Consider the following 72,089-nt stretch of genomic DNA (forward strand, 5'->3'; position numbering starts at 1 on the left):
GAGGAAGTGAGCAACTGTGATGTCACTCAGGCAGATGTGTTAGAATTTGAGGTTGACCATTTGACAACAGGAGAAACGTATGTTGTGAATTTGGCTGAGAAAAGGTGTGGGTGTTACAGGTGGGAGCTATTGGGTATTCCTTGCTATCATTCTTATGCATGCATTTGGAGACAAAGATTAAACATAGAGGACTATGTGCACCCTGCCTATCATGTGGCAACCTATGCTAGGACTTATGCACCTGCTTTCAACCCTATGCCAGGCAAACATCAATGGCCATCTGTGGATTTGCCTCAACCTTTGCCACCTGCTTTTAGGAAAATGCCAGGGAGGCCTAAACAAAAAAATAGGGTGAAAGAAAAGGGTAAGGATCAGGAAAAAGAACTTGTCAAAAGAAACAAAAGAGCAAATAATTACAGCAAGTGTGGTGAAGCAGGACACTATGCTAACACTTGTAAGAACCATCACAAGCCACCAACTATACTGGACAAGGGTGGTAGGCCTAGAAAGAACCCACCAAGAGCCCCTAACACTACTGCTACTTCAACAAGTGCTGGTGGTGTGTCAGCTTTTGCTGGTGGCTATGGATCTGGTGCTGTTGGTGCTGCCACTACAAGATCTGGTGCTGCCACTTCAGTGGTTGTTCAAGGCAATATTGGTTATACTGGAGTAACTACAGGTGGTTCTAAAAGGAAGAAATCTACTTCACAAGCTGCAACAGCATCTACATCTGCACCAACTCAGTCAATTGCAATGACTTCTACAATTAGAGGAATACCAAAGCCTCTGAAGCACAAAAGGATGGTGGATGTTTTATCATCTCAAACAAGCACAGCAGCTCAACCTAATTGCATGTCTCAAACTAGATCAGTAGAGTAGCAGGGCATGTATTTCTAGTTTTTGTTTTATTTTGTCAAAACTGATGCTTTTGTTAACTGATGCTTTTGTTAACTGTCTTAGAACATACTTAAATTGGGAATTGTAATGTATTTTGCTACTGTGACATTATCTTTATGGCCAATTGTGTATATAATATTTGGTTTGGTTCTGTTATATATTTTAAATGCTTGCCATTGCAAATTGAGCACACAGATATGGAAACAGAACAATATCATTTCATTCATTAAGTCAAAATAATACGATTACATAACATAGACTACATCAGCCTAATACTTTGTTCAGCTTACATAGACTACATCAGCCTGATACTTTCACCATTGTGAAACCGACTACAACTGATATAACAACAACAATGCCAAAAAAACCTACAGCATTGAACTGAGTTAAATTCTTCTTCTTCAGCTTCATTTTCAAGTTCTCTGCTTCATCCATAACCCTTTTCTTTTCAGATTCCAAGCAGCATACTCTGTTTTTCAGCACAACCACCTCACCCTTTAGAATATGCTTCTCAGCCAACAATTGATTAGTTATATCCCTTTGCCAATCAATTATTCCCTCATCCACCCATCTAAAGGTTTTGCAGCCCCTTTGATTGGTTTCGGGATTGTAAAATTTGCATGCTTCAAACTTTCTCCCTGGGTTTTCATGCGTCCATGAGGTCAACCTTGCTATGGGGATTCCATATTTGCACTTTGAATTTGGGGTTGAAGCCATTCTAACCTGCATTTTACACAAAATCAAAGCGTTAAACCCTAATCTGAGTAACACCCAAAGTCTGACATATAAACCAACAATTGAAAGAGGGGTTTGGTCGAAAACAACAATGACAGCATAAATTTACCAACTTTGTTGTAGTTTCAGTTCACGAAAGAGAGAATTGATTGAACTGAGAGGAAGCACGAAGAAAAGGGGGGAAAATTAGGGATCTGGGTATTTAATTGAAAGAGAAGAGGGAAAATTGAGGAAAAAAGGGGGGGAAAGGAAGATTAATAGTCACGTGACAAGCACGTGACTTGGCCAACTCCGGGAAATTAAGGTCAAATCTCATATTCCGACCAAGGGTAGTGTATTACAACAAAAAACCTTTTATAAGGTAGTTTTTTACAACAAAATTTTTAAAAGGTAGTTTCTCGCAAAAAAATTGCTTTAAAAGGTAGTTTCTGACAAAATGTCCTATAATTATTAATCTTAATCTCTTTAGAACTTAAAATAACCTTCTAGATTATTCTAGAAAATTAAAGTAATTCCTAATGACTTTAGAAATGATAATTAATGGACCCTCTACTTGATCATTGGGTCACCCATAAAACTCATTTAATATCCAATTTAATATTTGGGTCATAACTTCCTCATTATTCATCGGGATTGGGCTTATAATATATCGTTGGAAAGCCCTTTTCGAGCCCCATCCAACTACACTATTATTGGACCCAAATCATGGACCAAATTAAATTGGTTTGGACATTTTCATAAATAGGGTATGAAAAGAAAGATTTTCGAAAACAGAAAGAAGTATTTCTATTAAAACAGAGAAATCACGAGACTCTTTCACATTTCACCTCGTTCGATAATCAAATGACGTGAAAAGTACTAATCATTGGGTTTGGTTTTGGGGAGACACAATTTGGTGTCTACACATACATGCAACATTTTCGAAACCAAAAAAAACCAGTAACTGCATCAATTGTTTTATTAATACACAAGCCATAATAGCTAATGAGATTATCATAACTTAAAGAGACTGTAGTGGCTTTAGATAGAAATTAGGGCCTATTGGTGTCAGCTGCAAATTCATTGAAAACTTGCAGAATGTTTTAGTTATATTCAACCTGTTTTGTAAATCAAATATCATAATAACTTTAGACATTTCGAAATGCATTTGAAAGTGATCAAATTAGAGTTCATAGAATAATAAGTATAAAAGAGGTTTAGCAATTATCCATCTGTAATAACTTTGGAAAATTTTTGAACAAATTACATATAGGTTTGATTAATACACAAGCCATAATACATTAGCCACATCAATTTCTTGATTTATACACAAGCCAAAATAGCTACAGATCATACAGTAATTCATTAACTTTTAATCAATTTAAAGTTTCTTTTAGCCAAATTACATACAGGTTTGATTAATACACTAGCCATAATGCATTAGCCACATCAATTTCTTGATTTATACACAAGCCAAAATAGCTACTGATCATACAGTAATTCGTTAACTTTTAATCAATTTAAAGTTCTTTTAGCCAATTTCTATCTACTTGTAAAAATAAACCACTCTAAATCAAAGCAAACTACAGAAACTTAAAGAAAACTACTCCAAACTTATAATTTTATTTTGTTGACTTTTAATTATTTTGTATCAACCACTCTAAATTAATTGAAAGTTAACTAAAATTACTCTAAATTAGTAGCAATAGAACTAAAATTACTCAAATTCGTAAATATAAACAAATCTAAAGTTTACCAATATTCTTTAAAAAAAATATGATATAAATTTATACCAAAATTTGTGAAAAAAACTCATCTAAATTTATGGCAAAATTTGTAAAAAAAAAAAAAAAAAAAAAAAAAAAAAAAAAAAAAAAAAAAAAAAAAAAAAAAAAAAAACTAAATAATAAAACCTTTGATTCAAATTTTGAATTAACTTCTAATCAATTTTAAACTAAATTATAACAAATTTAACTAGAAATGAAAAGGAAATCAAACGAAATTGGAACCAAAACAAACAAATTCTGAAAATACCTGACTATCAAGCAAATCGAACTTCGAAACACCAATATTGAACTTTGAACTACTCCGATTCAACTTCTGCTACTTCAAATTCAACTTATTTAAGAAAAAAACACAAAAATAAGTAAGAAATTGCAACAAAATTAGACGAAAGAGTACGACTTCAAAGTTACGAAGCAATACCTAATTTTCAACAATTTTTGTTCCGAAAACAAAGAATGTAGATAATAGAACTTGAAATTATGCTTATATAACAAAATTAAGCAGTTGAAATTGAAGGTAATGGCGGTTTTTCGAAGTTTTGGAGCGGTTTTCCGAAGGTTTTTGGTCAGTTTTGAAGAGAGAGAAAATCACAGAGGAGAGAGAGAGAGAGAGAGAGAGAGAGAGAGAGAGAGAGAATGGCATTGAAGTTGCGTGCAACATATAATTTGTGATATGAAATAACCAGAAAACACAGATAAGAGGGGATAAAATCAAGTGACAACAATTTCAAATCAACAAACAAGATAAACCTATCTCAACAATCACCAAGATATATGAAATAGGGGTTCTTAACCAAAGCTAACACAAAGTAAAGTAAAGTTGTGATTAAGGTGTAACCACAAAGATTACAAAGTTGCAATCACAAAGAAAGAAAACAATCACAAAGATTATGGGTAGAGAGAAAATCTCATTGATTTCAAAATTAAGCAAAAGTTCTTTTCAAAAAGAAATCTTAGCCCTATTTAAAGAATTTACACCCTAAAGTTCTTAAATTACAACCCTTGGATTACAAATGAAAGGCCAAAATTAAAAGATAGCAAAAAGAAGAACAAAATAAAAGAAGTTGTCCGCTCGAACAGGGCCTCGGGAGCGGCCGCTCTAAAGGGTAGGAGTGGGCACTCCTCACTACTGAAACTTCAAGTGACGACCATAGGAGCAGACACTCCTCTTGGGGGAGCGTGCGCTCCTTGCCCGCTCCTTATAAGGAGCGCTCGCTCCTCGTGACTGCCTGTATAGCTCAACTTCAAACCTTCATAACTTCTTCGTTTCTTGCTCAAATTTTGCATGTGATCTTTCATTGGGAAGCTCTTGAACTATACTTTCACCTCCAACTTGAATCACCTGAAAATTCCTTATAACAAAGAAGATATAGCTGATTGAATTTGAGTGTTGCAATTTTTTACCAAGTAAAAGCTTTTCTTTCTCATCCTTTTTTCCATTCTTCATCTTCAACTATAACTTGTAAAATCAGGACACAAGGATTTCTCTTATTCACCTAAACCACATCATAACATAGATAATTCACCCAAAATGTTGATTGAGCCTTAAATGCCACTAAAAGAATTATATAGCCATATAATTTGTAGGTTTCAAGGGTGCTCCCGCATCAATTTGTCTGAACGAATTTAGGCCGTTAGATCACGTGCCTTTTGTCTTTTATCTGACGGTCTAGATTAGTTCTTACTTCTTATTATTCGGCTAGTTCTCACGGTAACTCGGTATATATATATATATATATATATATATACTTTAATTTTGGGGCCTTGTGCAAAGGCTCACCTTGCACACCCTCTTCTACGGCCCTGCATAACATCTCACATGCTAATCTGATTTAAGCATAAAGTAATTCTCAAGAACAACACTTTCAACATGTTCTCTGTGGACAACATTTTAGAAAACATCAGTAGTTCTACTTCTAACTTTTCTTCTATTATTATTTGGTCACATGCTAAGGGAGATGGTAATTTCGTAGCTCACCATGTTGCAAGGTTAGTGCCATTTGGCGTAGAATAATGTTGGGAAAATCATATTCCTAGTGAGATGTCCTCGTATGTACTCGTTGATGCTCTTACTATGATATAAATGCACTCACCCCGGCTTTCAAAAAAAAGAAAAAGTAATTCTCATCCCTAAATTAAGGACTTGGAGCTACGGAGATCGACTCCACAACCTCATGGTATTTTTTTTTTTTTTTTTTTTTTTTTTTTTTTTTTTTTTGTGAAACACACAATCTCATGGTTTTGAATACAATTCTTACCATTGAATTGAATATTGATTGGTAGTTATACAAGTTGGTTATATTGTAGAAAGGAGAAAAAAATGGGTTGAAAGGTCATAAAATCCCATATTCAAAATACGTAGTAGTTTTTTTTCAAATCACCACATTAATTTTATTCAAAGCTAATAAATTAATAATCAATCAATATCAATATCAATATCAATATTTATTATTAAAACATAAAGACAAGGAGTGTTATATCGTCATGTGTCACTTTCTTTTTCTTATTTAGCCACATCATCAAATTGCCACATAAGCAATTACACATAAGAGTTAAATATGTGTAAAATGAATTGTATAATAAATGAATTTATGGTAAAATAAATCAAATAATTAAATTAGTTGTTACAAAATAAATAATTCAATTTATTTTCATCACCCAAATTTAGTTTTGTAACCGATTGTATTTATTTTGGGCTCAATTAGAACGATGAATAATTACAATAATTTCAATGTTTTAAAATTGATTTGACCCATTTAGTTTGTAACCGGTATAATGGTCAAACCTCTTGGAGCCTTGGAGAAACATTTTACTAGGTGAGAATGTGCTAGGTGAGTATTTATTTACTAAATCTTATTTAGCATGCAGTAAATATATTTTGCATGCTTAACTTATATTTTACATGTATAACAAATCACCCCAAATTAATTATGGCCTATATATGTTTTATGCTATTATTTGCATTTTGGTTCGATGATTGTGTATATATGTAGCATTTGCTATATTTCAATACGAGATTCTATTGATTGATTTTGCTTCATAGTCAAGTTAATATAAAAATATTCACTCAAAGCTCTCGAGGTTAGTGTAAAATTCTTCATTATTCACTACTTGTGCTAGGTGGTTGAATATTGGTTTGATGGTTTTATTTAAATCATTTGTGCGTCAAATAATTTAGAATGGGTATTACATGTATTTTTTGAAAAAAAAGATATAATGCATGTTAATTAGTGTTCATGTAATTGAATATGAAGAATGTCTTGATTGGTATGTTTAACACCATTTAAAGTAGATTAATATTTTACAAGACCAATAAATTGACGCAAATAAGGAAGCAACATTACAAGAAAAAATAAAAATCTTCATAGGATTTTAAACTTAAAATTTAAATATTTTTCAGATGCAAAAAATATTATACCAACATAAATTAGTTCACTAATTAGTTCATAAATACACACACACACAGAAAAAAAAAAAAAAAAAAATCGGCCGTGCAGATCACTAATTAGTTCATGAATTCAAAACATCAATCTCTTGCTCTTGTTAAACGTACTCCTTTGTACTCTGTATAATCTTTATTTATACTAATATTTAATAACATGAACTTTTGCAAACAATATAAGCTGCCACGTGTCCCATTCTTATTGGTACACTTTTATTCTAATTTTTTTCCTTTAATTTTCTATTCTTTCATTTATTGCATGTCATTTCACTAAGAGTCACTTTTATTTTGTAATTATCTTCTACAACTAATGAAATTAGTTTCTTTTAAAAATAATTGTTCACTCGTGTCTCTTAGTTGGTTCTATCAACTTCTTATATAGAGTAGGAGATAGTTAATTCTTATTAAGTATATCTTCATGTATCTTTTTTACGTGAAAAAATGAAAAAATGAAACAACATCATTATTTTTACTATTAATCTTTCATTATTTTACTACTATATACCATTTTTGTATTCATAAACATTTTACTTTAATTCCCAACCACAGAGAATTTTCAATGTACTATTGAATCCATACTAATTAACATTTTGGCAAAAAATTTAACTCGTGCATATCATGGGCTAAATACTAGTTTTACCATAAATAACACAAGTCACGGAACAATCCAATTTAGTACAGTAAGCTGAAAACAGTCGTACTCATAATAACTCCCATTTACACAACATAACTCCCATTTTCTCTGTGTTCATACCCACGACGCAATCCCACCTCCACCATCATCATAATCAATCATTCAAACAGCAACCAGCACCGCCGGCAAGCCTCCGCTGCTCACCGAAATGAAGTTACAAACATAATTCTTGTTTGTCTGAGAACCAATTTATTCCTTGCTGTTGCTTATTCGTAAAGACAAACAAGAAAAAGAAGCATAATTAGTTATCCAATTCAATTGAATTATCCTACAACTTTTGAATATTCTTTACTTTACTTTTCTGGCCTGCCTTTCTCTATTCAATTCCCTTAATGTTAGGGCCTATAATTAGTGTTGATATTGTATAGTTAACGGGCCTATTTCTTGAGCCCTAATCTCTTGTATAAATACTCTACTCTACACTCTAATGAAACTACGGAAAATATTTTCGTGACATGGTATCGGAGCCAAAATCATTCTAATCCCTAAAATCAATTTCTACTTTCTACATTCTAATCCCTAAATTAATTTCTATCATAATCTCTACAATCAAATTTCTGGATTTTTTTTTAATCAAGCAATTTCTACGAATCTTCTTGCTGTTCTAAATCAAATTTTGGGCCTTTTCTAATTCTACTGGTTTACTCCTTCGATTGTTGTGCGTTGCTTCCCATACTACTACTCTCCATCTGTGCGCTGCTTCTCATAATACTACTACTTCTTCTTCTTGCTCAAAAATGGTGAATGACAACCGCAATTCGATTCTCAATTGTACCCACTGCAATCGATCGGGCCACGACTATAATTCTTGCTTTCTTGTCCACGGCCTACCCGATTGGTGGCTGGACAGATATGGAAGTAAAGGCCGTTCTTCGTCTTCGGCAATTGCTTCCCCTGTGTCGCAAGATCAGCCAGGTCGCAGAGTTATCCCGCGGGACAGCCCTCCCAGCCGCAGCCAGGCCGCGGAGTGGACTGCCCAGCAGGCTGCGACAACCTACCAACCAGAGCACTCCGCGACCCAGCCGCGGGACAGCCCTCCCAGCCGCAGCCAGGCCGCGGAGTGGACTGCCCAGCAGGCTGGGAGTCCTGCTCTTCCTCGGTTTACTACTACTACTGCCTCTTCTATCTTGGGTGTGTTTGATACTCCTACGAATTCTATGGCTAGTGATTCTCTATCTTTCTCATGGATTATTGACACCGGTGCATCCCATCATGTTACCGGCAATGACAATTTTTTACAAGATGCTCATTCTATTATCTCTTGTCCCGTTGGTCTTCCCGATGGTGCTAAGGCCATGGCTACTAAAGAGGGTCGTGTTGCCTTGGCGGATGGCATTACTCTCGAACATGTTTTATTTGTTCCGCAATTGAATTGCAACTTGATTTCTGTGTCTAAGTTGATTGATGACTCTAATTGCTTTGTCCGATTCACTAATTCTCTTTGTGCTATACAGGATCAATCCTCGGGGAGCTTAATTGGTGGCGGTGAACGGATAGATGGACTATATTATTTCCGGCGTCTCCCAAAAGTATGTGCTCTCACAGGTCCGGCCATTTCTACATTCGAGTTGTGGCATCGTCGTTTGGGGCATCCGTCGGAGAAAATTGTCAAAATGATTCCTGCTATTCGAGGTAGTTCTGCTCCTAAGTGTTTACATAAAGCATGTGAAATTTGTCCTCTCGCAAAACAAACCCGAGCCAGTTTTCCTGATAGTGATAGTCGTGCTAGTCGTATTCTTGAAATGATACATTGTGATTTGTGGGGACCGTATAAGACGGCTTCTACTTGTGGTGCTCATTATTTTTTAACTATAGTAGATGATTTTTCAAGAGGTGTTTGGGTTTATTTGCTGACTGATAAAACTGAAGTTTATTCTTCTTTCTGTTCTTTCTTTGCTATGGTTAAAAATCAATTTGATGTTACTGTTAAGTGTGTACGGAGTGATAATGGAACTGAATTCAAACACATGCTTCCCTATTTTGATGAACATGGCATTCTCTTTCAAACCTCTTGTGTCGGTACTCCTCAACAAAATGGTCGGGTAGAGCGTAAACACCAACATATATTGAATGTTGGTAGAGCATTGATGTTTCAAGGCAATTTGCCAATTGATTTGTGGGGTGAGTGTATTCTTGGGGCGGTTTATGTTATTAATCGCACTCCTTCTCTTCTACTTGATAAGAAAACTCCATATGAAATGCTTTTTGGCAAACAACCTGATTTTGATACATTACGTGTTTTCGGGTGTCTTTGCTTCGCTCATAATCAAAAAGCTAAGGGTGACAAATTTGCTCCTAGGAGTAGGAAATGTGTGTTTGTGGGTTATCCTCATGGCAAGAAGGGTTGGAAGTTATATGATTTTGAAACTGGAGAAATTTTTATCTCACGTGATGTCAAGTTCTATGAGAATGAATTCCCCTTTGTGTCTACTAGTGACTCTCTTGATGCTAATGTGGGTACCGAGGGTGTGTCACATGACAATGTGGTAGTTGATCATGATTTTTTGGATGATTTGGAAAATGTGTTGGAGGTCGGTGAATCCTCTATTGACCCCGATTCACCACACGCACCGAGCACCCCTGCCACTACATGTGCTACCCCCCATGCTCCTCACACTACTGCACCTTTTGTGCCCTCTAGTACTGCTTTTGCCTCGGAGGCTGCTGATCCGAGTCTCTCCTCTGAATCATCTCTTGATCTTGATCGTGGTCAACGGCACAGACATCCCCCGGGTTGGCATCGGGATTATGTTGCACATACTATTTCTGTTCCGAGTCCATCTATCACTTCTGGTTCACCGTCTACTCCATGCTCCTCAGGTACTCCCTATCCTTTAGCACATTTTGTGAATTGTGATAAATTTTCTGTGCGACACCGTGTATTTATTGCAGCTGTTGATACGATGGTTGAGCCTCGTAATTTCAAGGAGGCAATGCAGGATGAGGGGTGGAAAGCGGCTATGCAAACAGAAATTGATGCATTAGAAAAAAATGGCACTTGGGTAATGGAAAAATTGCCTCCTGGTAAGAAAGCTCTTGGGTGTCGATGGGTTTACAAGGTCAAACTTAATTCTGATGGCACACTTGAGAGATTAAAGGCTCGTCTGGTTATCTTTGGTAATCATCAGGTTGAGGGTATTGATTACAATGAGACTTTTGCTCCCGTCGCTAAAATGGTCACTGTTCGTGCTTTTCTTGCTGTCGCTGCTGCAAAGAATTGGGAATTGCATCAGATGGATGTCCACAATGCATTTCTACATGGTGATCTTGATGAGGAAGTTTATATGAAGCTTCCCCCTGGATTTCATGGCTCTCAACCTGGTATGGTGTGTCGTCTTCTGAAGTCATTGTATGGTCTTCGACAAGCACCTCGTTGTTGGTATTCTAAATTGGCCGCCTCTCTGAAAAGGTACGGATTTGTGCAATCGTACTCTGACTATTCTCTCTTTACTCTGCAATCTGGGTCTATACAACTTAGTGTTCTGGTGTATGTTGATGATTTGATAATTTCTGGTAATGATTCTTCTGCGATTTCAACATTCAAGTCATACTTGAGTGACTGTTTTCATATGAAAGATTTGGGTGTTTTGAAGTATTTTCTTGGTGTTGAGGTTGCTCGTAGTCCGGAAGGCATATTTTTATGTCAACGGAAATATACACTTGACATTATTGCAGAGTCTGGTTTGCTAGGTGCTCGTCCGGCAGGTACTCCTATTGCGCAGAATCATACTCTAGCGAAATCAGAGTCCTCTTTCTTTTCTGATCCAGAGCAGTATCGACGGCTTGTGGGCCGTTTGATTTATTTGTCTTTTACTAGACCGGATTTAGCATACGCGGTGCATATTTTGTCTCAATTTATGCAACAACCGCGACACTTAACCAAAATCGTAGTCCAATAAAGTGTGCCTTAAAAAGGAACTTTCATGTACATGTTCTTATCTTCTTCTATCATGAATTCCCCCTTTTCTGTAAGTTTTTTCTTCTGAATATTCTAATTTCTTGCTTTCTCTACTTTTTTTTTTTTTTTCAACTAAATATTTGGGTTTTTTTTTTAATCATTTATTCACTGTTGGCAATTTCTAAAATAACTGTATGTACGAAGTTTGGCAAACCGCTTTTTTTCTTTCTTTTTTTTTTTTAGAGCTCAGAATTTTCTAACAAAAATTTCCCTCAATTTTTGCTTATTCTGCTCACTTTTTTTTTTTTTTTTTTTAACATAATTTTGTTTCTCCCTTTTTATTTTTGTTTTGGTTTTTTAATTGTATTATACTACCATAATTTTATCATTTTAATGGGTTTTTGTTTCAGAATTTTGTTTGTAGCACAATGAAAATCAGCTAGTTTTTCTCCAAAAAAAAAAAATTGTTTAAAATGAATATTACTACTATATTTTATGTCATTGTTATTTTTTCTGATGGTTGTTTATTTAATTATGTTAATGTAATTTTTTATTTTTTCAAAAAAACTTTCAGATTTCGGCATTCACGGATACAAAGAACAGATTGTATTTGTACAAAGTTATTATAGGATTGTCTCTAATATGTGTAACTTACTTCATTGGAAGTGCTTTAATTGCAGAGGATTACAGAGAAGTAAGTATCTTCTTTACCAATAATTGATTTCTTATTTGCATTCAATGTATTAGCAATTTGCACTTTTTCATGAAGTGATCAAAGTTAAAAAGTCATTTTTTTTTTTTAACTTTAAGGAATTGTGTAATTTGTATGCTTGTTAAAGTTGAGGATATATCACAAAAGTCTATGATGGATGGTACTTTAAGTTGTACAATCGCGGTGTAGTGTAGACTGGGCCGGATTGAAAACCGGAAAATTGATAATCAAGACCCCTAGACTAGACGAATTATGCTTGGATTTGGGACTTGGAACTTGGGAGGTGTTTGGAATTTTAGCATGAATACTATTGCTTATTAAAGTTTGTTATTTGATTTTTTGAAATGGTAGATACTTAAATGTTTGATACAATGACTATATTCAATTCACATACATATGTTGGGAAATTCTAATTAACCGAAATGCTGCTGATTAAAATTTTTAATTTCAATTTTCTAGATTGAGTATTGCCATAAAAGTGAATTATGCTAATATTTTCGCAACTACCGTCCTTAGAGCGGAAGACAGATTGTTATTGTGGAAGATATTATTAGACGGCCCTGTATTGTGATCAGTCCCACAAAATTTTATGCAGTCAATGAAATATGTTAATATGTCACAATACACAACTACCAAAAATGGATTTTATGTTAATGGTTTGACTTGTGGTCTATGTTTTATCTAGTATGAGCTTAAATTCTCTCTCATAGGCTTCTTTGTATTTCAGCCTACTATTGATTTAATGGTTATTGGTTAAATGATATATAGTTTGAAGGTGCATAATTTCATATTTACTTATGGTAATTGTTAAGTCACTCATTGCAGAGAATATCAAAATGGCCAATGGAAGTGATGGGCACTGCACATAGTCCAAAATCTAGTTTCTGCAGGGTAAGTTGATTGATTATTTAACTTTTAGCTAATTGAATCCTTAAAGTTTATGTTATTGAAGTAGTTCGTTTTGTTAGAATCGATGTAGGCCTCCAGGAAGTGAGGCATTACCAGAGGGAATTGTTGTCCAGACATCCAACTTGGAATTGCGACCATTATGGGATTCTGACTTAGTCAAGGTATGCAGTTTCAATTACGTCATAGGCTCTAACTATGGTGCATGTACAGTTTCCTCTGATTTATGTTAATCTAGGTCTAGTAGTTGTCAGTTTGACCTGAGAAAGTCATGGTCATCTAGTTATTATTTGCTAACTTGAGTCCCATATTGTCAAAGTGTTTGAACTGACCTTAAGACTATATCTAATTGAACTAAAAGATATCACCGTATACGATTTGATGTTGCAAGTTTGTGTGCTAAACTGCATGATACGTGTATTTCAGGAGAAGCTGAAGCCTTCTTTGAACATGTTGGCAATTGCAGTGGGAGCAAAGCAAAAGGAGATAGTAAATAAAATAGTCGAGAAGGTATGTAAATGCTTATGCTCTGGCCTCTTTTTATGTTCTCTGCTACTTGCTGTTTGTTGTGCTCCTCTTTAATGCTTATAAGCTTATTATACTCGTCCAGTTTCTTTCCAGCGGCTTTGTCATAATGCTCTTTCATTATGATGGCATTGTGGATCAATGGAGTGATTTTAAGTGGAATAATCAAGTGATACATGTTTCTGCTAAGAACCAAACAAAATGGTAACTCTCATGCTCAATAAATTCTGTTTTACTGGTGTATGCTATGTTCAGAAAGTTTGAGACAGGCCACTACTTGCGTATATTTTTGTGGTGTAGGTGGTTTGCCAAGCGTTTTTTGCATCCAGATATTGTGGCAGAGTACGACTATATTTTCCTTTGGGATGAGGACCTTGATGTAGCAAATTTCAATCCACAAAGGTAATCTTAACTTTTTTATGTATCCTGCTTTTGTTTTATTGCAGAACATATGACTTCCTTTTGGACTGATATCTCTCAGTTGTACTCTGTATAAGTTTTGTTGGTAAGAATATTTTTCTGAAAGAAAGCATGTAGGACATAGGATTCTTTTCTCTTGAAATGTGTATGTAGGATCCAAGCAGGCTATAAACGCATAAAAGTGGTAGTAAAAATTGCTAAGTTCTTTTAGCCAGTTCTCACACGAAGCTGATCGTAGGCACCATAAGGCTGTGAGACATCTATGAGATGGTATTTCTGATCAAAAAATTTCTTCATTTTCAAATGTTAGGGGAGTTTGGCAAGAGAGGAAGGAGGGGGGGGGGGGGTGGAGGGGGATTGCAGAAGCAGAAAAGAGAGAGTTTTATCAGCGAGTAGCTACTGTATACCTATTGCATTTTGATCTTTTTCTGACAGATGGCTGATCTTAATTCTGGTTACTGAGATGTTGGACCGAGTTTACTTAGGTAAATAAGTGTTTTCAAATTTATTACAGGTACATCAACATTATAAAAAGTGTAGGACTAGAGATATCACAACCAGCACTTGATCCTGTTAAATCAGTGGTTCATCAATCTATTACTGTTCGCAGGAAGAAAGAAAGATTGCACAGGTATATTTTGCAGCATGTTTATAGAATAGTTCTCATTCTCATCAATCTGACCTGTCAAAAGTTTAATCACTACTACAGTTATGAATATTCCAATATTTTTGACTCAATTCTCTGCATTTTTAGACCAACTCGTTAAAAATTTCCATTTGTATAGTCATAAAGCTGTAAGCTTTGGATTGTATCTTAGCCTGTGTGTGCAAGTTTGGTTCAAATTGTAATAGGCCAATGAGCCACATAGGTAAAAAGTTAGGATACATTTGCCACATAAGTGTAAACGTTGTCATTCTTGTCAACAATTCATTGGTGACACATAGGTATAGATAATTATAAATTGCTACACTAGAACTATATTTTTACTGGAGTAGTGGACTGTATGCATTTGCTATGCATCGCTCTTTTAATCTAATATCCACCCATTTTGTTTGCTTTTACATCCTATATATTTCAAAAATCTGTTGTTATCCTCCTATCCCACAAAGTGTGAATTATATTCCCTATACAACAACATTAACAACAACAAAGCCTTAGTTCCAAAATGATACATTGAATCCCCTGTAATTTTCAAAAGCTTAGCCTCTATTTTGAGCTATGCTATCATTATTAAAATATTTGCAACAAGTGTAATACCTTTCAAGTCCACAACGTTCGAGAATCTTTATTTACATGCCTTTTATGTTTCAAATTAAAATAGTTTATACAATTACCTAAGCTGAAAAAACCTTTTTCCATTTGTCAAAATATACTTCTAGAGGTTGAGCTCCATAGTAAAGGAAACCTGTAATAGAATTTGTGGCAAGGTAGTTGGATATGTTATCCACTGACAATGTTTTCCATTTCAAGTGATGCTGAGAAGGAGCTCTTAATTTCTAAGGTCATCCTCTTATAATCCAAAGGCTTCAAAATAAATTTCTCTTCATCATAAAACATTATGTGAGTAATGGGATTCTTGACTTCAGGGGCCTATTAGGTTTTATCATGCTGCAATTCATTATTAATATAAGTTCTCTTCATTTCTTAGAAAGTTTCATCTTTTTCCCTTTTGGTATCTCTAAATTGATTTCGATTTTCACAACTTTGCCTTGTCATAACTGGGTTTATACTATTGTTTTGGCCTATTAGGCTAGTCCACTCTAGAATTAGATATCATTTGTTTGGTTGAAGAATCTTGTGAAATGAATGCCTTTGCCTCTTTGACTAGAAAGTGTATCAACTACTGGTTTAATTTTTAAGAGTAATCGTACTGCATTTGTGTTTCTCCAAAGTCACAACACCTCTGGAATTTCGGTTTATCGGTGGGAAGAAAGACAGACAGATTTCTCTGCACTACAACTTTACCATTTCCATCACCCATACCCATCGTCTCTGCCTCCACTTCTGCAACACCAATTCCCTGATCCAACATCTATACAGATAATATTAATGGGAATTGTAGAGCATAATCAAGCTTGCATTCTGCATCGAATGTGATAGAAGTAAGTAGAAATAAAGGGAAATAGTAAGTTTTACAACACACAAAATGAAAGAAAATAATTAAAGAAAAAAAAAAAAAAAAACTAAAGAAATTTTTTGGGAAAAAAAAGGGTGAATAATAGCGAAGCGAAAAAGTAGATTTTGATTTTTTTTTTGGGGGGGGGGGGGGGGGCGTTTGTTATTGTTTAACATGTTGCTAACTTTTACACCAATGTGGCAGATGGATGCTAATGTTTATACCAGTTTGCCTCATTGGTCAAGTGTAAAAATGAGGATGGTGTACATTATGCTTAGGTTGGTTATACATTGAGTCTAAATTATTTCCTTTGTGAGCAGGAGATATTACAAAACAAAAGGAAGCGGAAGGTGTGACGATAACAGCACAGCTCCGCCATGCACAGGGTAATCTTATTGGGTTATGCAATTTGGCAACTATGAATGCAACTATTAGTATCAGCTTGTAGTGTTAAATGAAAAATGAATTGCTTTTGCATTTTTGATGAGGAAGTGCAAAGATTTTTTACTAAGTTTATTATTTTTGAAATTGCTGATGCAGCTGGGTGGAAATGATGGCACCAGCCTTCTCAAAAGCAGCTTGGCGATGTGTATGGTACATGGTCCAGGTATGCTTTCTGCTGGAATACCAAATTTCTGCGTAGGGGAATTAGCAAATTCTGCTGATACAATATATAAATCAAGATTATAGTTATGAACAAAAAATTTAACGAGCACATCTAAATCAAGATGCTAAAAAATATCATATCATTTATCAGTGCTTTTAGACTTGCTGTGGGAGTAAGACCAATATATAAACTAAGATTATAGTTATGAACAAAAAATTTAACGAGCACATCTAAATCAAGATGCTAAAAAATATCATATCATTTATCAGTGCTTTTAGATTCTCTGTGGGTATAACACCAATAGTAAATAGTAACACTTTCTTGCTTTAAAATAAAAATATATAGCTACTAGCTTACCATTGGAGAGCTAAAAAGGGCGAGTAGTTTGCACAATGTTGTATCTTAAACAAGTTACCTACATGTTTGAAAGAATATAAATACAAGGTTTAATTTGAAGTTTAACACATGCATTTCAAAGTTTAATGTTTTCTTTTTATATTTTTTTTCTTTGCTAGTTTTAAATTGTTGTAGCTTGAAAAATATTATGTTGCAGTCCAAGTTCCAATAATAAATACTTATTGTTTGAGATTCTCTAATTATACTTTTAAACACAATATTGCTTTTCTTGGAAGAGATAAATTGTGATCTACAACATAAAATTGAGGTGATTAAATCTATAGGTGGCAGGGTTGTTTTAATACCCCATCTAGTTTTTTTTCCGGTAATGAACTAAAACATAACTTTTATACCGTGCAGAATGATCTGATACATGCTTGGGGCTTGGATAGACAGCTTGGTTATTGTGCACAGGTAACCGATTTTCTCCATCACCCATACCTCCTCCCATTTAACAAATTTCTTTTCAGTTTTTACTTGATTTTCACTAAATTACTGTCGCTTGCTTGCTGATTATATTGGGTATGTATTTCAGGGTGATAGAACGAAGAAAGTTGGTGTTGTGGATTCCGAGTACGTTGTTCATCTTGGAATTCCCACGCTTGGAGTCTTGGACCGAATCAAGGTACGTACTCTGTTTATTATTGTTTGCAGTTATTGCTCAAATTATTGCAAATATGAAAGCAATTTTGCTGCTTCTAACTGCAGTTTGTCTTCATTTTAGAGTAATGAGATTACTTGGGTATGTTTATGCTTTGAATTTTTTTTTTTTTTTTTTTTTTTTTTTTTTTTTTTTTTTCAGTTACTAAACTAAATGGCATAACATTGTTCACTTGATCATTGATCTCTCTCTTTTTCTTGCACTGACCATATATACCTGATTATATTTTACTATCAATTGTTCAACCAATCTCGTTTTTTATGTTACATCAATTTGTGCCTCTTGTAAGCTAACATTTTTTTTTTATAGATCTACTCCGATGTTGTAAGCATCATTTCTCTCTCTCTCTCTCTCTCTCTCTCTCTCTCTCTTTTTTTTCTTTTTTTTTTTTTTTTGTGTACAAAACCCATCACTTAAAATATGTAATTGCATAGCTGCATGCATAAGAAATCCAAAATTGCTTCACTTTGAAGATCTTTTTGGGATTTTATTGAAGTAATATATATTTCCTTACAATAGTTTTAATTGCATTTTTATGCCTATTTGCTTGCCCACTTGGTAGTTCTTGGATAACATAGACATTCTTGACTACTACTGTTAGGAATCTCTACTCGAATTGTTTAACATTGCAATGAATGCATGCTTAAAAATCAAGGGAGAGATAGCTAAGGCATTGTTCTCAATTTATTTCAATAATATCTCCATTTTGGATTAGTAGCACCACTTTGGTGAGTACATGATTTATGCAACGACTATTTATTTAGTGGCTGGTGAATCTTCATATTATTGTTCTTGTTCTGCTGATCAAATCCACCCTTCTTACAATCAGTTCATCTTTTTGATTTGCAGGAATCATCTGAGACCCTAAGAGTTGATAATAGACCTGCTGTAAGTTTTCTCGTGTTCATCATCTCATCCTGTCAAGTACAATTTATGGATTCTATTAAATCGTTTGCTAATTATGTCTGAGAGCATCATTTTGATCTTCTTATAACATAACAGTTTGTTGTTTTGTAGAACTACTCCATTGATAAAAATTTTTAAATCAGATTCCCACTGTAACTAGAAAATATTTTCCCTACATTGCTCTCTAGTGTATATAGTAATACAGAGATTGTTCATAAATTGTAGGTGCGGAAACAGTCATTCATCGAAATGCAGGTGTTCAGTCAAAGATGGAATGATGCAGTGAAGAATTCTAAGTGTTGGATTGACGTGTACAAACAAACTGATCAACAAAGCAACTGATGAGTCAATTTTGAGATACATACTGTTCATACAATGACAGCCATACAAATCTACAAATGTATATGAATAGTTTTGCAGAACAATCAAGAATTGCAAGATTATACATATTTGTGCTGTGCCATCCTTTCTCGGGCCGTGCATTATTTACTTACATATAATCGGCCATGTATATTAGAATCTAAATGGTCTACAGGGGTTAGGCACTTGGCATCTAGGAATCCTTTTGTAATCCAAGCTTATTTTTGATTCTTTATTGATTTCAAAGATGTAAATCATATTTTCTATGTATGGAAGAGAAATTTTTTTCTTGTAACTTCAGACAATATAGTGTTTCCCTCTTGTGCAAGAACGTAGCTTTGATTGAATAGGATTAATAAGTTCAAATAAGATAATGTATGGATGCATTAGTTCGAATAAGATATGAGTTTATAAATTTTAATAAGGTATGATAAAATAAGATAACATAAGTTAAAATAACCTAAGATAATAGCTAATTGCATTGGTGATATGAACATTAACATATTATAATAGTCGGCCAGCTCTTATCCAAGGCCAATTCTAAATAACCCAGTGCAATGAATACCCAAGGCCAGCTCTTTCCGGCTAGTTTGCTTTTGCCATGATCCGTCGAATTTGAGAGTATACACTTATACACGCATTGTGCGCCATAATGTCATTGACCTTACAACGTTCCTTTATTATGCTGGCTTGAGTAAAACCTGGTGGTGTGCCATGACCACCTTCGAAAATGGTTAGAGTTCAGAATCTACAAATGTCAATTTTAGTAAAAGCCTGGAGAAGTGGAGATGTTGCTTTGCAACACCATCCTTCGTATTACTTAGTAGCAAAACTCAAAGCCTCATTTATTAAGCATATCATCAGCGTTTCTCACACATAGGCTTAGTTTGTATTAACGAATAACATTTTAAGGAAAAATTATTTTTAAGGGAAAATACAGTTAATGTAATACTATTCCTTTTTTGTTTGCTATAACCGAGTTTCTTGAAACAAAGTACATGGTAATACGTGGTACATTCTGAAAACAATAGAATATACTACGTATACTAAGTTTATTCAAGCATTTGTTGTAAACTCTGAATGAAGCTACTGATGTAAGAGTCTTCTAAACCATCCTTTAAAATGAACTCTCTCCATTTAGCATGGTTGGCCTTAACTTCTGCACCAACTTCACTTCCTTCATCCATCACCATGGATATCGCCTTTTGGACGGCTTCCTTAGTGAAAAAACCATCATCCTCTCTTGGCTCAACCTCGACTCCTATCTTCAACTCTAAACTCATTTGTCTCGCATTTACAAACTGGTCGACAGCTTGAGGCATCAACACCACTTGACATTGGCTTCCCATGGCTTCGGATAGAGACCCGATCCCACAGTGAGTTATGAAACATCCCACCGAAGGATGCTGCAAGATCAATTGTTGTTGCACCCAACCACCATGTATGATTCCCCTTCCTCTTATTCTGTCCTCGAATCCTATTGGAAAAGCTGATTCTACTGTCTCGGAACCCTTAGGAGGTTTCAAGGCCGCCAGAAATGGCTTGCCTGCAGGACATTGATTTATACCGTAATTTCAAGAAGTGAACCTTGTGTGTAGTGACATTGGTTTATAAAAGTAATTAAAATACTATATATATATATATATATATATATATATATATATATATATTGGATGACAGGAAGAGTAATCTATATTTATTTGTATAAAATTTGTCATACCTGAGTGTACCGTACACCCTGGTAATTTTCTCATTAATTGTTGCTCATACATTAATTAATGAGCAAATAACCCGGGTGTATACAGAATAGGCTTTTTTAACTCATTTACTCATATAAGTAACTCTTTTGTCCATGAAAGTAACCCAAATTTATTATACAAGTAATATCAAGCAATAAAAGTAACCCTTATACTTTGTTTGTAACTAATGAAAGAATAATTGCACTTATTTAATAGAGTAACCCTATTTTCTCATTTATATAATTCACATACGTCAAAATAACTCCATTTGCTCATCAACTAAACCCCCCTTTTTTTAAACAAATCTCTATTATATACTTAATATTACATAAATATCCTTATTCAATTATTATTAGATTGGGGCATTTTAGACAATTATTTTATCCAATAACTTATATAGTATTTAAAAAAAAAGAAAAAAAAAAAAAAAAACCTACACAAGGGGAAAAAACATCAATGACTTTAAATTGTCAACAATCAAAATTTAAAATTTTAAAAACTTTTTTTTTTCTTATTCAAATGAGGCAAAGCCAAGAAAAACAAGAAAAGCAAAAAGAAAGCAAAAAAAAACAAATAAACAAGAAACAAAACAGAAAAAACTACGTAGGTATTAGGCGAGGGAAAGCCACTCCCCTAACATCCTCCGCTAAAATACTACTAAGACGTAAAGGAATAAAATTAAGAATTTTAAAATACGTGTCTTAAGAGACTCTGAGATTGGCCAACCAATCTGCCGCGCAATTTCCTTCACGATAAATATAATCTACTTTGACTTCCCAACTGTCATTATTTAGCATCCCCAAGCTCGATTTAACTCATGCACTTTCTCACCATTTGGAGCTTTCCCCTGCCTTAGGATTTGAATGCATGCAAGATTATCTAATTGCACTTCTAACCGCTCAATCTACATGTTTTTAGCTAGGCCTCGAGTTAGAGCTAAGACTTCAGCTCTAAAGGCTGCACAACGACCAAAATTAGCAGAGAACCCAGAAATGTATGAGATTTTCTTTGTGATGTCTAATGATCCCTCCACCCCCTGCTAGCCCTGGGCACCCTTTAGTAGCACCATCGCAATTAAGCACACACCATCCGCAACTAGGAGCCTACCACGAGATATGTTGCTGCTGCTTCACTTGCTTGTAATAAGGAGCATCTTCTTGACTAGTTAAGCTGCGAAATACCTCATCTTTTTTTATACAAATAAAGGCCCCTATATCAATAGGGATTTCATCTCTTCTGTTTAAAACATAACAGTTACTCCACCTCCACACCTACCAAACAATTGTGCCAAAGAGTGTAAGCCACCCTTGATCATTTGACTAGAATCTTTTAGATTATGGGAAATCCAATATTTCAGAGACCCTTGTAAGAATCCACGAGACAGAGTTCGGGTGAAAACTAAGCGCCGGACTTGCTTAGCTGCAGGGCAATCACGTAAGATATGGAGAGTGCTCTACTCCTAGTGACCACAAATAAAGCACTATGGGTCACGTTAGTTGCCTTTTGAACCTGTTTTGGTTCCCAAGGATCCTGTCATGGCAAGCCAGCCATAGGAACACACGCACACATTGCTGAACAAGGGCCTTCCACACAAGATTCCAACATTCTTCATCAAGAACATCCATTTCATGGCGCATGATATAAAGAACAAATTTAATGGAATTTGCCCTTTAAATCACTCTTCCAATAAATTAAATCGCCTACATTCGAATCTGCTCTAACCTCATGGTTTTGGATTAGCTTCAATGTATCTGAATCTCAAAATGGAGCAAAAATATTCCATCTCCACCCATGATTCACTTCCCACATTTCTTCCACAGTTGCCCATGCTAATTCCATGGGGATAGGAGCATTATCCAAATCACTTAAGGGCTTGTCAATAGCCTAAAGATGATCCCAAAAAAGAGTGTGAGCTCTATTGCCAATTGCTGTGCGCATACCCTTGCTCCATAGCTTAGCATTTTTAGTTATGCCGCTCCACACATTTAACATTCCTTGTTTCAGTTCGAACATATCAACATCACATTAACCCTTTCAATACTTTGTTCTAAGAACACGTGACCACAAGGAGTTAGGTTCGGTTAATTAAAAATCCTCCAACCCAACTTAGTAAGAAAAGCCACATTGGCTTGCTTTGCGGATGTGATTCTCACACCGCCTAATTCTTTTTGTTTTTGCAATACTTCCCACGAGAGAAGATGAATTTTCTTTTGATCCTCGCTTCCAACCCAAATAAATCTCTTGTTTTCTTATCAATATCCTCACATATGGTTCCAGGAATTTTGGCTGATTGCATAGAATAGAAGGACATAGTAGAAAATGTAGATTTAGCAAGGGTGATACGACCAACCAAGGATAAATATTTTGACTTCCAACCACTAAGCCTTTGGTCAATTTTTTCGCAAAGGTGGCTGTAAGTCTCTCTAGTGACTCTACTAGTAAGAGTAGGCATCCCTAAGTACAACCCCAAGTAAGTAGTAGCTTCCATCCCCAAAGTCGATCATATTTCCTCCTGGTTAGAGATAGCAACATTCTTTGAAAAATACAATCGAGATTTAGGTAAACTTACCTTTTGACCCAAGGCAATGCAAAAGCGATTTAGGCATGTACAAATCAAATCAGCTTGATTATTCCGCAAAAAGAACAATGTCATTGGCAAAAAAATAAATTTGACAAAGTAGGACCATCTCGACTTTCTCTAATGGGTTTTGAATGGCCATGAGAAATAGCCTCTTCGATGATTTGATAAAATCGCTCAATGCACATTACAAAGAGGTAGGAGAAGAGAGGATCTCCTTGCCAAATCCTCCTACTCGGTTTGAAACTTTGAGAAGGTTCACCATTCCAAAGAACTCGAAGAGAAGCAGTAGTAATGCAATCTATGATAATATCAATCATAGTGATAAGCAAGTTCAGTAGCACAAGAGTGTCACGAATAAAAGACCAACAAAGACGATCATAGGCTTTCTCGAAATCAATCTTTATAGCCATGTATCCCTTAGCCCCTTGCTTCCTCCTCATAGTGTGTAAAACCTCTTAAATAATGAATACGTTGTCATTTATTTGACGGCCCGACACAAAACTTGCTCGAGTATTTGAAATAAGAAAAGGCAAGACTGAAGGAATTATGTCTTCGATAAGTGCAATTACTAGATATATCAAGGATCACTATTATGGAGATAATAAGTTCATTCTATAGGGTCGTCAATATCTGGTGCTAGATATGATAATTGATCTTTGGGTTAGTTAAATAGCCCAAAGCCTTATAGAATGGATCCTATGAGGTCACACACAAGGGTATTGGGTTAAACAAGTAAGAGGCCCATTAATGGGCCTCATGAGATTATGACATACCATGTAGAGTGTTGGGCTAGAGTAGTGTGTTTTGGATAAGGGTTTTGGGCTTTTGACATGGGCTCTTATTTAGAGATGAGATCTATAAATAAGAACCATGCCTAGGGTTTGTGATGAAGTAGTCATAATTCACACACTGTGAATTTTGACATTAAGGCAACCAATCCCAAAACCCTAAAACACTCTCCTCACTCACGGCCCTCTTCTCTCCCCTTCACGTCCGTACGTGCGGCGCCCCTCATGGTGGCTCGTGGTGTTCGTCGTGGTGGTTTGTGGTTAGCTCGTGTCTCTCTTCTCCGTCGAAGGATGATTGAAGCGTTCAATCACGACTAACTAGCATTAGTGGAGGTTTAACTTGTGCCCGTGGACCAAGTAGAGGAATCACGCTTGGGGTTCTTTATCTCCCTTTGTTCTTGCTCGATCGCACGTGGAATCACGCTTCAAAGGTACGATTATTTGTGCTTTATGTGTTATGCATTAGATCCTTGGATTAGGTACTATATGAATATGATTCATGTTTATTTCGCTGCGTAGTACCTATAAACTCCTACAGTGGTATCAGTTAGCCTATTGCATTTACGCATATTGCCAATAATTCTTTGATAATCCACAATTTTAATTCAATTAGGAGGGAGAATATTTAATTATGGTTCGATTATTATATTTAATATGATTAAACTTTTGGAATCGATTAAATGAGATTTAATTATGCTCAAATAGCCATGAAGAGATCCGAATTTTGCCCTATTTTATTCGAATTTATTCGAAAACCCTAACCCTAGATTCAAAAATTTCGAAACCCTAAACCCTAAAATTTTGATTTTGTGTTTTGGTTTTGAATAATTTTGATAGTCTCATGCTTCATGATTTTAATCTATTTGATTTCATGATAAATTATGAATTTTTTATGATCAAATTATTTAATTTAAGAGTTAATTTGAATTGGGGATTAAAATTCATGAAGAACCCTAGTTTTAAAATTAGATTGTGAATTTAATTTTAATTGGATGAATTATCATAAAAGTTATGTTTTAATTTATCATGGACCACATGATTTTTACAAAAGTTGTTGATTAAAATTGAAATTAACAAACAAAAAAAAAATATAAAAGGGTTTTAGCAGCGGCAACCGCGACTGGGTGGCGCAGCCACGGCGGCTGCCGCTGCAAGTGGTCCGGAGGGAGGGGTGGGATGGGGCAGCAGGTCGGGTCAGCGAAGTGCAGCAACAACAGCACCGTGCAGCAGTTGCGCGGCGCTGCTGCTACTGCTGTGTGCCGCTGGCAGCAGCGTACACCCTGCGGTGTACGGCCACCGTGGCTGGCTTCGGCTGGCCACACCACGGTGGCTGGCGCACGTTTTTCAAAAAAAAAAAAAAAAAAAAAAAAAAAAAAAATTATTTCAAGATAATTATAAATTATTTTGGGATAAAATCAGTTTTATTTTGGATAAGTTAAAATATTTTGAAAATATGATCTTTTATAAAATTGGTTTTATTTAGATAAAATCTTTTATTTTAGGATAAAATCAAATATTCAAAAGTTGTTATATTTGATATTATCCATATTTAAGTTGTTAAATTGGTAATTATCCTAAATTAAAGTGGTTAATTATGGATAAGATTTGTTAGGATATTCTGAGCATATTCCAAAAGGATAATAATTGATTTAAATAATGTGATTATCCCATAATTATTTTTGGATATAATTGATTTAAAATATGTGATTGGCAAGTAATTAGGATAGAATTCCTAAATTAGTTAGGATAATCATGGAAAATAAATATGATTTATATTCCATATTTTCAAATAAGATTTGATTCTATCTCATACCTAAATTAAAATATATGATATTTTATAATTGGTCATGATTAATATATAATATTATCTAATTACAGTAATTAATTAAAATATGAGATATTTATAGTCATGTTTCCTTTATTATAGACATTCGATGTTGTAGTTTAGGAAAGCATGATGAGTGATTTATTATATGGCACTTTATAATATATGATATTGTTTATTGCTATATATAGACTAGTATGGCCCATAGATTCTAAAATACGATCTGCGCATCGTGATGTATTTTTGTAATCTAAATACGGTCTGCGTACCGTTGAGTATTTTTTGTAATTTATTTTATTTTATTTAAGTAGTAGATAGAATAGAATAAAATTACAGGTTGCAATTGATCCAAAGGCCAATGAAGTGAAGGCCCATTGGAGCAAGATGGATGAGATCCATGAAGATCCAAGTGGGAGCATTTTACTTTATTAGTTTTTTCTCTTAGGATTAAGGGGCCATACTATGTCATGTTTTATTGCATTAGTAGATTATGCATGTTTAGGTTTATTTATGTTGCTTGATGATGCGCTAGAGTTCACTATACAATCACAACATAATAAATCTAGATCCCAGAAATATTGATACAGCTTTCCCAATTAAAAACCCGACGAAAACCTTGATCGTTTGTGATGGGTCGGCCTCAGCAAAGCATCATAATATATCTTGGGGAAGTGGGGGTAGGACCGCATAACTACACTTTTAATTGGTTATATTCAACAAGGTTACCTAAAGATCAGTTTAGAACCTTGAAGCTAAGAGTAATAATTAAACATGTGATGGATTAATTATTCAACCAAGAATTACAAAGAGTTGTAATCAGTAAAGAGTTTACTCACCTTGAAAATGTAATGGTTGATGGCAGGGCCTCAGTCCGGTTAATTATTGCACAAATAAAGGATCTTGGAATCATTTTATTCAATAGGGATCATTTAAATATTGAATAAAATGCTTTAAAGTTACCAATTTAATTCACTTATGGTACTTTAAATTTAATAAACATAATTGAATTTTGCGTTTACTTATTAGTAACATGTCGTTCTAATTTTATTATTATATATAATCTCCTCGATTGAAAATAAAGTTGAGAAACGTTCTCAAAAGGTTTAAAAGATAATCCATAAACCTATATTCCAATTTTGCTAAGATTGTTCTAAAAGGCAAGTTTTAGAAATTCATGTCACATGTCTAAGGTTGGTTTTATTCAAAATGTTTGAGTAAAATAACAACACATCTTCATTTTGATAAATGTTTCAAGGGATATAATGAGATGAGAGGTACAATCCCTCAAAAGACAAGTGTACAAGTCCAATAAAATCTCTTATCTTCAATATGATTGAATATGAGAAAGTGATTGGAAATCTCTATGATCAAAAGTTGATCAAATGATAGTATTCTTTATCTATTTTATATAGAGTTTAATGCTTGATTAAACTCAAATATAAATAATGATAGAATAGACTTAGCAAAATCATGAAAAGTGCTTAAAATAGTTGAGCAAAGTATCATTTTGAACCTAAGAGAAATGTTCTAAGTGGCTCAAATGGAAAGGTTTAGGAATATATGAGGATTGCATTAAGATGTTTTAGGCCAAGAAATGCAAACAAGTTGCTACTTCTCAAACCTAGAACTACTTACATGCTAAAAATTGTTATGAACAACAAATGTTTCTAATTAAATGGATCTATTCCAATTGATTAGATACTACCTCATATAGTTGGAAGATAAAAGAATGGAAATGTTCCAATTTAAGAATTATATTATAGAAATTGATTTAGCATATTGCTACTTCTTGGACATATGATGTCTTGTTTAGATCACTCATTGCACAATTTGGTTGAACTAAAGGAAGAAATTAGCTAAAGGAGGAATAAATCTATAAGTTTGGAAGCAAAAGTTGCAACTTACAAGTAGAATCTATATTTCACCTTACCTTAGTATTGGCTAGAATTTAATAAATGTTATTCATTCTTGCCATTATCAAAACACCATTCAATGATTAGTAATGACTAAACATCGAAGATTCAAAACGTGGAATAAATGTTATTCTATGCTTCTTTGAGTCATAATGTGTTTTGAATTGCTAAATAGGTTTAAAATTCTATATGATAGACATAATTAAACAATTTCTATATATATAAACTGTCTCTAATATGTCAATTAATTCGAATGAAAATGAAAATTGCATGCGGAAGATCCAAAGGGATGGACTTTCAATATCATTAGATTATGAATCTATTGATATATGTAATTTACATTCTAATTTGAAATTATGACTAAGTCACCATTTAGAGAAATGATGATGTGAACTCGAGGTCGAATACATATCGATGTAAGAAAACCAAAGGTTCAAAGGCTAGAGACGGACAACGAAACTTCATTTGTGATACGATCACTACTTATGCTTAGTTGAAGCATGGAAGTGAAGATTTTGAAAAGTTCAAAATGTTCAGTATGAAGTTCAGTATCAACTTGACAAGATAATGATTATACTACAATATGATTGTAATTGTGGAAATTTTAAGTCGAGACATGATTGGCAACACATTCAAAGTATTGCGATATGATCGTAATAATGAGAATTTAAGCCAAGACCTTGATAAACATCCAAGAGTTGTGAAAACGTTTTACAACAAAATCCGAAAGAAAACCTTGTGAAGTGTTTATGAAGGGAGCTATCAATCTATATGAGATATATTTTGATAACGGATGAAAGTACCCTATCTTCCAACCATTGTTCAAGGGATATACTTTTAAGATAAGCTCAAAACTAAACAAAACTACATACGTCAAATCAAAAGTAGCAAAGACTTCATATGTGATATGGATGAGAAAAGTTCTTATAAAGTCTTTCTACAAAATAAGGAATAAAATTTGTATTAAAACGTTTAATGCACGTTCTATTCCTATATAAAGCACGGGGTACTACTACACAACCATACTTAGCACAAAATGTTTGTTGCTCAAGTAGGTGCCCTTATGGAAATTGTTCCAAAAGGTCAAGTGGGAGTAGTGTAAATCTCGAAAGAGTTCGAGAAAAGCAACAAACAAACATGGTTCAAAACCATGGTTGGTTCACCCTATGCTAAATATGCCTCCCTAAAAGGCAAGTGGGAATCTCGAAAAGTTCGAGAGCCTTGAAAGAGTTCAAGAAAAGTGATTTCGAAAATCTCGAAGAAATTTGAGAAGTTATCGAATAACAGCAACAATATGAGCATGATTCACCTCATGTTACAAATGACAACGCGTGGTCTCATTATGTGTAATGGGATTAATAACCATGTGTCGAAGGTAGTACATTCCAAGTGCACATCCTCTATTGTCGTTTCTCATTGAAAACTAAACAAAGTTGTTGTATGAGTTTCAATTGTTGCATCAAACCCACAATGATGACTAGCATATGTAAAACTTAGCCAAAGAAATATGATTTCATAATGACTAAGAGTTCTAAAATATTTATTTTGGAACATGATGATTATGCAAGTAATAAAGATGATTTGACAAGTTATGACTCCAAGTGGTTTAAAAACCATGAAATCTAATATAGATTCTAAGTCTGTAAGCAAGCGTATGACACTTGAATAATTTGCCTAAATTAGGTGAAACCAATTCTAAGCAAAGCAGACAAGAAAGAAAAATGTTTTCCAACTAAAGCAAAGACTTGTTAAAGGATTCAACTAATTCATAGTATGACTATGATTACGATGAAACCTTTACATGTTGCAAAGATCTATTAAAGATACTTAGTGATTTCTACCTTATAAGATTTGGTAGATGGGTTTCAAAACACTTTCTTGAAATTGTTCATGAAAGAAGATTTGTATATGATACAATCAAAAGTTTGGAGATCCAATAATCCTAGGGATGCCTAAAAGATCCATAATGGATTGTAGTTAGCATCAGGGAGTTAATGTTCTTAATTTTGCGAGTTAATCAAATCGTTTGATGTTCTTGTAAAATGAAGAAAAGGTCTTGTATGTACAAGATGTTTAGTGGGAGCTATGAAGTCTTCTTGGCCCAGTACAAAGAGCAATTAATGAAGGATCAAGTAATGGCTATTGCATTTTGTATGAAAACCTTGAAGAAGAAGATGAGTACATTTGGGATTCAAGATCTATATAGACAGGTCTCGAAGCATGTTTGAGTTTGGTTAAGAAACTTATAATGATAAGATTCTTATAGGGTTCAACATTATATTGAAAAGAGTTTCAATACCATGTAACATGGCACATTGCTTAATGATTCAATACTTTAAGAAAGGTTGATGAAATTAAGATTTTGAGTGATGATCCTTATGCAATTTGCAAAGGACGCATCATGCATGTCATGGACTATACTTATCCATTTGATTCACGTGTTTTAAAGAACAAGTGATGATAGATTTCAATCGAAATTCAATGTAACGTTGGAATACAAATTAGAAATTCCAAAGTTCCTTGCGAAAGGGCGAAGGAAAATTATTAGTGTATGGAGATGAAAATGATTATAAGATTTAGAAATTGCAAAGTTCATGTTTATGAGAATGTCTCATGAACTCTACTTACAAAACCCCTTCCATGACCAAGGTATGAAAGTCATGCTAAGGTTCTTGGATTGAAGCAAGTTATGTAATTTTAGTTGTGTATGTTTTGAGAAAGTATATTACAAAAGTAAATACATTAGCTTGCAGAATTATGTTTATCAATTGAAACAAAGTTTCAATCTTATTTGATCGTGGTTTCAAGATTAAATAAAATGTCCAAAATAATTATGGATTGATGGGCTCATCAGGTTATCTATCAGATAGAGACCTGGTGTATGAAACCCCACAGGTGAACAAAATCCACATATTATTTAAGTTCCTAGTTCGGAATCATTAAACTGGAGATAAATGATTTCTAATAATGGACTAGCATGTTAAGATTGATTGGATAGCGCAGTTTCATGGGCTATAGGAGCGTAGTGATGCTCGGTCAATCACATGGATATGCATGAATGATGCATGATCGAACTATAGACCTACTTTGAAGTTCAAGTATAGAACTTCCGGATATATTAGTGGATTCCTTTGACATGAGTGGAACACTGATTCTATTCAATGATTGTTTTGACTGTGGTACATTCAAACGTCTTGCCGTAAATGGGGATTATAAAGGATGTTTCCCGGTCACTTCATGAATTGAGTGGGAGCTTTGGTTGCCACAAGATTGGATAGAGTCTACCTATTAAATTAGGAATGTGTCATGTTTTGGCCTCTTGAAGAGGGAGAATTCAGAAAATGCATGGCCGTGCTCAAATGTGTTATATAGTAACCATTTGTTTTGTAATTCTAACTCGGATTTCAAGAAATGATTTGTAGATTAATATAGATTACATAAGATGCAATCATATTATCAAATCGACACAAAATGACTTAAGGAATTTGAATATTGCGCACTTGTCTCAGACAAGTGGGAGATTGAAGGAATTATGTCTTCGATAAGTGCAATTACTAGATATATCAAGGATCACTATTATGGAGATAATAAGTTCATTCTATAGGGTCGTCAATATCTGGTGCTAGATATGATAATTGATCTTTGGGTTAGTTAAATAGCCCAAAGCCTTATAGAATGGATCCTATGAGGTCACACACAAGGGTATTGGGTTAAACAAGTAAGAGGCCCATTAATGGGCCTCATGAGATTATGACATACCATGTAGAGTGTTGGGCTAGAGTAGTGTGTTTTGGATAAGGGTTTTGGGCTTTTGACATGGGCTCTTATTTAGAGATGAGATCTATAAATAAGAACCATGCCTAGGGTTTGTGATGAAGTAGTCATAATTCACACACTGTGAATTTTGACATTAAGGCAACCAATCCCAAAACCCTAAAACACTCTCCTCACTCACGGCCCTCTTCTCTCCCCTTCACGTCCGTACGTGCGGCGCCCCTCATGGTGGCTCGTGGTGTTCGTCGTGGTGGTTTGTGGTTAGCTCGTGTCTCTCTTCTCCGTCGAAGGATGATTGAAGCGTTCAATCACGACTAACTAGCATTAGTGGAGGTTTAACTTGTGCCCGTGGACCAAGTAGAGGAATCACGCTTGGGGTTCTTTATCTCCCTTTGTTCTTGCTCGATCGCACGTGGAATCACGCTTCAAAGGTACGATTATTTGTGCTTTATGTGTTATGCATTAGATCCTTGGATTAGGTACTATATGAATATGATTCATGTTTATTTCGCTGCGTAGTACCTATAAACTCCTACAAAGACTGGTTTGAAGCAATGAATAATCACTTTGGTGACAATTTTATATGCTACATTGCATAATCAATTGGCCTAAATTGCGAAGCCAATTCAGGATTTCGGGTTGGTCAACCTTGGGAAGAAGAGCAATGAATGTTTCATTAAATCTCAGAGGAATGCATTTTCCTTCAAGAATAGGGATGAGAGTATCATACACAGTTTGCGCTACTATATCCCTATTCTTCTGATAAAAGAGAGCCTGAAAATCATCGGGGCCAGGAGCTTTTAACGCCCCCATCTCCTTTATAACCTCATCAATTTCAATTTTTGTATAGGTCAGAGTGAGAAAATTCTAGTCATTGCTTCAAAGCTAGCAGATATATGTCATGAGGGACATAAAAAAATTGTGAATCACTTGCCTCGATGAATAAGGTTGTGAAATAATTCACAATATGATCTTGAATTTCGCATTTGTCTTGAATCCAATTGCCATTCGCATTTTTAATTGCTAGGATTTTATTCTTCCATCTCCTAGCAATCGTGCTCAAGTGAAAGAAAGTGGTGAAAGGAATGGCGTCCTTCGAACAAGTGTACTATTCCGATAGAGGGTTCGGAATTATTAGAAATCTAATTATTCAGTAATGTCAAGTGATTGGAATGCCTGGGTAGAGGCCGCTTCTCATCAGTAATATTAATGAATAATTAATATTACAACTTAATCTTGACTGAACCCTTCGGGTCACACCCAAGCAACTAACGAACCGATGCGACGAATTAATTCGGAAGGAATTAATGAGTCGCCCGAGTAATGAATATTAAGACGTCGAAAATTCGAGCTTGGAGCGTCGAAACCGAGCGTCGGAAAATGAGTCGAAAATAATAAAAGACGAGACGAGAAAATTACTAATTAACCAACAAAATTACCAAAATACCCCTAGCATCAAAATGCCTCTAGCAAACCGAGTGCTAGGGGCATATGGCCTAGCAAGGTGGCTAGCAAGCGCACCAAGCCGAGCCTAGGTTGGCTGGTGCGTGCTAGCGCACCTTGGCTAGCTAGGCTGGCCAGCAGCTCGCATATATGTGCGTGGCATGCTAGCAGGCCTTGGCAGCAGCCCGCACAAATGTGCGTGGCGTACTAGCAGCCTCGGCCAGCAGCCCACACAAATGTGCATGGCTTGCTAGCAGCAGGTCCGGCCAGCAGCCCGCACATATGTGCGTGGCTTGCTAGGCCGAGTGTGCTGCAGCAGCAAGAAGCCCACACTTGGGGTGCCTTGGTGCCCAAGTGTGGGTGCCACGTGGCGCGCATAGATTGGGGCTTGAGTGTTGAGTTGGCCGGCTATGGGAGAGGATTAGGGAGCAAGTTTGGTCCCCCTTTTACCAAGTGGTCCTCACCTAACCTTTCTCATGAATATGCCACTTGTTGATTTATTAGTAGCTTGTTATTTAATTATACTTTGATTTAAAAATAAAATGGAAAAATCAATTCTCCCACATTAATGGAAGAGAAAATCTCACTTTTGTTTTTCCCTATAAATACCCAAGTTGGGGTATTGGGAAAATGGCTTGAGTAAGGGTGTTGAAAAAGGCATCTCCATTGAGAAAACCTTTGAACACATATAATTACTCGGGTTTAGGTTGGGATTAGCCAACTCCTAAGCATTGGACCATTTTCGGTGCTCGGGTTGCGGGTGGACTTCGTTGGAGGTCCTCGTGTGAGCGGGGCTTAGAGCTTTTGAAGTAAGAGCTCTTTTAGTGAGCGAAGCACGCGCCAAAGGTACTAATCCCTTTCTTAATCTTGTTGTTTAAGATAATTATGCTTTATGGTTATAATTATTGTGCGTGTGGTCTTGGTTCGGGTTTTCTTTCGCGGTGAGTCGGACTCATCAAAACCCAACAGCGGTATCGGAGCCTTGCTCATTTATTTTTATAATCATATTTTTCAAGGTGTTTTTATGGCTTAATTTTTCTGGTTTTAAGTTGCTAATTAGATTAGTAGCTCGATTTTATTAATTTTAAACTCGTATTATAGCTTTCTTCAGCCCAGAACCCAGATTTTCACCCAAAAATAGTGAATTTTGGATGAAAAAGGTGTTTTGGAAATGGTTTTACCCATTTACGATTGTGTTTTTAGCCAAAAAAGACCAGAAATGCCTTTTTCGAGGGTTTTTTTGTTTTGACGTAAAATTTTAAGTCTTTCTAACCTTGATTCTTAATGGCATATTTCTGGTGGTTATGTATTTGGTTCTTTCCTTAATTTATATGCAATTTTAAACCTCTTTAAGCATGGTTACTTGGTAGTAATTGGTGCTTGAAAGTTTTTTTTTTATTTTTTTTATTTTTTATTTTCACATAATTGCAAATCCATTGCATTAAGTGTGAAAAATTTGTTCTTTGATGCTTCTAAGTACTAAAGATTCAATCTTTAATTATTTCAAGTGATTGAAACTTTGAGTTACTAAATTCCATGATTTTTGGTTGAACTTTTAATTTAATCATGTATTAAATTGATTGGAATCATAAAATTTGAATCTTGTGATAGAAATTTGATTTATCTTCATGTTGGAAGATATAATTTTTCAAGGATTCACAAGTGTAAAAGTTGAAATCTTCTAATTGAACTTTTGTGTTCATATTTCCAACACCCTTTTATTTTGTCAAAATCTTATGATTAATTTAAATTAATTAAATTAATAGTGAGTGATTGCCCTTATTTATTTTAATTGCACCAAGTTAAACCAATTTTATTAAAGAATGGTTCTTGGAAATAATTTTGGTTAAGTGCACTTTGATGAATTTTATTTAAGTTAGACTTGTATTAATTTTCCATTTTTCTCATTAAATTAGTTCTAAAATTAATTTAGAATTAATTATTTAGTCAAGCAAAAACTCGGATTTTAAATCCCGAGGGTATGGCACGCAAACCAAGGCAACACCCCTTAGGCTAGTTGGGCTGCTGTGCAGCCCGCATGTGGCTGCCAAGGTTGGTGATGCTTGGTGCGCGCCACACACTAGCAGCGTGGCTAATGCGCCCAGCCGCAATAGTAGAACAGCAGGACCAGCCAGGCAGCAGCGCGCTGTGGCTGTGCTGTGTGCGTGCATGCTGCTGCCGTAGCGCAGCGTGTGCGTGTTGTTGTGTTGCGGGGAGTGCGAGCAATTGTGTGCAATGCTTGGTGCGAAGGGGCAAACAGCCTTAGTGTATGTGCCTAGCACTAGGTAACCCGTAACAAACGCTACTAGGCTCGGCCTAGCTAGTGCTACGTGGGGTGGTGGAGGCACATGCACCAAGCCGTATAGTCCGGGGTTGCTAGACGACCTTGGCTTGCGTATGGCACGCGCCTAGTGCGTGAGCCACTTGAGTGCGATTGGCTACATGTTTGCTTATTTGCTGTTTTAATAATTTTATTAATTTAATTTGTTTTAATTTGTTTTAATTAAATTTTGGAGGCTAGGCCTCGGGTTTTTTAGCGGCATTTGCAAAATTTAATTTTGGCAAATATTTGGGTTTATTGTCTTAATTAAGACGGAATTTAGTGGGAGCTTCAATTATTAATTGCGCTAAATTACATAATCAATTAAACAACTTTGACTAGTTTTAATTAGGCATGTTAATTGGATTAACGACCAAAATTAGTTACTAGTTTACGCGTGTTCTATGCATTGTTACTTGTTTTATCGTTGTAAAATGCATGGGCCATTCACAAATAGTGAATGGATGAATGGAATGTATATTCTCTCACAGGTTTTATAAAATGGCAACTAGTGGGGCTCGATTAGGATAGAAAATACGGACTGCGATTCGTGATGTATTTTTGTAAATCTAAATACGGTATGCGAACCGTTGAGTATTTTTGTACCTTAATATTTAGATTAGTTCTAATCGTAGATACTAGTATTTGCATAATTATGGTCATGTCTTGAAGACGGAGGTTCTTGAAAGAAGAAGCCATGAAGTTGCAAAAGCCGTCCCTTGAAGACTTGAAGACTCAAGGGGTCATGCTAGTTGCCAAATGCATCTTTATTTATATTTTCGATATATATTTATGAATATTTATATATGAATTATGTGTTAGATGCATGTTTAGGATTTCGAATGTTGTGATGATTAATTAAGTTCACTTAAATCAACCAACATAGAAATCCTAGGTCCCTAAAATATTGAGTGAAAATTACCATTCCAAAACAACACTTATCGACCTTTTGAGATTAGTGATGGGCTACGCCAAAGCGAGGCATCACTATTACTCCCTAGGATACGTAAGGCATACCGGGTATGCAAGTTGGTTTTGGTTATACTCAACGATATGAGTGATGGAGTCCTAACATGTCGTGGAAAAGTGGATAAGTTGTTGAGAGAGCATTAGATGCGACGATTTATCCAACCAAGAATGGCTTGGAGCCATTAGCAAAGCATTGCTTACCTTAGGAGATTGAGTGTTAAGACAAGCTAAAGCATGCTTAACTACTCTTTGTTTTTTTGGATCTTGGAATCGACTTATTCTCACCAAAACGGGGGACAATTTTAATGTGTGAATAAGACGTTTAAATAAGTTTGAATAAAATGCATGATTTCAATCTTATTTAAGTATTATAAATGGTTTTTCATTTCAAATTCTTTTAATTGTAGAATCATGTCTTCAACTATCAACAACAATCTAATGTGCCCGGAACTTCCCGAAAAGTTACCATTTTGCTTGAATTTGGTGAACTTTAAGGAATGGTAAGAAGAACTCCGAAAGACTCTCCGAAATTGCTACCTAGAGCATATTCTGGATACACCCATCCCGAGTTTCAACTCAAAAGGGGTTATGAGCGATAAGGCTCATGAGGAGTGGAGTTATGATTGCAAGAGAGTCTCGCGACTCATGGCAAACTCCATTTTGGAACAATGGAAGGGGATATTCTCCAACTATTTTCCGGATATGCTCCTCAAAGCTCTAGAGGATATAGTCAATTTGAGGGTCATGAAGAGCGTTAGAGGCAACTATGATGGTCTTGTGGAGGAGGTGACTAGGTCACTCTCTAACATGAGAATCAAGCCACCGCAAGATGGGTGTCTCACCAAAGAGAGGCAAGAAGTATGGACTAGGGTCTATAATGCAAGGCTTAGACTCGGGATGCCACTTTAAACCCATGTACTTAAGATGACTAGGTTATTCACCCACTTAGAGCTAATTGGCAAGCCGGTAGAGGATGAGCAAGCGGCTCACATGCTTCTAAGCTCACTCCACTCGGGTTATGTGGCATTAAAGATGCGACTTACCGCCAAACGGAACAAACTGTCCTTAGAGGAAGTTATCCACGAGCTTTAGAAAACCTATTCTTGCAAGGGGGCCAAGTTTGCTCTGAGGCCTAAGAGGAAGGAGTTCAAGAACAAAGCTAAGATACGCTGCTTCTATTGTAGTAAGCAAGGTCACTACAAGAGAGAATGTAGCGAGTATCTGGAAGATGAGGCAAGAGGAAAAAGAGCCTCAATCTCAGGTATCATCTTTACACTTGTTTATAAGCAATTTATAAGGTATTAGATACCAGAAAATTGACTCACTATGTGCTCCTATTTCAGGAACAAAGTGAGTGGTGCTTTTCAAGTGGATATGAGTACACAAGTGGAAGATGAAGATAATTTGTCCAAAGAAAGCTTGTAATCTCAAGTTTTTTGTCTAGATTTAAAACTTGTTTAGTTTTATCAACCATACTTTGATCTTTGGCGTTGGACGTCATTTTGACTTTAATCACAAGGCTTATGTTTTATGTCTTGATCATATGTGTGTTTAAACAAACATGTTTATAATGATACCAAAGCTAAGAGTCAATCGTACTTGTGGCATTGTCGTCTTGGCCACATTAACATCAAACGCATCAAGAACTTCTACAAGAAGGAGTTCTTGACTCTTTCGATTTAGAATCGTTTGAGAATTGCGAAGGATGTTTATTAGGCAAGCTGATTAAGCAGCCATTCTCCAAGCTGGGAGAAAGGGCAGGAGACTTATTGGGTCTAATACACACTGATGTATGTGGACCAATGAGCTCCGCCACAAGGAACGGACATCGATATTTTATCACCTTCACAGACGACTATAGTAGATATGGCTATGTCTACCTCATGTCGCACAAATCTGAATTGTTTGAAAAGTTTAAAGAATTTCAGAGTGAATTTGAAAATCAGCTTGGCAAGAAAATCAAAGCCCTTCGATCGGATCGAGGTGGTGAATACTTGAGCCAAGAATTCGATGACCATCTGAAGGAAAAGGGTATACTTTCAGAATTGACACCTCCAAGAACTCCAAAATGGAACGGAGTATCCGAAAGGAAAAATCGAACCTTGTTAGACATGGTACGATCTACAATGGGTCTTAGTGATCTTCCTATCTCTTTCTGGGGACACGCACTTCTAACAGCGGCACTAACACTGAACCGTGCTCCATCAAAAGCTGTAGAAAAGACTTTATACAAGTTATGGACGAAGGAGCCTCCTAGGTTGTCTTTTCTAAAGATATGGGGATACGAAGCATATGTCAAGAAATTGATTTCTGACAAACTTCATCCCAAATCTAACAAGGTTTACTTTGTGGGCTATCCAAAACAAACCAAAGGGTATTACTTCTACAATAAATCTGATAACAAAGTGTTTGTTCCTCGTGATGGTGTCTTTTTGGAGAAGGAGCACCTTTCCAAAATGACAAGTGGGAGGAAAATCGAACTCGATGAAGTTCGAGAGGACGAGCAACAAAATCAGATTGACAGTCAAAGTGCTCAAACAGCATCTGTTGACGCTGGTCAAAATGTGCAAAGTCAAACCGACAATGCAAATGCTCAGTCCGTTACCCTACGTAGGTATCAGAAGCTGAGATCTCAACCTGATAGATATCTTGGTATAGTATTAATCGAGAATCAGGACATCCTGATTATGGATGGAGATGAACCGGCAACCTACAAGCAAACGATGACAAGCACCGACTCTGCTAAATGGCAAGAGGCCATGAGATCTTAAATGGATTCCATGTTTGAAAATCAAGTCTAGGACTTGGTTGACTTACCTGAAGGTTACACACCTATCAGATGTAAGTGGATTTTCAAGTTGAAAATCGATAAATATGGAAATGTATTCATTTACAAAGCTACATTGGTAGCAAAAGGTTACAGACAAGTTCATGGTATTGATTATGATGAAACCTTTTCTCCAGTCGCAATGCTTAAATCCGTTAGGATCCTCCTAGCGATTGCTGCATATTATAATTATGAAATATGGAAGATGGACGTCAAAACCGCCTTCCTCAATTGTATTTTGGAAGAAACTGTGTATATGACACAGCCTGGAGGTTTTGTCGACCAAAATAATGTTAGGAAGGTTTGTAAGCTTAAAAAGTCCATTTATGGGCTGAAGCAAGCTAGCAGGAGTTGGAATCTACGATTCGATGAAGCCATCAGTAAGTTTGGTTTTATCAAGAATCCAGATGAATCTTGTGTTTACAAGAAGATCAATGAGAGTGACATCGCCTTCCTAGTCTTATATGTCGATGACATATTGCTCATTGAAAACAGCATTACGTTGTTAGAGTTTGTAAAGTCTTGGCTCGGAAAGTGTTTTTCAATGAAAGACTTGGGAGAGGCTCAGTACATATTAGGCATCAAGATCTATAGGGATCGATCGAAAAGGATGATTGGATTGAGCCAAAGTACTTATATTGATAAGGTACTGGCTTGATTTGGCATGGAGGAGGCCAAGAGAGGTCACCTACCCATGTCACATGGCATAACCTTAAGCAAGAAGCAGTGTCCACTGACACCTGATGAGCGGGAAAGGATGAATCAGATTCCATTTGCTTCGCTTATTGGATCGATCATGTATGCCATGATATGTACTAGGCCTGATGTATCATATGTCTTGAGTGCTACGAGCCGTTACTAATCAGACCTAGGAGAGGCCCATTGGACTGCGGCCAAGAATATCCTAAAGTACCTGAAAAGGAACAAGGATAAATTCCTAGTGTATGGTGGTTCAGAGGAATTAGTTGTTGAAGGTTATACCGACGCAAGATTCCAGACAGACAGAGACGATTTCAAATCGCAATCTGGATATGTGTTCTGTCTTAATGGAGAAGCGTTTAGTTAGAAGAGTGCCAAGTAGAGCACAACTGAAGCCAAATGCTTGGCAGCTGTTGAAGCGGGTAAGGAGGCTGTTTGGATTCCTAAGTTCGTTGGTGAACTTGATGTTGTACCATCCATCAAGGGTCCAATAGCCCTCTATTGTGACAACAATTGAGCTATTGCTCTAGAGAGCCAAGGGAACATCAAAAGGTCAAACATGTCAAGCGGCAGTTTCACATGATTCGAGAATGGAAATTAGAAGGTGAAATCAGAATTTGCAAAGTTGGAACGGATGACAATGTAGCCGGTCCACTTACTAAACCTTTGCCTCAAGTGAAGCACAACAAGCACGTTAAGGCAATGGGAATCAGGCACGTTGGAGACTGGCTTTGATTTCCCTGTTTAGTGTTTTAGTTAATTATTGAACATTTTAATGTAAGACACTAAGAAAAACCATTCAAGTTTTTTGAGTAATTTAAATTTCATGCAATTTTATCACTCCGTTTGCTATTTAATTGTGGTTTAGGATTAAATAATGAGTCCATTCGATTATAAGAATATTCAATATAGGGTATCAAGACCAGTCTTGGTAAGGAAACACCTATTAAGTGAATATTGAATATTATAATCGAGAATTATCCCTGATCAAGGTCATTTAAACTATGGACGATTAATGACCACTTGAGATTAGTGTGTAGTTTGATTTATAGCACCGTTTCTTGTTCTAGAAGGACATGATTATCATAAATCATTTGCACAGGTATTGGTTTAGAACCATATTGGATCGACCTATGAGAATACTTTAAGAGATTAAAAATCGTCATAAGTATACTTCTCATTATGGCCATCGGAACCTATTTCCTCGACCATGAGTATTGTGAGTTCTCTTGTTTGAGTACTAGTCCGCTTTGATGTTGTCAAACGTCTGCCGTAAAAGGGGATTATAACGGCAACACTCGGGCGACTAGGTCCTCCCAGTAAGAGAAGCTACATTACAAGACTGGGAATGTCCCCCTGCTAAAATAGGGAAGATGTCTTTGTTGTTTACAAGGCCTCTCGAAGAGCGAGACAGTAAAATGTATGGTCGTGCTCGGGTGGATTTTAGAAATCATCTGTTTATTGACAGTTGGACTCAAGATTAAGAAACACTTCTAGACATAATAAGGATGACGAATAAATCTTACTTTACAGTTCATGAAGAGACATTAAGCGACATAGGAAAAAGGCTATACACTAAATGCGCACTTGTCCGGAAGGACTAGTGGGAGATTGAAAGGAATGGTGTCCTTCGAACAAGTGTACTATTCCGATAGAGGGTTCGGAATTATTAGAAAGCTAATTATTCAATAAGGTCAAGTGATTGGAATGCCTGGGTGGAGGCCGCTTCCGATCAGTAATATTAATGAATAATTAATATTATAGCTTAATCTTGACTGAACCCTTCGGGTCACACCCAAGCAACTAACGAATCGATGCGACGAATTAATTTGGAAGGAATTAATGAGTCGCCCAAGTAATTAATATTTAGACGTTGGAAATTCGAGCTTGGAGCGTTGAAAACGAGTGTCGGAAGTCGAGTCGAAAATAATAAAAGACGAGATGAGAAAATTACTAATTAATCAACAAAATTACTAAAATACCCCTAACATTGGAATGCCCTTAGCAAACCGAGTGCTAGGGGCATATGGCCTAGCAAGGTGGCTAGAAAGCGCACCAAGCCGAGCCTAGGCTAGCTGGTGCATGCTAACGCACCTTGGCCAGCTAGGCTGGCCAGCAACCCGCACATATGTGCATGGCATGCTAGCAGGCCTTGGCTAGCAGCCCGCACAAATGTGCGTGACGTGCTAGCAGCAGGTCCAGCCAGCAGCCCACACAAATGTGTGTGGCTTGCTAGCAGCAGGTCCGGCTAGCAGGCCGCACATATGTACGTGTGTTGCTAGCAGCAGGCCACAGCCAAGCAGCCAGCACATATGTGCTTGGGCCTACTAGGCCGAGTGTGCGGCAGCTGCAAGCAGCCCACACTTGGGGTGCCTTGGTCCCCAAGTGTGGGTGCCACGTGGTGCGCATAGATTGGGGCTTAAGTGTTGAGTTGGCCGGCTATGGGAGAGGATTGGGGAGCAAGTTTGGTCCCCCTTTTTCAAAGTGGTCCTCACCTAACCTCTCTCATGAATATGCCACTTGTTGATTTATTAGTAGCTTGATAATTAATTTTATTTTAATTTAAAAATAAAATGGAAAAATCAATTCTCCCACATTGATGGAAGAGAAAATGTCACTCTTGTTTTTTCCTATAAAACCCAAGTTGGGGTATTGGGAAAATGGCTTGAGTAAGGGTGTTGAAAAAGGCATCTCCATTGAGAAAACCTTTGAACACATATAATTACTCGGGTTTAGGTCAGGATTAGCTAACTCCTAAGCATTGGACCATTTTCGGTGCTCGGGTTGCGGGTGGACTTCGTTGAAGGTCCTCGTGTGAGCGGGGCTTAGAGCTTTCGAAGTAAGAGCTCTTTTAGTGAGCGAAGCACGCGCTAAAGGTATTAATCCCTTTCTTAATCTTGTTGATTAAGTTAATTATGCTTTATGGTTATAATTATTGTGAGTGTGGTCTTGGCTCGGGTTTTCTTCCGCGGTGAGTCGGACTCATCGAAACCCAACAAGTGGTATTTCTATCACCATTTCTAAGCCAATCAATACGAGATTTTTGATACCGTAAGGTCTCCTCCCTTTCAAGAATCTCATTAAGTTCTTTCCGAAGCCGTGACTCTAATTAATCAATCCCCTATCTACCTTCAACACTAGAGATTTTTGAATTGGATGCCACCTATTCTCGCAAGAAGAGTCATCTTTTATTTAAAAATATTGCCACATAAGTTCCTATTTCATATTTGTAGCTCACCCAAAAAGTTTCGTAAGTGCGGGCATAAGAGAGCTACTGGAATCCCAATTGATGTGCACGAATTCTTTAAATTTTTCATGAGACAACCAAGTTGCTTGAAACCTGAATGGACGATGCAAAGATTGTAGAGGAGCAAAACCATTAGGGGATACTAAAATTGGAAAATGGTAAGAATGGAATGCTGTAAGATGCTTTATAGATGCTCTGTCAAAGTGCAAGGCACAAAGCCCTCTATAGTCTAGCATTTCGGCAGGTTTCAAGAGTTAACCCTCGTGCCCAATTAAGTAAGGGTTGCATCTGAAAACTCCACCTCAATGAGATCCATATCATCTATCCAAGAATTAAACAAGGCTGATCTTCGAGTAGTCTCTGCACACGAACTGTTTCTTTTGGAAGAAAAGCGGGTGTCATAAAAATCCCTTACTATAAGCCCTGGTTTATTATGAGTAGCAGCAAAAGTCTTGAGCTCCTCCCATAGTTCTTTTCTTTGTGAAGGGTTAGGGCTTGCTTAAATAGTACAGCATAAACAATACAGCAGTAAAGTACCAAGAGACAGCCCCAACTCATGTAATATTCATGGTAATATGTTGCTTATGTTTCATGATCAGATTCACAGTGACCAATTCAGGTTTCCAGTACATTACACCCAAATTCCACCACTAAATCCAATTGCATCAACTCGAGTATCACAAGAGTACCCCAAGATCGGGGCACTTTCTCAGCTTGTGCACCTCCCATGTAAATTACATCTAACTTTGGTTAGCTGTTGTTTTCTCTCTCCTATTTCAACCTTTTGGTATTTTTTGATTTTTTCTCTCCTCCAACCTTTTGCTATTTTTTCTCTCCTCCTTCAACCTTCAATTTCAATGGTGGAAATTACTCATTTTCACTATATGATGTCGAACAAGGCAAAATTTATGGAGGGAGAAAAGCTTATCTACCCTTTAGGGTTAACCATGCTAGTTATTTTCACTTTGTTATTTAGGTTTTCGTTTAATTCCGACGGCAAAGCCGCCACAAATGGTGGTGCAAAGTTAAATTTAATGAAGGGAGGAAAACGCGGCTAGCGGGTTAACCATGCCATTAATTTCTCCTTTTTTTATTAGGATTTTCGTTTAATTTCCCCAGCAAAGCTTGCGAAAATGGAGTCGATCAGACTTGAAAGAGAAGGTGAAAGTGGGCAAAGATTGGAGAGAGAAGACTAAGGTGGGTGGGAAGAAAAAATGTGGAAATAGAGTCGAACAAACTTGAAAGAGAAGGTGAAAGTGGGCGGAGATTGAAGGGAGAAAATTAAGGTAGGTGGGAAGAAAATATGAACAAGAGGAAGAAGATGAACATGTAGAAGAAGAAGGTGGGTGGAAGAAGATGATGAATAGTAGCAAACGGATAGTTAACGGTGTTAACTTTGAAAGTGTGTCTGACTTGTCATAGTGGCCCACAAACAGTAAAAATATATATTTTTTAATCAAAAAACACAATTTTCAATGCAACTTATTTACGAAAATGTCACTTGATAAACTTAATTTGTTTATTTAGGTTATAAACTAGGGCTTGCTTATAATCTATAGTATTTTCTTTCAATTTTGACAATCATATCTTAGACACTATCAGAATATTTTACATATTTAAATACTATAATAGGTAATTTTCTTTTAAAAAAAATACTAATATATATGACGCACTATATTAGAACAATATTTTATCCTTATTAAACAAAAAAAGAAAAATATTTTATCCATGATGATTATAATATTATCATTATTCTTTTTTTTTTCCTAACATTTATAAATATATATATATATATATATATATATATATATATATATATATATATATATATATATATATATATATATATATATATATATATATATATATATACTACTCTTAGAATTTTTATTAATAACATCATGTAAGTTTCTAACTAAAAATAATGATAGTACAATAGGGGTGAGCACGGATCGGATATCCGATCCGAAATCCAATTTCAAATTGGATATCCGTATCTCAAAATTCAAATGTTTGATATCCGTATCCGATCCGAAAAATTTCATCGGATATTCGAAAATTCCAGATCGGATAGTTCGGATATCCAATATCCGATCAATTTGATAATATTGTTAAAAAATTAATTATTTATTGGTTTTTAAAGACAAATTGATAATTTATTGAACTTTTGAGAGTCATCTCATCTTTGTCCAGTATCTTAACATTCATGACCTAAAAAAAAAAAACTTGTAATTACCAACTATAATTCTTCATATTTTTTGAATATCCCACAAATTCCAGAATCTAAATAATAAAAACCCAAATGAAAAAAAACCAAATCAGAATTGAAATCAAAGTACCCAGGAAAACATATGAGTCATATACAAAGAAATCATGAAAAATGAAATTCATTTACATAAATAATCTGTAAAAAACGTAGATGCCCACTCTCCGTTCACACAATTCTCAAAGCAGAAGAACAAACGGTGAGAACAAAACCACAAAGTCGCCTGAATGAACGGTGAGAACGAACGAAACCGCAAAGCCGCCTGATCAAACGAGTGAAGCCGCCTGAACGAATGAGTGAAACGGCGAAGGTGCTTGACCGAAGGAACGAAATTTTGAAGGTAGTAAGAACTTGCTATTGATGAGATCTGAGATATTGAGATTTATATTTTAGAAGTTGAACGGAGAGAGAAAGTTAGAGAGAGAGAGAGAGAGAGAGATGAAGAGAGGAGAGGAGAGAGAGTTAGAGAGATGGTGAGAAAAGAGGCGGTAGCAACTAGGGGGAGTTTTTGAGGGAATTAGGGTTAGTTGGTTTAGGCCTTGGGCCTTTAAAGGAAGTATTTCTTCACCAAAACATAGTGCGTAACAATAAGTGATTTTTCGGATTTCGGATATCGGATATTCACGATATCTGATTTTTTCGGATCGGATATCCATATTTTTCGGATCGGGATGCGGATCGGATCATCGGATTTTCGGATAGTTTTTTCTCAGCCCTATATTACAATACAATATCTTAACTAGTTAATAAAAAAAAACAAATTAATCTGTTCGTAATACAGTTTTTCTTCCCTTTTTTAAACGATTTTTTCCCTTCTTTATTATACACTAGTTTTGTGCCCCGACATGTCTAGATTTTTAATAAAATTTTAGGATTAACTTTTGGCTTGAATGCTCATTAATACGATCATATAATCTCTTTTGATAATGCAGGATATTTAGACATGCGATATCCAATCGCTTATTTATAGAATAGTGTACTCTTTGTAATTTTGTTTGTAAATAAATGTCTATGTTATTATTGACTTGAAATTATAGTTATTAAACTTATTATTTTTTCTAAAATGAAAGTATTTTTACCAAACCAAAATTGTTTTTTTTACTAATTCTCAATTTTTTTTAACTAAATTAAGTATATTATAATTGATCTTATTTTAAAGAACTTTTTAAAACGGATTTTATGATGGAAATAAAACTGAGTTATAGGATATTTATTAAAAGTTATAATTAATTTTGTATATATAAAATATTAGAAGTATAGTATTAATAAAACTCTATACAACATTTTTATCTTAAAATATCTATCCAAAAAATCGCTTACTTAACATCACATATGTCGAAATAATACCTATTTAATGCCTACGTGGCGCGACTCTTGGCGAAAAATTGAAATGCCAAGTGTCGATGTCCCGTGGACTGACTATGAGACCGGCTTTATTTATTAATGATATGATAGCAGTATAAATGTTTGAAATGACATAAGAAAATAGCACTTGTTATTATATGAACAAATTTCATATATATTACTCCCTCCGTCCTTTAATACAAAGCCTCTTTCTAGCATTTATTACTCACATAAGAAAGAGAAAGAGACTTTTATTTTAGGGACGGAGGAAGTATTAAGTAACTATTAATTTTAAAATAATTGATTATAATTATAATTATCACATAGTAAAAAACATAATAATAATAATAATAATAATTTATTTGCATCAAACGTTGTATCAGTCAAAGAGTGTATAAAAAAATATTAACCTCATAACCCCTAAATTTCTTTTTAATTTTTAAAAATAAAGTCTAATACATTAATAAATTACTGTCTTTGGTATTTGTACAAATTAATTTAAATTGAAGTAATTTTTCTTTTTAAAAATATGTTTCTTTTGACGAGTTAAAATTATGTATAATTGAATTAATATTTTTCCATTACCAAAAAGTTTTTTTTTTTTTTTTTTTTTTTTTTTTTTTTTTTTTTTTTTTTTTTTGTATGTAAAAAACATGTGTAGCACAAGATTAAAGTTAGTATTTTAATATTCAACTACCATACTTACATTTTTTTTATATTACAGTCAATTAATTTACCTAAACAATTTGTCAGTCAAAGTTTTAAAATACGAAAGGGTTACATGATTTAGAACTAAAATGAAGTGACTAAAATGGTCTACCCATATCCGAGAGCCGAAGATCTGTCAAGAATAATCAAATTAAAATGATGAGTTTGAATAACATGTATTTTATTTTTTATACTCCCTCCGTTTTTATATGATAGCCTCATATGGAATCAATCACATAAAATAAGAAAAGAAGAATATTTGGAATTTAACATTACAGTATAAAAACAGTTCATAATTAGTTTTCCTTATTTAAATTTTTAAAACTTTTTTTTAGATAGAATCAACCATAATTGCATAATGCAAGGGGGGAATTTCCTTACTTAGAGCTATGTTATCAACCATCAATTAATTAATTTAACCAATCAGAATTTAATATGTATAAAATAGGAAATAAAAACTAAACTAAAAAGGCAAAATTGGCCGCAACACCCTAAAGTATGGCTTAGGTGCACTAAGCACCCTGAACTATGAGTAGTAGCCAAAACACCACTAAAAATAATGTTAGGTGCGACCCGTGCCTTAAATGAAAATTTCCGGCCGCTTATTTCATCGGAGGAGATGAATCCATGCGTGTTAAGTGGATGGAAGACTACATAACTCTTCCAGAGAGTGAAGATTCACCTCTTCCCGGTCAAATAATTTGTCGAAAATTTTCATTTATGGCATGTGTTGCACCTAGGGGTGAGCAAAAATTTTGGGTACGCGGAAGTGGAACTGGAACTGGCGGGTTCGGATCTGGAATTGGACCCGGTGGTTCCAATTCCAGGTAATAAATTTAAGAAATCGGTTGAAACCGGTTCCAATTTCAATTCCCAATTTTTTGGACCCGGAACCGGTTGGATACCCGGTTATCCAATATATAATAAACTAAATATACTTTTTTCTTAAAAAAAAATATGTTAAATATATCTAGTTTGTAAAGTAAAAAAATATATTATTAATATCTAACCTAAATAAAATAGCTTCATGCAATCATGCATATAAAATATAAGTATTAAATGCTATAAATGAAAATGAATCAAAATCAGTATTAAATTTGTATTAAATTTAATAATTATGTACATAAGTGGGTACCCGGAACCGGACCCGGTACCCGGCGGTTTCAATTCCAATTCCTAAAGTTTAGGACCCAGTTGAAGTGGTTCCAATTCCAATTCCGAATTTTAGGACCCGGTACCAACCAATTCCGGGTCTGGTTCCTAAAAATTTGACCGGTTACCTGGTTTGCTCACCCCTAGGACTTGCACCTACCACCATAATTGGTGGTGTTGGCTATTACGCAAAGTTCAGGGTGCTCAGTGTACCTAAGCCATATTCCAGGGTGTTGCGGCCAATTTCGCCAATTAAAAAAATGGAATATATTCAATATGGGTAGATTTTTTTGAAACGCCTAAAATAGTATATGAGACTAAGGATCTGTTCACATTTATTAAACTGAGCTGAACTGAATTGATTGGAGGTGAATTGAACTAACTGAATTGAATAGAGTTGAAATGAATATTTTATGTGAGAAGGAAATTAGGAACTGAACTCAATTGAAATGAAATGAATTGAACTGAATTGAAATTAAGCCAAAGTAAATAGGGCATAACATTATAAAATAGAGAGAGTATTATTTTATTTAATACCAATCTGAATATCCGATTATAGTATAAGTTCATGAGTTCATCTATGTGATACCCTTCTCAAATCTCAAGTCAATAAGCCACAAAGATTAAATAAGGAATATGAAACTGTAAACCGCGTCTAAGACACCTTCCTGGAACCCCATTATCCCATTTATTAATAAATCAATAACATCAAAAAGTTATTTCATCACATCAATTCCAAATAGAATATTCCTCTCTATGACAGATTCACAGGCCCTTTGTCTCTTTAATCACGCTAGCGTATTACGAAGTATTTTTAATGTCGTTGTTTTTTCGGTCCACATGATTTATTTAATTTGGTGGTCCTTTTAACAGTTTTTTCACCGTATCAATTCCAAATAGAATATTCCTCTTCAATCAAGTATCAACTTGTTTTTTTCCGTCAACCTTCTTACTTTGGAGTTTGGATGCGTCTACGACCAACTATTCAGCAACTAATCAACTACTCCCTCTGTTTCTATATGATAGTCCCATATGAAATCAGTCACATAAATTAAGAAAAGAACAATATTTGAAATCTAACATTAAAGTATAAAAACGATTCATAATTAGTTTGTCATATTTAAATTTTTTGAATTTTTTTTGGAAAGCATCAACCATGATTACATAATTCAAGGGAGGAATTTCCTTACTTAGAGTTATGTCATCAATCAACAATTAATTAATTTAACCAATCAGAATTTAATATGTATAAAATAGGAAATAAAACTAAATTAAAAATGAAATATATTCAATATGGATAGATCTTCTTAAAACGTCTAAAATAGTATATGAGACTAACATTATGAAACGGAGAGAGTAATATATTCCTAATACCGTCTCTAATTATTTATTCTAAGTGGAATCAATGTTCAAAGTTCATCTATTTTGACGGTAATATGGAAAAAAAAAACAAATATACTCCCTTCGTGTTTAATAAGTGTTACATATTGACTTTTTTACTATTTATATAATGATTTTGACTTAATTATTTTACTAATTTAAATAAAATATATATAATTGTTTAATATATTGTTGGATTTGTCATAATATATATTTTCATAATATCAACTATTTTTTTTATAATTTTACCAACATATCTATAAATAAACTAAAATAACAACCGCTGACATCATTACTTTTCAAATTGTACACATGTCAAGTTGTAGTTGAAATTTTTCCCGCCTAAATTAATTGCTGACATCATATTTTTATTTTTATTTTTTACCTTAAGTTATTACAATAGTAGTTTTTATTTATTTATTTATTTATTTTATTTTTAAAAATAACTATTATATTATTATATTATGATGAATTTGAGTTACTATTTGGCTTCAAAATATAATTACTTTCGGTTAAAGAGCACTTCGTATTGCATAATTTACTTAAATTTATACTCTTCTTCAAAATTAGTTAGATCTAAATAGCATTGCAATTAATGGTTAGATTTTTATAATTTATCTCATACAAGGGACATATGTAAAATAAATATTTATTCAAGGAAATTTTTTTATGTCGTGTATCGCACGAGGCTTATCTAGTAATTACATAAATTAATGGTCAAAGTAGTATCTCGTCATGCGTGTTTGGTCAAAATGTAACACTTAAAAAAAAACAGAGACATTATTTAAAATTGAGATTTTGCTAAATATGTATGAACTAATCTTAAAATATCAATTTTTTCAATTTAATATATTCACATTAGTTATTGATTCACCGTTTCACAAACATATTAATAGTAAAACGTGTGAATTTAAAGGAGGCCGAAGTACCTCTCAATATGACAAGCAAACAAACAATCACTAGCTCAATAATAATGCAAGATACACATTCCCACTAGAATTTAACACTGACAGCATTGTATTGTAGATAAAAATAGAAAAGTAAACGCAACGCACCTGTAAGCTCTAGGCCAAGAAGAAGCTCTTGAAATTGGTTTAGTTCCAGGGCACATTCGCTCCCGAGTGCACAATATATAACACTAGCAGCACCAAATCCCTTTAGCCAGTCGTCGAAACGCTCCTCGAGTTTCGACGACGGGGGTTTAGGCACCACAGGCCCTGCTAGAAGCACACGCTTACCTAGAATCTTCTCAACAAACTCACAGTAAAACTCTTCCATCTCTCTACATGTCTTAGCTCCAATAGCATCACATTCTCGAAAAGATATACCGAATTGTTCACCTAGTGTTAGACCTTTTAGTCCGAATTTCTTTGACCCTACACCCGCCATAATCTTAGATTCATGTGCTCGCATCCGAAAGATTTCGGATGGAAGTTCCAGTAGTGTTTCTGCTTTATCGGCGGTCTCTTTCGTGGAAAAATGCTTGTTGATGAAGGTGGCAAAGCCAGCGTATCTTGCTATATATCCAGTGATGTAGTGCACTGTTTTGAAACCATGTTTTCTGCCTAGTTCAGGCATCCAATAAGCGAAGTCATAAAAAACAAAGTCGGGTTTGAGTTGGGCTAGATGGGATTCAATAGTATCACGAGTCATGTCCATGGCAGTCATGATAAGGGGCGCAGCTGAGGGCGCATCGTTGGTTGTCTCGGCCCCGGGAGGAAGGCCGTCAACGGGTGGAACATCGATGGGTATTAAAGTTAAGTGGTCTGGGTAGTGGTTTTGAGAAGCTAATTTGGATTGTGTTTTAGTTGGGAGGTAGTAGGAGACTTTGTGACCCCTTTCAGCTAGCTTGTTAGCTAATCGGAGAAATGAAGTAAGGTGGCCTACAGCAAACCATGGATAAAAAGCTATGTTCAAAGCAATGAAGTCATTAGTGTTGGCCATTTTTCACTGAACAAAAAATTATTACAAACACTAATTCCCTAATGCGATATGTTAGGCTCTATATTTGATTTTGGGAGTAATATTTGACTTTGCTTCCTTGATATTGTGAGAGAAATTGTTGAGCTCACCGCCTCACCCATTGGCCACGTGTCCATAATTTTGTTTTTTATTTTTTGCTGCTGCCCACGTTAGTTGAATGAGGCCATGTTAGTCCAAATAAAATACTGATTAATCTTTGTTGCAGAGATTTAACAAATTAACAAAGTTACGTTAGCTTGGAAGACACGTTCAAGGCACAATTCCCGTTTGCTTTTTTGATGCTAACAATTCCAGTTTGTGCTGCTAAAGAATAAATTTATTCTTTAGGAGTCTCACTAGTGGCGTAGTTCGTATATGTATTTTTTTGCATATAGGAGGGTAAAAATGGAAAAGCATTTAAATGGTACTTTTTATAATTAAAGTGGTACTTTTTTTGTATTATTATTCATATATATTGTACCATTATGTCTTATTAGTACTATTACATTTCACAGTGGTATAATATTTTGATATACCATTTACATACTTATTTATACTATTAGCATAATAATTAGAAAAATTTGTCAATTGCAGCCATTTAAATTTTGTATTTTGGAAATTGCAGTCATTTAAAAAAAAAAAATTGCAAATTACAGCCCAATTTAGGGCCTATTCTCATTGACTGAACTTAGATGAACTGAACTGAACTTATTAATTAGTGATTTTTAACTACGGATTAGTGATCTTTGATTATTTATTATTATACATATGTGTATATACAAATATACATATTAAAATATTTAAGAAAAATATACTATATAATTAAAATATTTATGGATAATATATTAAAAACATGAAACCCCAAAATATTTTAAAAACATATACTATTTAATTAAAAAATAAAATATTATTATGACAAAAGAACACAAAACACTTTGTAAAAAATTATCACAATTAAAAAAAAAAAAAGCTGGAACGAAATTAAACAGAGCCAACCCCCCCAACTGTATACCACTCTCTTTATTATTCCAATTAATACAATGTTATTATTAATTATTATTATTAATTTATTATTATTATTATTATTATTATTATTATTATTATTATTATTATTATTATTATTATTATTATCGTTGTTGTAATAAGAGGTTAAAAGAATGAAATTTGGCTTTATATCATTAGCAATATCATTAGACATAAATAAACTGAACTGAACTAAACTGAGTTGAACTGAACTGAACTGAAAATAAACGTATGAGAACAGACCCTTAGTTTTATGTAAATTGCAGTCCGATTCAACTTTTTCATCGGTTTATGTGTTGAAAAATATTCGGTTAATGTTTTAAGGGTCAATTTAATTCTTAGGGAACCGAATTGAGCTCAGAATTAGCAAAAAAATAACGTAAGTGCCTCATTTTACGTAAAAAAATATCGATATGTGGGCAACTATTTTTTGCTGTAAAAATGAGGCACTTACGTTATTTTTTTTGCTAATTCCTAGCTCAATTCGGATCTTTTAGGGTTAAAATGGCCCTAAAACCTTAACCAAATATTTTTCGATACGTAAACAGATGAAAAATTGAATTGGACAGCAATATTAAATTTATAAGAAGTTTTGGGCTGCAATTTGCAATTTTTTTAAAATAGTTGCAATTTGCAAAATACTAACTTTAAATGGTTACAATTTGCAAATTTTCCAAATATTTATATTACTACAACTTAATGATACCATTTACCAATTAAATGGTACTTTATAACTCCCACTACAACTTAAACTTTATTACTACATTGTCATCATATATGCAATGTAGTATATAAAAGCTATGCGCAAGACCTTATAGTATTCTCTACAAGTATACAACTAATAGTCTATTACAACCAATTTACAGTTTGAAATTTATTTGAGTTTGCTCCTCTCTCTTTATGGTATTTTCTTCATTTCTAAATCTAAATACTGTAACTAACTGATTTACTACCTCTATTTTGTAATAATATCAACACTTTGACTTTTGCACTATTTATATGATTAACTTGACTATTTATTTTACCAATACATACAAAACATATGTTGCCATGTAGATTATTTTTGGATTAGTCTTTAAATATATTTTCACTATATTAACCTTTAATACTTCTTAATAATATATCATTACAAATATTAATAGTCAAACTTGTGCATTAGAATGTGTGTTGCTCAAAGTGTTGCGATTATTATGAAACGAAGGGGATACTTAGGGCCTGTTCACTTCAGCTTAATTTCAGTTCAGTTCACTTCAGCTCCTAATTTCCTTTTTTCATAAAATATTCATTTCAGCTCTATTCATTTCAATTCAGTTCAGTTAAGCTCCAATCATTTCAGTCCAGTTCAGTTCAATTCTAATCGGTTCAGTTTAGCTCAGTTCAGTTCAGTAAATATGAACAGACTCTTATATATGCACCATGTTTAATACTTTGTACATGTAAACTAATTTAAGTACTTTCTTCAGTTTTTAAGTGGTACACTATGACTATAACATTATTTACGTATTATCTTTAAATTAATATTTTACTTGTATATAACAGCATAATGTTGTTTTTTTTTTCTTTTCTTTTTTTTACAAATAACTATGAGGTATATTGTTGGATTAGCCTGAAAATATATTTTCAAAGTATAAATATTGTGCTAATACACCATTAAAGTATTATTTGTAGCTGTATCAATATGCGTTGAAATTTGCTAGGTGTCTCACTTACAAAAACATAGGGAGTATATTAGTATATATATATCAATATATATCATTACTTTAAGTGTGTGGGGTCAAGTTGAGAATACAATTTATTAATTAAGGTGAGTAACTCTATCCCTTAATAAAAATTCTCTTTTTTTTTTATTATATGAGTAATAAATATTAAAAAGAGATTTTATATTATGGGACGGAGAGAGTAACATTTTATTTACATAATAATAAGGGAATTTGAGTATGAATGAGGATCATAAGAAAATAGAAAAAATACGTAAAATTGCAAGTGGGGTTGGTGGGGTGTGAGAGAAATTATAAATTATAGAACAATGTTTCAATAATTTAAAGAATTGTTACATTATTCAAATCGGAAATAACATAGATTTTTTTTTAATTATATTTATTGGAAAATAGTCGCTCACACTTTTAATGAACCAACTCCAAAATAATTGAAAAAGGAGATTTGGTGCTATCTTATAAAGTACTCTGAAGGTTGGGGTGAGCATGGGATGGGTATTAACGGTTTGGGTATCCGATAATTAAAATTCCTAAAAGTGATATCTATAACCCGAACCGATAAGTTCGGGTATCCGGATTTTTGGATCGATTATCGGGTACCCAATAAAATATCCAATAATAATAATTAAACTTAATTATGTAGTTATTATGATATAATTTACCACTAATTAACAACAATATCATATGATTTTGACTAAATTATTAATATTATTACTAATCATTGATATTATAAAGTAATTATGAAGTAAAGTAAGAGTTTAGATTTAAAAAAAAATAGATTTAAGTAGAGAAAAAAAGCAAAAAAATGCTTATCGGATCGGATCGAGTAACCGTTAATTTTAAAATGATACTCAATAATCATACCCGATAACAAATTATCAAAACAAATACCCGAACTGTTGTGATTATCGGATCGAGTATCCTAATTTTCGAAACAGTTACGGATCGATTTTCGGATTTTCGATTTTTCGGATAGGTTTGCTCACCCCTGTTATTGTCGGTCCTGAGTAGAGACTATTATTATTTCTTCGGTCTTACAAAGTTGTACCCATATGATTTTTATAGGGACTCACAAATATAGGAGACTATACATAATACATATGGTGGATCTTTGTTGAAAAGCGTTAAATACTTTTCTTGCTCTTTAAAAATTACAATACTGATATTTTTAACTTAATTAAGCAGGGGCATTGAATTTTTCTGTTAATGTGGAGGCATCACCTTTACCTATATGGTGTAAAGGGTAGTAGAATATTCACTAATCACTAGAGTTTGAAGTATATCTTTATGCAAAACTAGTTTTGTACCCCGTACGATGTCCGGGTTGTTTATTGATCTTTAAAATAAATTTTTATCTATATTCTAAATGTTAAAATATATAATTAATATAAAATTAGATAGGAATTGATGTGCTTATTGTGACAATTTAAATAATGTAGTAGGTATGTAATGACTAATAATAATATTAGTGAAAATGTACGAGTAATAAAATTATTAAAAAAATAGCAAAGTAAGCTTGAAATATTAGAAATTTCTAAAAAGTGAGCAAAAAAAATTAATTAAAAAAACGTTATAAGCCCGTTGGGTTGATCCAAACCCCAAATTTTAGGATAGGGTGAACATTTTTTGACCTGTGACCTGAAGGGACCTGACTCGTAATGACCCGTGACCCAACCCGATTGACAGGTCTACATATAGTAATAAAATTATATTAGATTGTGAAGTATTTAATTTCAATCGTTTAGAATAGATTAGTAAGATTAAATATTCCTAAAAAAAATGTATTATAAATGGATGTTGTATGTTTTGAACTACTTCCGTCGCTTAGCTTTAAAAAAAATTATGATATAAACAATAAATGGAAAAATTAGAAAAAATAATCCCAACATTCATCCATTTTGGTAGAATAATCCCAACTTTAGATTATTCTGGAATAATCCGAACTTTAGGGGGTCTTCTTTTTCTTCAATCCCAAATACCGGTTGAATAGGTTTTTTTTTGCTTTTTTTTTTTTAAAAAATTGACACGTGTCACGTGTTAATTGGTTAAAAAAAATATAAAAAAAAAAATTTTAAAAAAAGAAAAAAACCACCCCCAAACCAATCCGGCCACCCACAAACTTATCTCCGGCAGCCGCTGCTACTCTTTCCTCCCCTGCGCCGGTTTCACCCTACCCCCAACGCCGGTTTCCCCCTCCCCCAAAACCCGGTGATGCGACCCACATTCGTCCCCTCCTTTTTCGCTGGCACCATCACTCGCTTTCCAACCACCACCATCAATCAAAACTCTTTTTCGAGCCACCACCACCACTCGAAACTCCCTTTGAAGCCCTCCCCAACTCCCGAAAACCCCCCAAATATCCTTCCCCCACCATCGAAAACCCAAGCCGCTAGGGTTTTCGACGGTGAGAAATAGGTTGTTGGGGGTTTTCGAGAGTAGGGGAGGGGTTTCAAAGAGAGTTTCGACTGGAAAATGAGGGAATTGTGGATGCAAGTGGGTCGCAACTCCGGCACAGGGCGTTTAGGGGGAAAGAGGCGCACAGTTGGGGCAGGGGAAGGGAGGAGTTGGCGCGGCCGGCGGTGGCAGGTTGTGGTGGTGGTGGGGTTACGGTTGTCAGGTAGGGGATTAAGGGTTTTTTGTTTTTTTAAATTTAATTTTTTTTATTTTTCTTTTTTTTTGGACCACTTGTAGCTTGACACGTGGCACATAACCTGTTACAATAGGTCATTGACTTTTGTTGACCGGTTTGGAATTGAAGAAAAAGAAGACCCCCAAAGTTCGGATTATTCCAAAATAATCTAAAGTTGGGATTATTCTATCAAAATGGTTGAAAGTTGGGATTATTTTTTCTAATTTTTCCAAAATAAATTTATATGATGATTATTGAGAGTTATAATCTAATATGTTTTATGAATAAAATTATAATTTAATTTGTACATATATTAATATTTTATTGAAAATAAAACTCTACACTAACAATTTTATCCTAAAATTCTATCAAAAAAAAATAGAATTTTTAAACTAACTTTTTTTTATCCTACAAAGTCTATCTAAATCTATCCAATTTTTTATTAAACAAATAATTTTTATACATCGCCAATGTGGCGCGACACTTGGCGAAAAGTTGGGATGCCAAGTGTCGCTGTCTCGTGACCTGGCTAAAAGTTTAGCTTTATATATCAGTTATAAGATGATTAAGAATGCATCTTAAAGGATATAATTGAAATTAAATTAAGGATTACGATTTAGAAATCCAATATCCAATTTATTAAAGTTAATAAAGCCTAGTCCATAAAGCGAGACTAAATCTTACTTATTTATAGTTATTAAACCCTACACCCAAGTCTAGGGAGATCTACCTACACCCCTCATCCACATCCTCTCACATCCCATACCAAGTGGCCTAAACAAACTGCTACCCCAAGTCCCCAACTACCCAAGCCACAAAAAATAAAAAAATAAAAAATAAATAAAAAATAAAAAATTACACTCACAATTAATGTCTCATTTTCTCTCTCATCCATTTCTTCTCTACTAGTCTAAATTCATATTAGGAAATAAAACTTTCGGATTTCGATCAGTTGAAGATGTATAAAAGGGAGGCAATTGCAGCAAATTATATATAAGTGTTATTTTTCTCAATCTTTTATTCAATTGTAACAAAATATATAATTTATGTTAATGTATCTTATTTTGAAGTTTATTTTCAATTAAAGTATAATAATTTTACTTTTTTTTTTCATCATTTACTACTTTGTGATAGAATTATTTGATTGAATTTGCCTCTTTTTTTTTTTTTTTGACATTATTATTTGATCTTATTTTCTATGTTATATTTTGTTGTTATGTGATTAATTTTTAGATCAAATTAGCAGCTATAATGCTTCCAATAAATCATATGTGCTCACATTGAAAAAGAATGATGTAACTTACTAACTTATGTTCATTATGATGATATATTCCAGATTAACTAAAATGATTAGACACCACTTTTTATTTATGAACATTATGAGTATATATGCATAATTCCTCAATTCGAAATTTTAATTATATAAATTCGATGCTCGTTTTGAGTTAAGTTGATGTTGAAATAAGTTAGTGTTCTTTTTGAGATAATCTGATGTTAATTTATTATTATTTCGATCATTGTGAAATAGGGTGATTTGCTACAATAATTCACATATTAATAAATGATTATTAAATATAAATCATGTTTATTCGCTTATTTTAATATATTCGTATATATTTCATATTCTTCGATCATTATCTTTCATGATCATTTCCAAGCTAATATATTGTTCATTTATATATTAATAGATGTTCATCTCCATTCATATAAAGTTATTTCGATTGTGTCAATTGTTATTTCCATATATATATTGGTTCATTTCAACACTAAATCTTGTTCAAATCCAATAATTTATATGTTTTATCTATTAGGTATAAAAAGAGTCGTGGATATAGTGAATTAGACCATACACTAGCAAGAAAAAAAAAAGACGACAAAAGAAAGAAACCAAGAAGGCATGCAAGCAACATAAACCAATAAGAAGAGCTTGAAGTTTTTGATGAATATGGATCGAGAAGTTTATCGTGTTTGATTTTATGTGTGGAGTTGTATTGTATATTTTTATATCCAATATTTCAATTGTTGTCATGTACAATTTTACTTTGTTTTTTGTTGAGAAGGAAATGAACTTTTTCATTTTCCGTGAATAATACTATAAATCACATCCTTCGGAATGAAGCAAACATCCAACTAGTACATATAAAATGTTCATATTAGGAAACACAACATGTTAATAAACAAAAAACTAAATGTTTATAACAACTTGATTTGGTGATTGAGCATTAATATTTGTCAATTTTGAATCTTCAACGACTATATTATAATATTAAACAAACAAGTTATACTTCTTATGTCATAATTATACAATAACATATATTATTTGCTAGATTTATCGTAAAATTGTTATTAAAATTTTAAAAAATGTTTTTTATGCATACTATATTAGAATAATGAACCCGTTAATTATCACGTCATTACAAGTTCATCAAAAGCTTGCACTTAATCATTTCTTTTACTATAAGTTCACTATTATATTATTAAATGTTCATTATCATATCATTAAATGATCAACAATAACATTAATTAGGATGTCCTAAGACTTTACTACGCGGCTATTTCAAATTCTCCCACTTTTATTCATGTATAATTTCATATTGATTTTGTCAAAAAAAAAATAATTATATTGATAAATGTTCAATTTCATTCCAATACATGATCATTTCATTTGATACTAAAATTTATTCTCACTTTATTTATGTACATATTCATATTTAAAAATGCTCATTTTCATTCTAATACATGATCATTTCATTTTAATTGATGCTTTTTTGCAATATTCATACATGATAATTCACATACTCCGATATATTATATTATTATTAAGCTACATATATTCATTTTCAAGATTCAAAGAACAATTATATGCAATAGAATTTGTTTTGACAAAAATTTTGTGTGATAAACTGAAAAGTAAAATGATATACTATGTATATATTTTTTATTCAATTCCCTTTGAGATTAATACATATTTGTTTTGATTAATCTATTTTTATCAAAATGAACAATATCCAAATTTTTTCCTCGATCATCTATCACTACCCTCCCTTTTTTTCAATAATAAGTACAAAGATATAAATTACATGCATTTTAATCTATAATCCTCGTAAATAAACTATTTAAAATAATACATGTTCATTTGCATATTGTTATATGTTCATTTATAAAATTTATATACTTCTTATATTTATATATATAAAAAAGTGATTTTACAAAAAAAAAAAAAAAAAGAAGTTATACACTCTTTGGTAAAACCACAAACTCATCAATGGTGATTTGAGATTCATTCTTTATTATTTTATCTTCTTTTCTGTCATTTGGATTTCCCCTCTAACCCACTCAAAACTTCAGCCACAACAACCACCGTTGCCTCGTTACCACAACCATCAATGTCTCGCCGCCGTCGTGGCCACAACAACCACCATCGATCATCTCACCATCACCGTTGTCAAAATAACAACAACATTGCAATTTGTTTATTGAGTTGATTGCTCATTAGTTAGGATCATCAATTGCTATATTAAAATCGATGTTATGGAAATCTCTTCACACTATCTCTTTTATACTGTGCATACAATAAATTTTTTTTAACATAGAATTGAAACTCAAATCACTGCCATAATGCCCATACCAACTTGGAATGGTATATGATGAATGATTAATAATAAAGTCTAGCTACTAAGATCATAGTGCTCAAGGATTAATGTCGTTCTCCAAACGAGATATTGGTGAAAAATATTATCGTAAAACGAGAAGTAGCGGTATGTAATTGTGTACAGTGTCTTTTTGAATGGGGTGTGGGTAGTTTGCCTACACATGGGTCTAGATAAAAATTTGTAACTTATTTAAACCTTTGGGCTGATCAATTATTACATCCTTTATCTCATTATCTATTCAAATGATGAGGCCCAAATCCTTAGCAATACTTCATCCAGTAACCTAGTACCTACTGATTTTTATTTTATTTGATCATTAGGTGTTTAAGTTATTTTATTTAAATTTTATTTTTTTACTGATTTTTATTTTATTTGATCATTAGTTGTTAAAACTTTTTTTTTAATTAAATGCGCAATAGCATTAATTGTAAATATCAAAAAGTAAATAAGCCTGAATTACATCAGGAAAATCCTCCAGCCATAGACGATAATCGTCAAAACTACTACTAAAGTAGATTAAATGATGGGCCACTCGGTTTCCTGTTCTTCGAATCTAATAGAAGGAGCATGACGAGCAAGAAGCAGCCATATGAAGAATATCCTTGATAATCAGCCCCTTTGCAGAAGCATCCCCAAGAAAATCCTCCTTGATAGTGGCGAGTTGGTGACACTTCAAATTTTAATAGAAGAATTAAATTTTAAATATTTTTTGGAGGAATTTTATCTAAAGAAAATCTTTAGTTTTCTATTGTGAGTGGATAGGCGCAAGCTTGTCAATTCAATTATTAATGGCACTAGTGTTTAGCTTGGACATTACCTTAAGTTTATGTTTATGCTATATTGCGTCAAGTGGGATTGAATAGCAAAATCTAGGTTACAAATCAACTAAATAAAACCTTAAATGAAAGCAATGTGAAAATTAAGAAATAACACAAGGGATTGGTGACGTGGAAAACCCAAAGAAGATAAAAACCGCGGGTAGAATGAGGATCTACCAAACTATCACTATGTAAAATATCGAACGAAAGGGTTACAATGTATTCTTAATGTATTTAGGTCGCTAGGTTGCAATGTGTTCACCGTTGATACCCTCCTCCTTTTATAGATGATTTCTAGGGCTTAATGTAGCCGTTGTACAGTGATAAGGGTGCCTCCCCCAATATTTGGAGTTATCCCTTCGATTGCTGACCGTTAACTCAGCCCGCTAACGGCTGGACTCAGCTAGCAAGAGACCAAGTTTTGGAGCTTATCATCTCCTGGAAAATAGGGAAGCTATTAATTTTGCCTTCGTCCGTCGAAGCTAGACTTCTTTTGTGGAAGCTTGCTTTTCCGTCGTTGACAGTGGCTGACTTTTGTTGACTTTGACTTATCAAAATTTATCCATAAAAATTTGCCCTTATTTGCCCACACTTGAGCCCTACTGTGATCATGCATTTAAGCATGGTGGCGTCCAAAGGGAAGGAAGCTAGAGCAAAAGAGTCGCCAACAAGTTTTAGGAACTTGTAAACTGTTCTCAAGGTGAAGGTTACACCCCTTCACGATCCATGAGATCGCTAACTCCATAGTGGTCTGGAACCATGACTGGATATTCGGGGATGAAGGTACAAATCCAACCTAAAAGAGATTGAACTTGCCCTAAAAATAGGCCTCTACTTTATTCTTCTCATATTCATAAAATAGTTGTACGGAGTCCCTTCTCTAATATAATTAGACGATTAGACTCCGTATTTATCACTAATTTCAGATCAATTTATCATTAAAATACTTATTTTATTCCAAATTAAATTTATTATCTTTTTCTAAAATAAAAGTATAATTATTAATTCTAATTCCATTAGAACTTAAAATAACCTTCTAGATTATTCTAGAAGATTAAAGTCAATTTTGATAACTTTAGGAATAACAATTAATGGGCCCTCCACTTGATCATTGGGCCGTATATAAAATCATTTTGGGCCCAGTTTAGTATTTTGGCCATAACTTAGCTTCCTCATTATTCATCGGAATTGGGCTTATAATATATCGTTGGAAAGCTCTTTTTGAGCCCCATCCAACTACACCATTATTGGACCCATATCATGGACTAAACTAAATGGAACTGGACATTTTTCATAAATAAGGTACGAGAAGAAAGATTTTCAAAAACCAGAAAGAAGTATTTTTATTAAAAACTAGTGCATCACGAGACTCTTTGACATTTCACCTCATTCGATAATCAATGGCGTGAAAATGTTTCTACAGAAGCCCCCACTTTGACTGAGTTTGGAGAAACGTAAGTTTCGAAAACAAAAGTCAAAGTGGCGATAGGGACGGAGAATGAATCAGAACGTTCTGCGATCCTAAATCATTCTTGTAACGCCAATACCTGTAAACTAGTGTTAGTTAAATAGATAAGAGAGTTAGAAACGCGTATCTTGCACCGTTGAGTACACGTCTCTAGAGTAACCGATTTATTGCTGCATTTGTGACGACCTTCCTCAAGCTAGGGAATATCGTTGAAGACTGCTCCGCTTGTAGCTGTCTTCAATTTTTTTGCTTTGACAGTCCTCCGCAAGCTAGGGAACACCATCAAATATTGCTCCGCTTGTAGCGATGTTCTGCTATTTTGTGACCATCTTCCTCAAGCTAAGGAACATAGTCGGAGATAACTTTGCTTGTATCCATTTCCCGCTTTTGTGACAATTCTCCACAAGCTAGGGAACATTGTTGAAGGTGAATCTGCTTGTAGTCATCTTCAGTTGCTTGTGACAACCCTCCACATCCTAGGGAACATCGTCGAAGATCATTCTGCTTGTAACGATCCTCAGTTTTCCTATGCTTTGCTTGAATGCCTCCTGTGCTGTTGCTTTGCTGTGATTTTGCTATGAACCAGTATGTTGGTGCTTGCGATGAGCCAATGTTAGGCACTTAAGCTAAGTGAGATGATCATCATCAGGTCAATCACTTACTGCGATTGTAATCGAGCCGACTACTAATCATATCAATTTGCTTATAGGGGCTAACTGGTGTACCAAGGAACCCAATTTGCTGAACAAGGTCCACATAAACCAGTATGGGGCCTAAGAAATTGCATCGCTGATGAAAGGACGCTATCGCTCACTACCAGGTGCCATCGAGACGTGCCAGGCTTATCGCGATGCAATAGCCTTATCGCGTCACGATGGAGTTGGGTTTTCTGGATTTAAACCCCTTCTTCCTCATTTCGCCGATGTTGCTTCATTTTTCGCACGAGTTTCGCAAAAAATTCATTTTTCTTGTTCTCCTTCGTTTCTCAACGAAATTCGCTCAATTTTTTTGCAAATGGAAGCTTATCATCTCTACTTTGTCATTCTATGTAAGGGCCTGTTCTCATACGTTTATTTTCAGTTCAGTTCAGTTCAGTTTAGCTCTAATAAGTTCAATTCAGCTCTAATCAGTTCAGTTTAGTTCAGTTCAGCTCAGTTCAGTTCAATTCTGTTCAGTTTATGTCTAATGATATTGCTAATGATATAAATCCAAATTTCATTCTTTTAAGCTCTTATTACAACAACGACAATAATAATAATAATAATAATAACAATAATAATAATAATAATAACAAATTAATAATAATAATAATTAATAATAACATTGTATTAATTAGAATAATAAAGAGAGTGGTGTGTAGTTTGGGGGGGGGGTTAGCTCTGTTTAATTTCGTTCTAGCTTTTTTTTTTTAATTGTGATAATTTTTTACAAAGTGTTTTGTGTTCTTTTGTCATAATAATATTTTATTTTTTAATTAAATAGTATATGTTTTAAAAATATTTTGGGGTTTCATGTTTTTAATATATTTTCCATAAATATTTTAATTATATAGTATATTTTTCTTAAATATTTTAAGATGTATATTTGTATATACACATATGTAGAATAATAAATAATCAAAGATCACTAATCCGTAGTTAAAAATCACTAATTAATAAGTTCAGTTCAGTTCAGCTCAGTTCAGTTTAGTTCAGTTCAGTTCAGTTCATCTTAGTTCATCTCAGTTCAGTTCAGCTCAGTTTAGTTTAGTTTAGTTCAGTCAATGAGAACAAGCCCTAAGTTTTACTCAAACTCCCCTTATTTTTGGCGAATTCTATGCGTTTTTGCTTGCGGGATTTCGAAAATTTCGAAAACAATTTTGCTTAATTTGCTTTATTTGTTGAATTTTTTTTTTTGCCATGAATTCATTTTTTTATGTTTATATATTGCCTTGAGAGTATTTTGAAACTTAATTGGCTCAATTTGGTGAAGAAACGAGCAAATTGCCATTGTTGATCACCTTAAGTTTGTGAACATAATGTAGCTTGTTCTTCATATTTTTCCTTGCTTTCCATGCTTAATTTGTCACAATATTTGTCATAATATTGCAAGAAATTGTTTGATTGCTCATAAATGTTTGTTATCGTCGAATAAAAAACATACTCTGTTTTAGTACTACGTACTCTGTTTTTGATGAACATAGTATCATGCGGTAGGCCACTAGGGCCCTCTATTCTTTGCGGTTGAGTCGTTTCATCGTACGAGGTTTGGTGGAGTTCTTTTGGGCCAGTACCAACATGTTTCATCTTCCATGGAGTGAGATGATCATCACTCCCCTCGACTTCTCTGTCATTACTGAACTAGAGTTCTAGTCGACCGTGGTTCCTTTGGGTAGGGATATTACCTTCATGTCACCAGAGGTGGACGAGCTGTTGGGTCCTATTGTCGTTCGGGCCCGTACTGAGTCGAGATCAGGGTAGATAAGTGGTCGATCCATTCACCGGGCTTTGCTTGCAGAGGCCTTTCGGGATGATGTGACCACCCTTGAGCAGCGGGTGCGCATCTTCGTTCTGATTCTGCTATCAGGAACCTTTTCTCCCGACAAGGGTAGCCGAGCGCTACTCTACTATTTGCCTACTCTTCGCGACCTACAAGCGGTCGGGACTTTTGACTGGGCTAGCTTGGCCTATGATGACTTCCTGCTTGGATTGCGACTCGTCTGTCACCATCGTAGCTACGAGGAGGAAGTCACACTTTCTACTTTCTGGAGGATCATAGAGGTATATTCTAAAACAGAAGCTTACTTTTGACGTACATTAACTTTTGCTGACCCTTCCCTATTGTTACAGGTGTGGTTCTACGAGTATCTTCTGTCCTTGGCGCCAGCCATTCCATCGCCACGGGGGATCCCCATTGCTGCTAGTTGGGGAGGCTGTTATCCTGGCCTAAACACTACCGCACTTGTTCGAGAGGCGCTTCTCTTGGTAAGCATTGCTGTTGTCATTTCTGTTTGTTCTGTCCATGGGCTGAATTGGACGTTCCTGCGCGAGCCGTCGCGTATACAGCTCAGCGTCGTTATTTTCAAAGGACGTACGACGCTATAGTGTATTTGGGCGAGAGAGTTGCGATTCAGCACTCTATAGAGTTTTTCGTGGTTCCGAGGCGTCCTCTACCGCATATGATGAACTATGAGGCTCTTAGGACTTACATGGAGAGGTCACTAACTGGTGAGGGTTGGTAGAGATATAGCCATCCGACCCAGTACAATGCTAGGAAACTCTTGCCGCGATTGGCTCCACCTCCTCGCATATTGGAGGAGGAGGAGCGCTTTTATCTCTTTTGGTTTGTTTATCTTTCGGTAGCTTTTAACGATTTTGACCGTTAGAGACTATTTCTGCAGGGTACGGCTGCCGCGGAGTTTGTTCCTCTGCCCATGTCCATTACCTACCAGGGGTCTTTTAGGCCCATAGAGGAGATGATACCTCCAGCCCTTGAGGAGTGGCGTCTACTAGAGAGATCGATTCCTCACCGTCAGACTTCGGTAAGCTGTTTCTGATTCTTTTCTGTATGCATTTTTTTACTGCTTTTAACCTCTTTTACTTTTGCAGTTTTCTCGCAAGGTGATGACGAGGATGGCGAGAGCTATGGACGCCTTTCGTTACCAGCTCGTGTGGTTGAGCCACCAGGTGTCGTGTCATCGTGATGGCGATGTGGCAAAGGTATGTCTCTTTTCTTGTATTTTGTTACTTTAGTTTTTTCCTCTGTATTTGACTTGGATTACTTTTCTGTTTCAGCCTGTCCCTCCGACGCGTACTCAGACGAGACCCGAGGGTAGGAGGGAGAGATCTGGATCTGGATCGAGGCGTCGCCGCACCTCGGTTGAGAGTCAGGGCGGACGAGGGGGGTCGAAGCACACTATTGTCATAGAGGGCTTTGGTTCCTCTACTGATGAGGAGGTGAGACAGCCCCTTGGTCCGGGTACTTTGGTGCCGATTCCTTCCACGGCTGGTGGGATGTACGAGGTTCGCTTGTCGTCGGAGCAAGCGCCTTGTCAGGAGCCGCAACAGGGTGAGCCCGGATGGACTAGCCCTACTCTTTCTTGTCCTCCGACTGGAGAGACTGATGCTGGACAGGAGGTGACTCTGCGAACTCTGCAGTTTTACAATACCTTCGGCATTCGTCCTCCGGGATCATAGATGTACCTGTGTTTATTTTTTTATTTGACTATATAGGACTTTGCTTTTTGCGTTGTATTATTGACACTTATTGTAGGGAACATTTCAAGAATCCCATACTTGAGCCCCATTGTGATCATACACTTAAGCATGGTGGCGTCCAAAGGGAAGGAAGCTAGAACAAAAGAGTCGCCAACAAGTTTTAGGAACTTGTAAACCGTTCACAGGGTGAAGGTTACACCCCTTCACGATCCATGAGACCGCTAATTCCATAGTGGTCCTGAACCATGACTGGATATTCGGGGATGAAGGTACAAATCCAACCTAAAAGAGATTGAACCTGCCCTGAATAGGCCTCTACTTTATTCTTCTCATATTCATGTGCGCTTTCTGACTAACATACAATCAATATATTAACCCTAAACCTGTTTAATCTATGTTGGTTGAATATTAATGCACAAACAAAACTATTATTGGCGATCACTTGAATTAAAATCACATTATCCTAAATAAAATTATTAATTATCTTATTAAGCGTGATTTCAAGTACAAATTCTCTTTAATCCTACAAGAGAGGGCGTGATCAAGCAATAACAATAATATCAAGCAACATAATAATATTGACACAACAAATCATCATCACCATAAAAAATCTCAATAAAGCATAATAATATTATTAGCAAGATCCTAGGCATGATACTAAGAAGATTAATAACAAATCCTAACATGTTACTAAACAATAAAGACCAAAGCTTTAACCCTAACATGAACCTAGCATGATAGAAGAAATAGAAAGCAAACTAAGCATGATACTAGAAAGCAATAAATAACGTCCTAACATGACACTAGGAATAAAAATAATCTATCTAAACATGCTTTCTACAAAATAAAATAATAAAATTATTTACTTTGTTGCCTCGTATCTCTTTTTATCAAAAAAATACACACGTTAGTAACTTTAAGGAAAATATTAAATCAAATAATTAATTTAAATAGAGATTTGGGACCAAACCCTCAGAAATTATCAACCTTTCACGTCTTGGGCGAAGGCAACTTCGAGCTTGTCTATGCGTGTCTAAGTCTCGTGAATGCAGTATTGTATTTTGAAAAGGCTAGGCTTAGAAATCAAGAGAGAGAAGGAAAGAATAAGCTTCAGCTTAAAGAGAAAAGAATTAGATGATTGTTGATGATTGTTGGTTATTAAAACGGGGAAATAACGCCCCTATTTATAGAGAAAAACATCCGGGAACGATTAGAATAGAGTTAGAATTCGAATCAGAATAAAATTCTTTTGAAGCGGCAATATAAGGACTATCGCGGCGCAATAGAATTATCGCGTTGCGATAAAAACAATTTTTTGCGGATTTTGTTTTTATCATAATTTTTGATCCAGAAGTCAAAATAAGTCATATAATATGTCGTTGGAAATATCTTGAAGTCTAATTTTCAAATCAATTAGAATCAGATTAACATCTTTTGTAGATAAAAAGATATGGCCGAAATAGTGGAAGGGTGTCAGTTTTTGATAGAGTTTCGTATTTCTTTCATATCTTTTTCGTTATACCTCGGAATTAATATTATAATATATCATTGGAAAGATATTTTCAATATCTATCCAACCATATAAAAGTTTGATAAAAGTTATGGGGCACGAAAATAATATCTTAACATATTCCATTTCGCACAGAACAAGGACTCTCAAAAAGAGGAGTTTTATTCAATTTCAAATTCTTTAACTTATTTTTTCAAAAAAGGATAATTAAAATCTCTTAGAAACTTATAGAAGCTTCTAATTAATCCTAATTAGTTTAGGAATGGGATTAAAGCCTTTGGACCCTCCACATGATCATTGGGTCATAGGTAAAATCCAGTTTGGGCTCAGTTTGGTATTTTAGCCATAACTTCCTCATTCATCAGAATTGGGCTGATAATATATCGTTGGAAAGGTCTTTTCAACCCCCATCCGACAACACAATTACTGGACCCATATTATGGACTAAACTAAACTGGACTGGACGTTGTTCATAAACACGGTACGAAAAGAAAGGTTTTCAAAAACATAAAGAAGTATTTTTATTAAAAATAGAGAGATTCACGAGACTCTTTCACATTTCACCTCGTTTGATAATCAATGATGCAAAAGTTATTCATCACTGGGTTTGGTTTTTGGGGAGACACAATCAGGTGTCTACACTCATGTTTAGACATATTGTATATACATACTTTTATTATGTCTATTTTATTTCTTGCATTTTATTTTTTATTTTTTGCGCATGTGAGTGTGTGAAAAAATTGTGACAAAAAATTTCCGTTTCCGTCATTTTTATTACTAATGGAGGGTATCCGAATTTCTCCCCTAAAAGAAAAAATGAAAAATAAAACGAGATTTGATTACCAATAAGCTTAATTACTTAAACTTAAAATAATGAATATGGGATAAGTGTAAGAAGGAAAGTTGCCAAAAATATAATTTGGATAAGGCTTGAAAGGATCAAAAACCGTAAAGTGGAGGTACAAATCCGAGTTAAAGTTGGAAAGACGCGGCCAGCATAACGCATGACGCTGTCGCAGGCAAGAGCAGGCTATCGCGACGCGATATTTCAATCGCGATGCGATAATTTTAAATTCCCGAATTTGTTCAGGATTCGGTTTGCGTCAAATCTTGTTTATAAATAGCCCCCAAGTCTGCCGATTTTAGCATAATTCGAGCAGATTAAAATACTTAACTTTTAATTTTCAATCAAGTAGTCATGGCTGATACTTTTAGTGATTTTACTCATGAGTGGTGCCGGTCTTTGACTTCTAAGGAGAGAAAAGAGCTTGACTTTTTTCACTTGGGGGGTTTATATGATATTAAGGGGGTAGATCTTGATATAGACTTTATTCATACCGCCTTAGAATATTGGGATTCAAATACCCATTGATTTAGACTAGTGATGATGAAATTTGCCTATTACCGGAAGAATTTGGTGCCATTCTTGGTTTTCATTCATTAAATCTTGCAATAATTCCTAAGGTGAGTGAATATTATTATAAGGATTTTGAGCGTTTCCTTAACCTTAGGGATAGGGACTTAAAGGATATAGTGCATGGTAGTGTGATCAATTTGAAAGAATTTGCACGTTTTTATTTTGATAGACCACAATCTGAGTCTTTTCATGTTTATAAGAGAAGGGCTTTTCTCTTTTGCATGTTTAGCCAATATCTCCTCACTAGTGGAAATATCCATGGGGGTCAAGCAATTTTGGTATCTGTCATGGAGCAAATTGACTCAGGGAGAAATCCAATGCCATTAATTGTTGGAGAAATTATGCTTAGTTTGGATGAATTAAAAAAGGACCCAAAAGCACCACTTCGAGGTTCTCCAATTTTATTACAGGTAGAAAATCAATATTTTTAATTACAGAAATCAAAAATATTTAATTTTATATAGTAATACTAATTATTTGCATTGAATTTTGCAGATTTGGCTAGAAACATTGAAAAGTATACACCAAATTGTCTTGTAAGAAGGAAGAAACATTTTTCCATAAAGATGGGTCGTCAAGAGTGGAGTAGAATCTTTGAAACTCGCGACTTCTTCATTAAATGGGTTGTTCCTTGGTGGAAAATCGAGAAGATGATTGGTGTCAATACTCAACCCTTTTGCCGTCTGCCAAGCTTGTCCAAGTTAACTTTTTACTATCCTTCTAGAGTAAGAAGACAATATGGCCTTGCTCAAACCATTCCTTCCGGGGATCTTCATCGCCCTTATGAATTTCCTGTTTCACAAGATGCAGAAAGATTTGATGACTGTTGGTGCGCTAGACCTTTGTGGGAAGTTGTTACCCATAAAGTTCCTCCTCCTTTATCTAAAGATGTGAAGTAGTGGCTACTTTGTAGATCTCAAACGGACAAGAACAAAGTCCGAAACATGACTAAGGGCAAAACTAGTGTTAAAGATCGCCTAGGAGATAAGAAAATTCCTTCTAAAGATCGCCTTGGTGCAAGAGTTGAATTCAAGACCCATGTGATGCCTAAGAAGAAAAGTATTGCAAAAAGCACAAAAGAAAAAAGAAAAGTTGACTCTACAGAAAAGAAAGCATGGGTTGAAAAGAAGATTGGTGTAATGGCCAAGGGAGAAATTATCTCTACAAAAGTTGTATGTAGATCATCTAAGGGGTCCATATTGGTGAAAGAGATGGATGATGAAGAAGAAGCATACAAAAATTGGAAGAGGGCTAGAAAAGAGAAGACCGATTAGAGCATTGCTTTTCTTTCAATTTATTAGACATTTATTTTATTTTCAAGTCAATTTTATTTTTAAGCTTTCTTGTAATTCCATAAATAATGTAATTTTATTTTATTAATTATTAATGCAATTTTTCAGCTTTTCAATTTAAATTAACTTTTTATATTGACAATAAAAATTTAATTTTTTTAAAGCAATGAAAACGACTTGAATAGACTTCGAAAATTTTCAAGTACGAAAGTCGAAAATTCTCGAAATACACCGAAATTTGCCCAGATCGAGGAAACGCATTGGTGTTGGAATTTTGAACCCATCGCGGCGCGAAAATATTATCGTGGCGCGAGATTACTTTCGTGGCACGATAATTCTATCTAGCATGCGAGTTTGATTGCATTGAGTATGATGTAGAGCTTCTAGTCGTT

General features: G+C 34.7%; 2 protein-coding genes across 3 annotated transcripts; one reads left to right on the forward strand and one right to left on the reverse strand.

The window, feature by feature from the left end:
* The first annotated feature begins 7,529 nt into the window (after positions 1-7,529).
* On the forward strand, positions 7,530-19,334 carry LOC145568739 (uncharacterized). Of its 2 annotated transcripts, XM_081628156.1 has the most exons (15): positions 7,530-7,859; positions 11,406-11,499; positions 12,004-12,123; positions 12,967-13,032; positions 13,110-13,211; positions 13,474-13,557; positions 13,658-13,776; positions 13,873-13,974; positions 14,507-14,623; positions 16,430-16,495; positions 16,650-16,716; positions 17,473-17,526; positions 17,648-17,737; positions 18,623-18,661; positions 18,905-19,334. In XM_081628156.1, the coding sequence occupies exons 2-15, from the start codon at positions 11,455-11,457 to the stop codon at positions 19,019-19,021; spliced, it is 1,188 nt and encodes a 395-aa protein (XP_081484282.1). In that variant the 5' UTR covers positions 7,530-7,859; positions 11,406-11,454; the 3' UTR covers positions 19,022-19,334. The 2 variants fall into 2 exon arrangements, with proteins under 2 accessions (XP_081484282.1, XP_081484283.1); XM_081628157.1 differs by lacking the exon at positions 7,530-7,859 and having other exon boundaries at positions 12,954-13,032.
* A 638-nt stretch (positions 19,335-19,972) lies between these two features.
* On the reverse strand, positions 19,973-51,969 carry LOC145568740 (cyanidin 3-O-galactoside 2''-O-xylosyltransferase FGGT1-like). The gene is made up of 2 exons (XM_081628158.1): positions 51,070-51,969; positions 19,973-20,585 (listed from the first exon to the last, which is right to left on the reverse strand). The coding sequence occupies exons 1-2, from the start codon at positions 51,956-51,958 to the stop codon at positions 20,092-20,094; spliced, it is 1,383 nt and encodes a 460-aa protein (XP_081484284.1). The 5' UTR covers positions 51,959-51,969; the 3' UTR covers positions 19,973-20,091.
* Positions 51,970-72,089: the final 20,120 nt, after the last annotated feature.

This window comes from Chenopodium album, chromosome 11 (genome assembly GCF_948465745.1).
Source record: "Chenopodium album chromosome 11, dcCheAlbu1.1, whole genome shotgun sequence".
Taxonomy (NCBI): domain Eukaryota; kingdom Viridiplantae; phylum Streptophyta; class Magnoliopsida; order Caryophyllales; family Amaranthaceae; genus Chenopodium; species Chenopodium album.

Bases quoted from the DNA above. Each gene is read 5' to 3' on its own strand.
- LOC145568739 (XM_081628156.1), top strand. From the start codon at position 11,455: ATGTACATGTTCTTATCTTCTTCTATCATGAATTCCCCCTTTTCT. The intron at 13,558-13,657 runs GTATGTAAATGC...ATACTCGTCCAG, and splicing joins TAAATAAAATAGTCGAGAAG to TTTCTTTCCAGCGGCTTTGT. The intron at 16,496-16,649 runs GTAATCTTATTG...TTGCTGATGCAG, and splicing joins ACAGCTCCGCCATGCACAGG to CTGGGTGGAAATGATGGCAC.
- LOC145568740 (XM_081628158.1), bottom strand. From the start codon at position 51,958: ATGGCCAACACTAATGACTTCATTGCTTTGAACATAGCTTTTTATCCA. The intron at 20,586-51,069 runs GTGCGTTGCGTT...AATGTCCTGCAG, and splicing joins TCTTGGCCTAGAGCTTACAG to GCAAGCCATTTCTGGCGGCC.